The 72,089-nt window shown below is 37.3% G+C and overlaps 2 protein-coding genes across 4 annotated transcripts; both read right to left on the reverse strand.

Moving 5' to 3' along the window:
- Window positions 1-7,849: 7,849 nt before the first annotated feature.
- LOC105034071 (probable N-acetyltransferase HLS1-like) lies at window positions 7,850-10,119 on the reverse strand. 2 transcript variants are annotated; one of them, XM_010909093.2, is made up of 3 exons: window positions 9,538-10,119; window positions 9,258-9,436; window positions 7,850-9,132 (listed from the first exon to the last, which is right to left on the reverse strand). In XM_010909093.2, the coding sequence occupies exons 1-3, from the start codon at window positions 9,715-9,717 to the stop codon at window positions 8,280-8,282; spliced, it is 1,212 nt and encodes a 403-aa protein (XP_010907395.1). In that variant the 5' UTR covers window positions 9,718-10,119; the 3' UTR covers window positions 7,850-8,279. The 2 variants fall into 2 exon arrangements, with proteins under 2 accessions (XP_010907395.1, XP_073107928.1); XM_073251827.1 differs by having other exon boundaries at window positions 9,258-9,432; window positions 9,538-9,676.
- A 12,380-nt stretch (window positions 10,120-22,499) lies between these two features.
- LOC105034072 (casein kinase II subunit alpha) lies at window positions 22,500-51,946 on the reverse strand. 2 transcript variants are annotated; one of them, XM_010909095.4, is made up of 10 exons: window positions 51,495-51,946; window positions 51,252-51,381; window positions 44,670-44,864; window positions 40,463-40,620; window positions 24,392-24,482; window positions 24,254-24,319; window positions 23,317-23,399; window positions 23,170-23,233; window positions 23,002-23,070; window positions 22,500-22,910 (listed from the first exon to the last, which is right to left on the reverse strand). In XM_010909095.4, exons 1-10 carry the CDS (start codon window positions 51,929-51,931, stop codon window positions 22,860-22,862), a joined length of 1,344 nt encoding a protein of 447 aa, XP_010907397.3. In that variant the 5' UTR covers window positions 51,932-51,946; the 3' UTR covers window positions 22,500-22,859. The 2 variants fall into 2 exon arrangements, with proteins under 2 accessions (XP_010907397.3, XP_029117335.2); XM_029261502.2 differs by lacking the exon at window positions 44,670-44,864.
- Between the last annotated feature and the right edge of the window lie 20,143 nt (window positions 51,947-72,089).

The raw sequence follows: 72,089 nt of genomic DNA on the forward strand, positions 1-72,089 counted from the left end.
CTCAATTTGATTGAGCTATGGGGTTTGTATCAAGTCTAATTAAATTAAATTTTATTTGACTTGATATGAATTTGATTTGATCAAACCTGATTGGGTTATAAGATAACCTAAATTACATAGGAGAATCATTCCTATTTGAATTAGGATTTGGATTTGACTCATTTCTTAATTAGACTAGGATGTATGAGTTTCTATTTGGACTAAAATTTTTTATTTTCATGGGTGCACTAAATCTTAATTGGATTAGGATTAAATTGAGTTTGACTCAAGTACCAAGTGAGAGTCCAAAAGGACTAGGACTCCTCCAATTAGGTAATATCTAATCTAAATAGTTTGGGCTCCAAATTAGATTTAATTTTTTATCTATTTGGGTCTAATCTGGTCTTAATATGTTTAGGATTGATTGAAGTTTTATTGGGTTTAAAACAGCCACCTAAAAGAAGAGTCCCATGAGATTAAACTTCTTCCTTTCCATGCGCCAACATAGTCCCACGATAAACCAGATTTGGATGCCACATCCCATCAATTTTTGTAAAGTTTTTAGCGTGTAATAAGCTCCTTAAAAACCTCTTCTTTTCATGTAAAATCTGGGCGAAAAGGATGAAGGTGGGCGGCATTAAAATTGGAAGTCCTAAGAGCTTTAGACTCTTATCTCCTACTCAAACTATATCTCCTCTCTTCCCTATTTAAACCCAGCACCTTTGGGATGTTGGATAGCTGATGTGATCAGTTTATGGATGCCACAAACCAGAGGAGATGCATGGGAAAAAGAGAAGAAAAGGAGGGGAGCGCACGGCATGAAAGGAGGGGCGTGAGGTATATTTTTATCCCTTCTTTCTTACCAACAACCAAGTGTTGGTTGTTAGGACATCTCTCCCTCTTTTTTGTCCATATTTGGATATGGGTTTCTTCTCTTCTCCTTATCCAAAAGTTGGATAAAATTTTTATATCTCTATTGTAGAGATTTGGTGCATGGATTTTAGGAAGAAAAGAGAAGAAAGGATTCTTCTCATGATCTTTAGTGTAAAGATCAACATCTTCCTATTTTTTCTTGTTCTCTAAGAGTATCTTGAGAGAAAAAAAGATTTTCAACCGTTAAGATGCAATCTCTACAAAGGAGCTAGCACTCTGGTGAGATCAAAAAGCTTCTGATCAGATCAGAGTTTCGTGTGGATATCCGTAGAGGTCGGATACTTAAGGAACCTTCAGAAGATATCCATAATCATCAATTCGTGGTAAAGGTTGATCCATGCCAAGGTATATTCTCTATTTATTTTTTTCTATTTGATTTCTGTATCTGAATCCTATCTCACATATGATGATTTTATTTATGATTTTAAGATTTGATCTTATGTATACCTAGATTAAATTAAATTTAATCTAAAAATTTTAAATTCTGTTGTATATTTGTTTTGAAAAATTTTGCATGTATGAAATCATGAAACTCTAATAGTTGGATAGCTGGTGATGTTCTGATCATGCAGAGAGCTTCTTGAGAGGTTTCAGAGAGCTTTTGTGAGGATTTTGGAGCTTCTTATTGTGAGATCTTTGTACAAAGATTGAGTGGTAAGTTTCTCAAGTATTTATTTAATTTTTTTTCTCTCATATTGAAGCTTGCATGCCCTATGGAGGTAGGCTTGAGGCCAATCCATGTTATCTTGATTTGTTTGTGGTATTTTTTCTCTTTTTCTTCTTTCTTCCTGCCCCAACAAGTAGTATCAAAGCATAATAATTAGCATCAGAGCCTGGTTATCATGGACAAGTAGTACCAGACAATCCAGGAAGAGATAGTGTTGATCAAAATTGAAGATGGAGAAGATAAACACAACAATTGGGTTGATCTCCACCTTGATTGTGCTTATGATATTTTTTTCTCTTTTTCTTCTTTCTTCCTCCCCCAATAAGTAGTATTAGAGCACAACAATCTACTGGCATTCAGGCGAAGATGTCCACATTTTTCTATAAAAAGGGGGTTAGCTGGTCTTTTATTACCTGATCTAGATTCGAGCCGATTTAGACCGTATGCTTCTAGTTTTTATCTGCCATGGGGATTGAAATGAGGTCATCGACTAGTTCTCCCCACTCCTTGGCTGGTTCTCTCCACTTCTTGGCTAGCTCATTATGGGTGTCCAATCCTTCAACAGAGTATGACTCAGTAGGATGGGCTCCTTAAAGAGTAGTATTATAGCAATGATGCACCAAATCTTGGTCTCCATGGATTTCTCCGACTCTGTACGTCGTTGAAAATTTCATCTTCAGATGGTATGTGGAGATGAAGGCTCGGAGTGCATTCAGACCTGATCGGCCAAGGATGGCATTGTAAGTCATGGGTGCTCGAATGATCAGGAAGTCATCTTGGGCAGTGAACTAGATGGAATATCGACCAGCTTTCATAGGTAACATGATGACTTCTTTCATGGGGATGGTATCCCCGATAAATCCAACAAGTGAGGAGTCCATCCTCCGTAGTCAATCAGTAAGTATTCCCATCTTTAAGAAGGCATCATAAAATAGAACGTCGGCAGAACTTTCATTATCAATTAGGATATGGCGTACATCATAGTTTGCGATATTTAAATTTACAACCACCACATCGTTATGTGGGAACTGAATTTCTTGGGCATCTTCCTCAATAAAAGTTATCAATTCTCCATCGCTTCTTCATCTCTACCGGGTCCTCCCCTGCAATGCCTCCCAGTAATAGTGTTTATTATGCCAACTGGGGGTTGGTCTTCCTGCAGTCCTGTCTGCTATGGTTGCTCTGCCGGTCGAGAGGATCTCTGTCATTTTTTTTGCTGCTCTCTCCTTCGTCGAATGAACCAATCGAGACGACCACACTTGATGAAATCCTCGTTCTCATCCTGAAGTTGAATATACTCCTTCATGTCATGATCGTGGTCTTGATGGTACAGACAGTACTTATTTGAATTTCTCCAACCAGGGTGTGTCCGTAGCTTCCTTGCTTCCAAAAGCTGTCCTCTGATTTCTATCAACACATGAGTTCTTAGAGTATCCAGTGGGGTGTAATTATTATACCTCCTTGAGGGTGAGGCATGCTGATCCCTTCTTTGAGGGCTTCTAGGTCGGCGATTCTGAGGAGGGGTCTCATTTTTTGGCTTTCGAGATGGAGACCTAGAGCACTGTCAGATTTTCTCCTCCCATCTTGGGGAGCGCTCCTTATTTTACTTTTCTCCATGATGGAACTAGTGGGGGCTTCATCCTCGATGAAGATCTCCTCCATGCGGGCATACTTCTCCATTCGAACCAGCATGTTGGAGTAATCCTGAAGATAGGTCTTCACTAGTGACCTCTTGAGGTTATTCTTCAGGAGTACGCTCATCATCACAGACATCGCGATTGATTGATTCAGGTTGCAGACTTTCAGAGTGGCCGCATTGAAATGGCTAACAAAAGCTCGGATCGACTCGTCCTCTTTCTACTTTATAGTATAGAAGTAGTCGGACCGCTTCTACTATCATTGGCTACTGACAAAATAGCCGACGAAAGATTGGCTCAGCTGTTCGAAGGAATAGATCGAGACCAGCTTCAAACTGGAATACTAATGTTGGGACGTTGCCTTTAAAATTAGGGGAAGGCTTGACAAAGGATGGCATCGATGGCTCCATAGAGGAGCATCGCTGTCTTGAAAGTCTCAAGGTGATCGATGAAATCAACAGTCCCATCGTAGCTTTTCAATTATGCGGTCTTGAAGTGCCGAAGAAGTGACTCCTGCATAATCTTTGAATCAAAAGGCGGGTCATTATTAAACCCATCGTAAGGTGTCGAGGAGGTATTGCGAATCGCATTGATTTCCTGTTCAATTTTCTAAAGCCATCGCTCAAGTGCAGGATATCGGATGGTACAAGCCTCAAAGTGCTGGGGGATCATCGATCAAGGGTTGGATCATGCCTAATCGAGACTCGAAGATCACTTCCTTCTTAGTTTTGAGTTTTAGGGTGGCTCTAATGGGTTTGCCTCCTCTCCGGACTTTGCGGAGAGCCCACGGTTGTTCTGACGGTAGTGGCTGTGAAGTCAAATTCGGTAGTGGTGCTACTGAAAGAGGTGAAGAGACTGTCTGATCAGGCTGTGATGCTGCCTGCAGAGGTACAGGAGCAGCTTGGATCGTCTGGACAGCGGCCATTAAATTTTAGACCTGCTGAAAGAGCAGGTTGAATTGGTTCACCATAACCAACACTGGCTAAGAGGTGGGGGAGTTTCTGCCACCGACAGTTATACTCGATTGTCGGCCTGGTTGTTAGCCTGGCTCCCTGCCGGTCAAGAGACAGTGGCATTGGTGTGGCTAGATGAAACTCTCTTAGGTGGTATGGTTATGTTGTTCTCAATCGGTGCTCCTTCGAATGGATTCGAGGCCCTCCTTCTAGTGCCAATCTATTGGTGTGAGATTCTGCAAGACGCCAGGATGCTAGAGTGGATGGCGAGGTGGGGGTCTCCCAAGATGTGACATGCAAAAAAATTCTGACTAGAGGTTGCTCCGACGAAGACTCTCCGACGCTCAAGTCAGAACTCTCATTCAACAGATAGAGGAGTGTGAGAGGCAGAGTAATGGTATATCTTTTTTAGGATCCCTTTTGGGCCTCTTTTTATGGAAGGAGGTGGTTGCTTTGGTTGGCAAGTTAGTTGGCACGATCCCGTCCGGCTATAGCACAATTTGCATGTTGTGGCAGAACTATCACTCGAGATTCTTGGGATATGGCAGTTGTGGTTGCCTTATTAGTTTCACGACAGTTGTGTCTGACTGACATTGAGTTACGAATTGACGTACCAACTAGTGTTAGTGAGCTAAAGACTGGTCAGTCACGATCATGAGTCGGATGCCCTATACTGCTTCAAGATGAGAAAGCCAGAAACTGAGGGGCCCGCTTGGTAGAGGGAGGTTTGTCGACCATCGAGGAGATATCGCCATGAAATCTACTGGTTGAAGGAATGTCAAAGACTAGTCGTCGACAGAGTGGTAGTGATTACGGCCAACTAGGGGTCGGTGAGGCCTTAGCAGGCGGGCTTGCCAGATTTGGATATCCTGGGCCTTGGGCTTCTTCATATTTTCAGTCCATGTGAAGTTTCCCCCAACAGGTGTATACATGCGCATGTCTTTTGTTGGGAGTTAGAACAACGAGGGAGTCATATAACTGTGTTACTATTCAATTTAAAACCAATCAGGGTGTGAAATACATGTACAAGAGAAGCAAGTCCACTGTTATTCAAAAGAAACAAATTCTACTGTGTTTTATTTTGGTCATAGTTTCTGAGATGTCCATTCTAAACGCACTGATTTCACGCCATTTCTGGCTTACGTTTGTGCAGTACTGCCTAAAAAGACCTGGAATAAATAAAAGTAGATCTTAACGATAAAAAATCCAGGAATCCTTCATGCCCAGGGGGCGAAATCGGGGAACTCAAGTGAAAGCAAAAGGGAAAAAAAAATAAAAAAAAATAATTTAAGCATCAATCTTTTCATGAGCTGAATCAGGGAATGGCGATTCTAGGCTTTATGAGAGTTTAAAAATTAATTTTTGATTCCGGAATATGGTGTCCAGCATTGAAGTCTCCTTTATCATGCCATTCTTTTAGAAAGTCACTTTTTAGCTTTATTGACCCGAGTAACTTAGATCATGAATGAAATCTTAAGAAAGAACTTGTGTCGATTTTCTGTAGTCTTTACCTTCAGTTGGGATATTATGCGCAAGGTATATAGTCAAAGTTTACTAAACTCTAGAAGATTGACAGATTTGAGGATCTAATAGTCTTAATATCTATTGCTTGATCTCAAAAATAGTGGAAGTAAGAAACAAGCATATGCGCATATAGTATATTTAGCAAATCAAGCATAAAACTGATTATGTTGTTGCAGACTTGCATGTTTTTCAAGCAGGTGATTTTTTTTTTTTATTCAACCAATTATTTGGAAAGTTTACTTTTGAAAAATGTCAATTTTCACTTGGCATGAAAGCTAAGAATATTAAAAGTTGTACAGAAACACAAATGATGTATCCTTAGAGAATCTAACTTCCCTCTCAAGTCTCCTGACCAATAACTTAGAATCATTATAATTCCAATTTTCAACGATCGACATAAAGTATTAACTCCACTAATCAACCTGCTTCCAATTTATAAATGAAATTTAAATGCCATAGGTAGGTAACCAGCCAGCCTTTCCTATTCAATTTCTACTGCATCTCACATCCATGGTAAAAAGTTTTTCAGGCAATGCTTTAATAGCACATAAATCTCTTGAAAATCTATGTAGTCAACAATTTTCCAATTAGTTCTCCATCAAGTTGTTTGCATGGTTACAGTGATCTGACACCTTGTAAGTGAATATTAAGACCTATACTAGCATTTCTCTTTCTTTATATCATGATGAACTTAATTACTCAAACGACAACACATGCAGAAAAGAAAAGGATAACATTATCCTGCACTAATATTCGTAATCATAGCCATCCATTTGATTTGCCTGAGAGAACATGCTCCCTAGCAAAAAAGAGAACATGCTAGAATGCTAGACTTTGCTCTCTCTCTCTCTCTCTCTCTCTCATATCTATCTTTGTGTCATACACCACTCTTTCTAGTTGCATCATAGAGCACGTGCCAGATACAATGAAGCAGTACCAATTTGATGTACTTTCTATGGTGTTCCGCACGAAGGCAAAGTAAACCCTGCGGAGAAGTGGAATCAAAATACCGTGAGACCCCACTCAAATGTGGTCGGCACCGTGAAGCCACCCCCTGGAGTGGAGCCCCACGAGCCACCTGATCTGTCTGACACGTCAGCCATTGGGACCCACACAAGATATCAAACAAGATACCACACAAAGATATGGCCTACACTACCGCACCACGTGGCCATACATGCAAGATTAATGGCCACTGAATAAAAGAGAAATTATTAGTTGAAATAGTTTGGACGTATGTATTGTAGATCATCCAATAAAAAATTATCATATCATTCAAAAAAATAATTTTTTTATTTAAAATAATAAAAATTATCAACTAATCAATTAGTAATTTTTTTTATTAAAATTTTCATTCAAATTTTGATAATAATGCACCTTTTCAACGATGGATGTTGTGAAGGCTCCTTATTAGATGATTCAAATATATATAATAAAATAATTTTAATTAATAATTTTTTTCATCAATATGTATTTCATTGAAAAAATTATTGATTTCAACGTTTCTACCACATATATCTTGGATTATTATCTAAATTTAATTGAAAATTTTAAATATAAAATTAAAAAAAAATTATTGTTAATTATGATTGATCAGCCGATAATTTTTATTATTTTAAATAAAAAATTTATTTTTTTGAATAATGTGTTGATTTGTTATTCAATGATCTAAGAGGCATCTGCTAAAATTATTCTAATTAGTAATTTTTATACTAATCACAGGAAGCAACGACTGATTGGCTGCGTGCATAGCCACGATGGTGCACGCAGTGTAGGCAATAATCGCACATCAAACTTGGCAGGTGGGCCCCATCCGACAACCCCGGTCCTACAGTTCACATCCCAAGGAAGGGACGGTGTGGTCCCCATGTAGCTCCCTTGTCCCGAAAGGTCCTCTGCTTCCGCTCGACTGGAGCGGACGTGCCAAATGTGTTCCTCCGGGCCCCACCAAGCCTGCGAACAGAACGCACCCGTGTATCACGTCACATCCCACTGGTGGCCTCGTTCCGTCGCGGGTGCGTCTGGGTGCGTCAAAATGACATAAACGCACCTTCCAAACAAGTATCTCAATCTCTTAGTTGAGGTCATTTTTCGTAATTTTTGTAAGTAGCAAGGGCAAAGCAGTCATTATGACTAAAAGATAAGGCGCAACGAGCTCGGCGTAACACCAGGGGTGATACGTATCATTTTCCTTTAACGAAATGAGACACAAAGGAACAAATCGCCATCCTTTCAGAAAAAGAGAGGTGGCAAGATATAAAGAGGGCGAGAACTTTAAAGAAAGGACACGAAACTCACAAACAAAAATAATAAAAAGCAAAGTCCATTCCCACCACATCTTCCCCTCGATTCCATCCCATATCTCGAAACCGTTACGAAATTTTTCCCCCCGCAAAAAAAAAAAAAAAAAAAAGGGAAAAAAATGAAAAGCCAGTGATACGGCCCATGACATCATTCTATACGGGAGGAACATCCATCTAAATCCCGTTTCCACCGTTGCCAAAAAAGAATCCTACAGATTTTCCCCTCTTTCTTCGCCCCTGTTTAAACTTTCGAACATTTGGAAGCAAGAAAGCAAGATTCTAATCAGAACTCGCGAGGGTCCACAAAAATGGACGGACCGGGAGGGGCCTTGGTCCAGTCCCCAAGAGCGCCGTCACTATAGTCCTCGGCGAGGCGCTTCACGCACCACAAGTCCTCCGCGCAAGATAGCCTCACCCAATGGGGGATACCCCGCCGCAGCGGATCGCACGCCGCCACCTCCGTCGCCACCACCCCGCAACTCCCCTCCCTCGCTACGTTGTGCGCGTGCCGGCACAACGCCCTCACCATCGCCTCCCCCTTCCGCCCCTCACCGCCCACGCCGTAAAGAAAGTAGAGCCCGAAAGGTCGGAAGAGGTCCGGCACCGACGGGATCCGCAGCCACGGAAGCGCCCGGTCCACCGCCCGCGTCGTCCGCGCCAGCCCCCGCCGCCACCGCGACGCCCCGCGGACCTCCAACCGGAACACCTCCTTGGAGTTCCACACGCTAAGCACCGCCCACGACTCCGGCGGCGCAGCCAGGAACGCCTCGATGCCCGCCCACCGGAACCCCGGCTCCACGGCGAGGTAAGTCCCGAGGGAGAGGGGGTTCGAAAGGACGGCGTCGATGTCGCGGGGGAAGAACTCGGTGGTGGCGAAACGCCGGCGGTAGAGGGTCTCGGCGTCGGCGGCGGGAATTCGGAGGATCTGGGTGCGGTGGGAGACGGGGAGCCGGTGTGCGAACACCGGCTGGACAAGGATCGCCGGTGTCCGGAACTTGGAGTAGCCGCACCGCTCGGTGAATAACCTCACCGACGCCTCGTTATCCTTATCCGTGGCCATGTACGCATATTCCGCGCCCTTCTCTCGGAACCACTCCTCCATCCGGCTCACCAGCCTCAGCGCTATTCCCTTCCGCCTATTCCACCAATTAATAATTTTAAAAATGAGGAATAAGGAATCGGATAAATTATTGTATAACCGATGCTAAATCATGGAGGGAGGAACAAAGGGGGAATAAATGTTGGGCTCCGTTAGGCTCACCGGTGGGAAGGGGAGACGCGGAGGCCGAGGAGGTAGGCGACCTTGGTGTAGATGGGGCTGGGGGTTTGGTGCCTCGCAGGAGCACCGACGCGGTGGGGCTTCTTGCCGCAGGCGACTGTCTTGATGCACCCCCGGACGAGGCCCACGATCTCTCTCTCCGGCCCGCTCGTCTCCGCTACCTTTGACATATATTTATAAAACTATCATACCTCACGTACATAAAATAAACCCAAAAGTGAACCCGCACACAAGAAGAGGAGGAGGAAGCTAGAATAGGTACCAGCATGAGATAGGCGGGGGAGTGGCGGACGCGGCAGACGGGGTCGCCGAGGAGGTCGGTGAAGAGGGTCATCTCACCGCTGGGCCCTACCTCGCACATCCTCTCGACCGCCTCCACCCCTTCGCAGTCTCTCTCCCGGTCGAACGCCCTCACCACTACCCCTCCTCCCTCCTCTTCCATCGCTTTCCCTCGCTACTATATTCCGGATAGAATAGTATCAGTTTATATCTCTGCTTTCAGACCACGAGTTAGTTCTGGAAGAAGAGAAGAAGTAGAAGAAGGGATCACGGCTGGGTGGAAGAAGAAAGAGCAAGATCACGTGTGGAGGTAAAGGGAGCGAGATCACGGCTGAATCGTGGATCGCTCACGCAGTGCACTCTTGTTTGGCTACGCACCAATACAATCTTTTGCGTTGCTTCGGGACGGTTGGGGCTATGTTTGGATGGTAACTACTGGCTAGTTGATCATTTGGAGTGTGAGGCTTTAATGGGCGAGGGGGGTGGGGGGCGTATTTATACCCCTTTTTTCTGGTGGTCGTGGGAGGAGAGAGAATGACCGTAGCGAGGGATCGGATCCTGGGACCTAAACTTTCTCTCCCCTCTGATAGGTAGTAATAATGCTAATGATGATAATTAGAAAGCGTACAGCCTGAGAGTAGATGGTAGTAGCAGTAGTAGGAGGGGTGGGGTTGGGGAAATGGCGGCTACGGCTGCGCGGCCCCTCTGCATCCCCTGCGCCGCAGGCGTTCTTTAATCATTAACCGATTCCCCCATCATTCATGCCACCGCTTCCCATGCATCCATCACCCATGCACTGAAAGCGCCCAATTTTATTAGTATATCATATCTAACACGAAAAAAAAAAAACAACTCAGAAAAATATCATGAATAGATGCAGTCATGAGTCATGACAAATCCCAGTCATAAATTTAATCAGTAAATCATGAGAACCGACTCGCGGTAATAATAATAAATGCGGATGAAGTGAAATGACGGACGGGGCGGCGACGTGGCGGGAGGCGCGCCAAGGGAAGGGGAAAGGCCAGGACGAGGACGCCACGTGGCGGGGGCTGGCGGCGGTTAACGGCGCGCCATGATGGCGCAGTTACGGCCGTTACGGAATCCATTAATGACTGGTGCTGACGAGGAGCCATCGCGTCAGTTGTTCCGCTGGACCATACCTACCGACGTGACCATTCTATTATGACGAAGGCTTGGAGGGAATTAGGACTGTGGCGCACGCAATCGCTACAGTGTCCCCGCGGGGTAATTTAATACTCCGAATAAAATATATATAGCAGGAGAGTATGGGACCAGCCGCTCACTGTTGCTGTCGAACCGTTAGCCAAAAGCGAGAGGTGGGACGCCGTCTTAATTACGGCCGAAAGCCGTTTCAGATGACAGCAATCATTGGGATCCTCTCTCCTCTCTCTCTCTCGCTCTCTCAATCCCAAGGACGTTTTGGACGACAACGACAGGTGGCAATGAGTTGAACGTTGGTTTACTTGACCCGAGCCCAAGTCCACCATTTCACATGACTCATCATGGACCGTCCGATCTATTGGTTAAACAGGGAAGTAGAAGTCACGTTTTGGCTCTAAGATTCACATTTGATCACATGCATGCAAGTTGAATGTTAACATACTTGACCCGGGTCCTTAGTGATTGGATTCTATGTTTTTTCTGTACATGTGATTGGATTCTATGTTTGAGACAACAATAACAATATAAGATTCTAAGTCTGTTCCGGTTGGGACCATATAAGTTGGCAGAAGTGTTGTTCTCAACATGTGTGATACGCGGTCGGCCCATGAACATCGTGTGCTGGTGGTAATGGTGGCTCCGGAGAAACCAAGTTGGAAAAAAAAAAAAAAAAAAAGCTATACCTACTACATTTTTTGATTAAAAATTAAAACCATCCAAGCATTCCATTGCTTAGTGGTTCCGTCATGTTATCTTTTACGGGAGCTGATCTAATGAGCCGCTAAGAGTTCCTCGCGTCGTAACCTACTTCGATCCACACACTCCAGCTAATCGATTGAGTAATGGTGAATGTAGTTATCTTAATTTGTATGGTACCAAGTTTGAGTAAGCTTGCTTACCCAAAAAGAGTTTCATGACTTACATGAGGTTGATGAACTTGTGATAAAATGAAACATTATTGCATCTGTTAGCGTATGTGGATGTTCTCATCGAACCAATGATGCTAATACAATAATATCAACAATTAAAATGACAAGAACAGTGTTGCTAATACTATAATGATGATCACAATGATATGATATACTTAATGATTGTTTGCATTCACCATGTGAGGATTAAGCAAATATAGAGGAACTGCTCCTTATGTCGGATTATGTTCTCCGCTTGCAAGACCAGCCATGATGATAGGTCGGAGTAAGGATATGGTATCACTATGAATCAGTACATTCAATTTCCATCTTGATTGCTCCAAGAAAATTGTTTGGAAGAAGTCTAATAATTCACTCAAAGATAAGTTTGAGGGGACCATTGTAGAAGTGGCTTGACTACCAAGTGATGGATTATTAACAACTTAAAATCACTAATGAAATCATTGGTGTAACCAAGAGAGATTTAAGAAAGATAAACATGTTTAGTGTCATTAGTGGCATTGGGCTATTAAATCGTGGCCCGAGCAATATATAAGAGACAACAAAGATAGATGCTTTGATAGGATTCGCATGGCTGGATTCTGTTCCCCTCTACCGACATATGGCTCAAGCTTCAAACGCCACCAACCGGCACGAGACACAAGAACACAACCAACGTTGTCATGCCGGAATGGGACCAAAAGGGCTTTGGTCCAGGCCATGTCCACATGCCCATATGGCCAATTGGCACTTCTAACCCACACTTAACCCAAAATATAGGACATATTATATGAAGCATTAGATAATTGGGAGAGCATGAGAGATTGGCAACTAGGCCAACAAGATCACGGTAATTAGGGATTGGTGTCTAGTCTTGGGTCATGAGATTGTTGGGTTTTAAGGGATAAAAAAAATGAGATTTGAAGGAGAGATGTTGACCTAAAAAGCCTTGACGGGGTGGCAGCATGGCTCGAGGAATCATATATGGAGATAGTTAAGTCTTTGAGGAGGAGGGTCTCTCTCCCCTTTTGCCCTCACTTGTTCTTTGATGGCAAAAAATAAGATATGCATGATTTGGACGTCCACCAACTTCTATTTTAATAATCCTTTCCCTTTGTTGAATGTTATTGGTATGGAGACTCTCGATTATTGAAACAGGCCTTCACTAGGGTTTTTCCTCATTTTGTCAAGGAGTGATACTTAGATATCATATTTTTTATTCGAATAAATGGTACCATGCGATTAGGAGTATTTTTTATCTTAAATTGGATTTATAATCTCAAGGAAGCAAATTTTGAGTCCAATATTAGCTTAATAGTAACATTGTCTCATCTATTGTGCCTCAGAAGTGTATGATGCATTGCATAGAATTAATTTTCTTTCACTTTTAGGGTGCATTTGGTTTGTGACTAGAATTGAAATTGGAATAGATTATAATGAGAATTGGAATAGCTATATCCTCCTATTAAAATATTTGCATAAAAGAAGAGAAAAACAAGACAGAGAGATAGAAAGAAGACTTTATATCTTTGTTGCATCACATTTGGCATATCTTTGCATTTATATATACTAGTATACAGACTTTACACAAAAAAAATAATATAAGCTGATACAGAATCATGTTAATAAAGCAAAATATTAGGTTGGTACAAATTATATGATTCCTAAAATCACTCTAACAAGATCATACTAGCAAAAAAATAATACGGGCTAACACAAGATCACATTAATAAAGAAAAATATTATTGGCTACTATAGGTTGTTACGTGATCCCTAAAATTATGCTAACATATACCCTCAAACTCAAAGAGGTACCATAGGTGATAACTTGAGTTTGAAAATCATATCACGAATGTATTTAAAAGTTGATGTGGCAAATTAGGAGCTAAAATAGTAGCTCAGAAGCTAATACGATAGCTCAGATACTAAACTGATATATCAAGAGCTAATATGGCAGATGAGGAGATGTTATAGCAACTCAAAATTGGTGTGACAAATCAGGAGCTGATGTAGCTACTTAGAAGCTAATATGGTAGTCTAATGTACGATACTGATGTAATAGTTTAAAATCTGAGGTGGCAAATTAAAAGCTAATATGACAGCTCAGAAGCTAATGGGATAAATTAGGAGCTAACTTAATAGCTCAAAAGTCAATATAGTAGACTAATATGCCAAGCTCAGCATAAAATTTGATATAGAAAAATAAGAGTTAATTTAGCAGCTCAAAAACTGATGTAGCATATCAAGGAGCTAATATAGCAAAGTGATATATTTAGCAATACTGGCATCACTAACTGATATGACAGATTGACTAGGTAGTGTGTCAACTGATATATCCTATTAATGTGACAGAATGTAGTGGTTAATTAATATGTCTGATGGTGTGGCTGACAAATATATTTAACAACATGGATTATTGTGTCTTATTAGTGGCTGACAAGACTCACATTATAGTGACGTGGCAAGCTTTGCAGCTGGACCGATGATAACATAATATGATATCACAATTGATCAACGATAATGTGGTTAGATGATGTATCTTATCTATGCTAACATGGTAAAGTGACATATCGATTATTGTAATTGTTTTAGATGACATAGTTGTGAGAAGCTACACAGAAGGTAGCAATTATATATAGTAAGAGTCGACACTTAGAGAGAAGAAAACTGAAGGTCGATGATTCTTGCAGATGGAGACCATAAAAAAGGAGCAAAAAATCTCAAACTGGTTGGTAAAGGAGCCGAAGGCAGCAAGTGACATTGAAGATAGAGAGAAAGAAGTCTAGTGACAATCAAGAGAGATGATGAAAGATATGAAGCTAAGGAGAAGGCAATGGAGTTAGGCTATAGATCCATAAAAAAAGAGACCTTTAGGTGTTAATCTATTGGAAAATAGAGGATCTATGGATCTAATAGAGAATATGGGACCTTTAGGTGTTGGTTTACCATGAAGTAGAGGATTTGTGGGAAAACAAAGGATCCACAAATCCATTGGAAAATAGAGGATCTCTGGATGTTAATTCATTAGGAAATAAAGATCGACATATCGATAATAGAGATCTTCAAGGCTTTTAGGCATCGCAACAATGGCCATAGTAGAGGTGGAAGAGATGGCATCATCATATAGGACTCCGATACCATGTTAAAATATTCATAAAAAAATAGAAAAATAAAAAAGAGAGAGAACTTTATATCTTTGATGCATCACATTAGGTACACTCAGAGATTATATATACTAGTATACAACTCCATACAAGAAAAATAATATCAGCTGATACTAAGTCATGCTAACAAAGAAAAATATTATAGATTGGTATAAGTTATTGCACAATCCCTAAAATAACTCTAATAAGATCATACTAATAAAAAAAAATAATACAGACTGATACAGGATCATGCTAACAAAAAATATATAAAATAGGTTGATACATGTTGTTACACGATCCATCAGATTACGTTAACACCTCCTATGCATTTAGTTTGTAATTTCATAATATGATTTGAATACTAAGAGAAAGTAGGAATTAAATTTTGAGAGATTAAGGTATTTTCATTCCTTTCGAAATTAAAATAGATATGAAACTACCCCCAACCAAAGATTAGGATATGAGTCACTCACTTTTCATTCTTATTCCTCTTGCACAGTCCAATTCTTTCCAACTAAATATGTTTTTATTTTATTATATAATATACGTTGCACCTACAAAGTTCTCAAGGTACAATGCTAAAAACAAAAGAAGTAGAAAAAAAAAATTTGATTTAATGACTTTGTGGTGGAGTACTCCAATCACTTCGCGACTTATCTTGGAAAGAAAAGTGCAGGGCACGGTGAGCTTGTTAATTAGTTATGGTGAGATAAAGTGGAATAGATTGACAAGCTTAAAAGGTAAAAAATAAAAAAATAGTAAATGGAGTTGTATATCTCTATCAATAATATACCCATACGTAAGCGGCTTGACGGCCATGAGAGAGAGAGAGAGGGGAGGATAATAATTCCTATTGCCGTTAAATATATCTCCATGGTACTCAGTGTTCCTTGTGGACAACTTCCAAACATACAGGTTAAATCAATCTGTTATAAAAATTTTTGTACTGAAAGTGATCCCTCCTTTCCTTTATCCGAAGAAATTCCCCACCCCAACAAAGATGACGACGCTTGCGGCACAGGCCTTCCAGCTAGAATTCTCAGTTTCGTCTTTATCCATCCTTCTTTCTGTTCCTATGTTTTTTTTAATCATAGTGGGTCACCAAATAATAACTTTCCATCAATCAGTCAGAAGAAGTCGATATCATGGTAGTAGCAAGGTACGATATAACCCGAGAAAGGTGAAACCTGAGGTCCCACCTTCGTTGGACGGTCTCTATTTCAACTTGGCTGCAATTGCTAGTTTCCATTGTTACGTGTGAAAAGAATTAGAGTTTTTTGTGTGCTGATGACGCTTGCATTGGTGCAAGGACAGTTTCGGTGCACTGAGCAACAGGCTGTTCAGTGGGAATGGTTCTGACAGGGTTTGAGATTTGTGGCTCTTTGCATGCACCAATATGGCCGTATATAAATGACTCCAATCATTTTGATTCGTTGCACTGGACCAATCACTAGGACGCACATGATAAATAAAGCTTATGAAAATAGAATAAAATAATTGGTATGGTACATAATCATATGATGTATATGGTACAGGATATATGACCAAGACTTGTTATTAGAACGCATTGATGTGTAACCTTGGCTTGACATCTTGCACGGATCATGAGTTGGTGGGACATTAGGGTTGGTGTGGCTTGATTAAAACAAAAAACTAAGGTCGCCGGATGGTAGTAAAAAATTGTAAACCTCTTAAATTCTAGCTTATCAAATTTGTAAAAGCTCTCGTTAGTCATGTTAGATCTTGGATCCAAATTCTATATATCTTCATAAGGATTTGCAAGGTATAGTTATCGAATGCCTATAATTTATTGAGTAGCTATTGCCTATGTATCTCTTCTATAAACTTAGATAGATAAATGAACAACGATATAATATAAAATTTATGTGATTTAAAGAATATAAATTTGAAAAAAATAAAGTGCAAAAAGGATAGATTTTTCCCATGATTCTATAAGCCAAGATTGGTATTATATCAAAAAATTGAACTATATGCAATCGCTTTAGGAAAAGAATTTGGGTCATGATAAGCTAGTGACAAGTACCCCCAATTATGATTGTACGATAATATAAACCCAATGATTGCCATAAAAGTCATGCATATTTTTATATTACACATTATATATTTCTAGAGTGGTTAACAAATTGAATCACGCAAGCTTAATCTATGTAAGCTTTGTTAGATCATGACAACCTAAAAATAACCTATGCATGACTGAAAGATATATATATCATCTAACCAACACCATATGAATCAAGTATACACCTTTAGATTGTGTTTGATTTTTAGGCTACAATTATTTTGCACAAGAACTGCTAGATTTCTAGGTAGCGTGTATACTTGAAAGGGTCAACTACAAGTTGAAATCCTACTAGAGATATCTATGCCACACATCATTCCAAGGGATTGCTTGAAGGTCAATATGTACTTGGTATCTAATTTAGCAGCCATTCTCCAAAAAGAAATCATGTGTTCAATCTCTCATAAGAGAATTTTAAAAAGTTTTCTAAGAACTATTATAACCTATGGGGCATAATAGATGTGACTCTATGGATTGTTGTCAATTGCATATATACCACAACAAAACCTGATGCTTTTTCTTTTTTTGGTAAGAGACCTAATGCTCTTTCATTCTAATTGGTTGGTAATAAGGCATCATTCGTTAAGCTAATCCCACCTAGTAACCACCAATGAAATGTTTTATTATTATTGATCATTTAAGTAAGTTAGTATACTATTTTAGGCATCAACTATCTTTTGATATTTATTTTTTGTAACCTCCATCCCTATCATCAACCAATGTAGGTATTGCACTTATTCCTTCTCTATCTCCACATATCGGTGACTAAATTTATTTAATAAAGTTTAAAGACAAATCTAAAATAATTAGCATTAGGAAATAAAGATTTTGAGTAATCCACATTTAAAAATATAGATTATTGTTGCTAAAGGAAAGGCACCTTGGCCCTCTAGCTTTCCCCATATTTTATTTCTTTTTTTGTGTTTTTCTGTTTCGATTTAAATCAGATTTAAATCAGACTGAATTTTGACAGTAACAGAATAGTGCTAGAGGAAGGGCATCTTGACCCTCTAGCTTCTCTCATATTTTGTTTCTTTTCTTATGTTTTCCTATTCCGATTTTGTTTTTTCCAATATTATAGATCAGCTCTAAAGCAACATAGACTATTATCGGTCAACTTAGATGTTGACGCTACATTTAACATAACACTTAAATGCTAATAGTAGCGTCCGCAAACTTTACCATCTTGTACAAATTAAAATAGGCAATCAATCTATATATGTTACAAAATAGTCAACAATGAGCAAGTATAGCCACACATGCATTACAAAATAGATGATTAATCATGAGGCTATCGGATAAGAAATGGACAATTCGTGATTTAGAATTGGATCTCTCTAGTTCAGTGCAATCCCGAAGAGGAAGCTGATATAATCAAAATGTTTCTCAAGAGCATTCATAGCCATGTCTTTGCTACAAATTAAAAGTATTAAGCAATAGAAGGAATGAAAGAAAACAAATTAGACCAGGACAATTCACAGCTCAAAAAAAGAAAAAGAAAAAGAAAAAGAAAAAAAAAAAAGGAAAAAAAAGATAATGGAAGGATATGTCCATTTTAGGAGGGTGGAAGGACGAGCTATGGAGTCGCAATCTTATTTTGGGCTCATTCAGTGTGGGGCACCGACAAAAGGGAGCGGTCCCCTTCAATGGACGAGAAAGGGGCTCTCAACCGAATAATCCCGGAGATCTCTCGTGCGAAGCCTCGTGCTTTCTCCCTTGTCTTTGCCCCCCTTCTTGTCTGCCTTTCTTTTCTCTTGTCTTGTACTACGTTCATGGTACATTTGGGCATAATGCAGTCTTATCTGCCACAAAGGGAGTTCCTTTTTCTTTCTTTTCTTTTTTTCTTTTTTTTTTTTTTGTTTTGTATCCTTATCAACCATGAGATAAATATCTTTGGTCTCTGTTACTTGGAATGCAATTTATGAATCCTCTCAAAATATGTAGTTTATTGGGAAAAAAAAAATTGCAGATGAAGACAGGACATGACTTGGCGTGACATCAATGATGATATTTTCCTTCCAAAATGAACTAATTCTGAACTGTAATCTTTTCTATTCTAACAAATAGTAATACAAGAGGTGAGGTCAACTATGGTTCGTTAGGAACTACTTGCTTATGAACCTTACTAAGCTAGAAATTTGACATGATAAAAGAACCTCCATCTGTATTTTCCTAAATAATTTTTTTTCTAAAAAAAAAGATCAATTTGAATGAAACTAGCAAAAAAAAAAAAAAAAAGATGAATTTGAATGGAACTAGAACAAGAAGATCCATAACTGAGGTAATATCTGCGGAATTAAGCAGCTTTCGAGCCCCCAACTTTTGCCTGGTGACTCTCTTCGAAGGTACAAATAATGATGTGAAATTATCAATATGTCAGACTGACAATGATGTCTCATTTTGCTTTAAAAGATTGCACAAGAAAACGGACTCTAAAGGCTTTGATAGACTTCTCTCAAGTTGTGAAGAAGAGAGGTTTGGTTGCTTTTGATATTTTAAGAGCTACTTATTTGTTAAAATATACTTAAATGCATTAATAAAACCACTTTCCACACCATCCATCCCCTACGTTTCTATTTGTATCGGGAAATCAATAATGAAAAATGTCCCCATCATTACTCAATTGGTTGATAAAGATATATATTTAAATTTGAGGGAGAGAAATCACTCTCCAATGTATATCAAGTGATGAATATTAATGAGAAAGCACTAACTGAAATTAGAACATATCTCATCTTTGTATATTGGACTCCCCAACTATTACTGATTACAAAAAGTAAATCATCAGAACATGCATTATATTAATGTGTGCTCTGGTCCTAGATCGATAACATGTAATGATTAATGACTCATATCATTGTCCATCTTTTGTTACACAAAGTCATAGTCTCCAGCATGAATGTGCACTTCACCCAATAAAGTTAGGTTAATTTGTAGCTATCATTTTTTCATGACTTGATAATAGCAATTTAACACCATTTACCTTAATTTATCATGCATAGACATATGTTATCATTAGCTTTTGATGCTCTCAATGTCTCAAAAATTAGATCAAACTTTTGATCATTTCAATGGTACCATCGATATGCGGTATCCAACTAAAATCTCCCTCTCTACCAACCAAGCCGAGCTATAAAACCATTTTTACAAATCATTAATATATAATCATAATCATCCAGCCTTGTTGCAGTCATGTAAAATTGATTGTGGAATCCTTCCTGCCGACCGCTCCTAATGAAGATGCAACCAATAAACCTCTTTTTCGTTTATCATTAGACGTTAATCTTATGATAAGTAGTCCCTTGATGCCCAATTCAATCTAAGTAAAGGATCACATTTTCCAGAGGCTGGAACAGATAGGATCGGCATGCAGCCTTCCGCAAATAAGTCGGAGGACTCCCTCTGGTTGACGCACACCATGCCGGTCCATTTGAAGGGAGAATAAAGCAGGTGGTCTTGCTGAAAATGACCTCACATTTTATGAGATCAAACTACACAAAGTTAGCAGGGTTTAGCCAGCTATCCCCTCCCATGCCGGTTCTTTCCAAAGTGGGCACCCTCTCCGTTTTGGGAAGACCATCTTCCAACGAAGGACATGCTCTCCTCTTCTAAAATGTCTTCTAGCTGGCCCACGGATGCGCACTAGAGGACAGGTTGTACTGCACCCCAACGACTTCATTGGATTGGGAAAAAGTACAAAAGTTATGCATGCATGCGTGCATGCCGACCCCCATCATGTCATGCCATGCCCATGCAGCATGGCATGTGATGTCATGGGAGCATGCATGATTTGTTGCCGTGAGGTAAATTTGAATATATCTTTTGGCAGGGGGACCAATTGGATGTCAGATGTTACGTTGGGATTGAGGAGGGGGATGCCGAATTGTCTGGCTTGGAGTTGGAGACCGCTGGGCCCGGAGTGGGCATCGCGCAATCATAGACGTCTCATTCCTTGCCTCTTGGGTACAGTGACCGGTGGTGAGGCCCACGGCCCACCGGACACTTGGGGCCTCTTTCCTGGGTTCTTCCGTCTACGTCAGACTAGACTAGAGAATACTGTTGGGAGTCTCCAGTCCATCGGAAAGATCGGATTACCACTGTATGCTTCCAGCCCTATCTTTCCTTTTCGTCATAGATATCATTTCTTTTCTGTACCAAAAGTTTTCTTTTTTCCCCTCTTCCATTTACCTTCTACCACAGTCCCGAGTAGAGGATTCAGGGAGAGGGAAAGATATGGGATTTGAAAAAAAAAAAAAAAAAGTTTTGCAACCAGGAATTTGGAATAAAATAATGAAAGTTAAAATAATATTTTTATATATCTATATGTTGATTTATTTAAAATAAGTTTTGGAGAAGTAAGAACACAAATGATAGAGTGGTAACAAGTTACGACAACCTTAATTTGTAAGATATGAATATTTGCTGAATTAGTTATGAATAAAATCCTGAAATTCAGTATAATTCATGAATTTGAATGATTAAAACCTTTTGGTTCTTAAATTAGTCATAAAATTTTTAAATTTATTGGTAGTAAAGATTTATTACTTTCAAAAAATATAAAAACAAGGAAACAAAAAGTTTTGAGTGAATGCTACCTCAACATCAATCCACATGTGGTATTTCACTAGTTAGTAAAAACCAAGAACACAAAATCGATAACAAGGACAGAAGGCCATATGTAGTTTTTGTTTGATTCATTTTACAGATAATAACTTGGCAAATCATTTGCCCAGAGGAGACACTAAGAATGATCTCAAAATTTGGGAACAATTCAAAGAGTACTGACTACCATGCTCCCTAGATACATACGAAATGTGCTGCTACTTAAAATCCTCGTAGAAACAAGCATGCAGACCTCCTATCTTGGCAAGATTGCCAACAGTCCCTCCGTATTGAACTGTGTGATGGTACGTAAACTACTGTAAGTATCGTGCACGAAATGCCATGCAGTGAACCCAGCGGCCCCCAGTTTTAAGTGGTGCTTTGCACGATAAATTGCATCCTGGTCACAAGCATTCTTTCAAAAGAGTAGATTTCAACGAGTTTTCAGTTTTGTTCAGCATGGTATTGTTCTTCGAACATGTTTTGTGTCAACCGACTCAGGATGCCATCTGATGAAACAATGGTCACTTCTATGAAGCGCCCAATGTTTCGATCCAATTGAAAACTTAATGGTTGCAACAGGAGAAGCCAGCATCCATAGTTCTGAAGACGATGCCCTCCGTCTGAAGGAGGAAAATACTACAGTAAGGAGCACAGAATGGAAAGTCACATCAATATTAGAGAGCAGCCAGGTCATAGATCCCATTAGACTTGCCCTCCAATAATTTGATGTGATATATGAGGTTTACTTGAGAGGAACTTCAGTCAGGGTAAGACTTAGTTTCATATTAGCTACATGGCTATGATAGATAAGGCAACGCAATTAGACCGGAGGATGATATCAGGTCCAGATTCCAGGGTTATTCCATCATTCCATTATATTTTGACCAGAAAAAGACATGACGATGTAACACTTAAACTAACAGTTGGTGAAGATGACAGCTTAAATCAAAAGATAAATTCTATCCAGGATGGACCACTTGAAGAACTTCCATACAAAAAGCCATGTCTAACATAATAAACATTCAAGTTCAGAACCCTCCTTCAGCTGGCAGATAGAAACTTTATAAAACATTTGAAGGGCACGTTGAATTTATGAGTTAATTTTATCGGATGACATGATGATAAGACATCTAAACCAATAGTTGGAGAAAATGACGGATCAAATAAAACAAACGATGACCAATTACTGAGAATGGGCATTCTAAAGTGAGAATGGACTTTCTAAAATTTAAAATACAAATTTATGACTAACAACTGCAACACCAGGACCCATGGATAATAGAGACGTCAACAACAAATAGGACAGAATGGATTTATAACACAAAAAACGAGTACATGGATTCATCTCATCAAGGACGCGCATAATTCAAGCTATTGAGTCTTAAGTCCTGCTACTCTCTGCATTCCTCACAGGATTAAAGTATGGATGAGCCTGGAGGACAAGCGGCGATGAATTAAGAGATAGGTTTCATGAAAAGAAATGAAGATGCAAGCAGATGATATAAATTAACAGTTGAAATTACCATAGCTTCTTTTGCAGTTGGCCTCTCTTGGTGATCATACCGAAGCAGCTTGTCCACAAAGTCGACAGCCTTTAAAAAAAATGGAAAAAGGAGAAAAAAAAGAAAGTTATTTTAGGATCAAGCTTAATAATGGCAGAACTTCAAGTAGTTTGCAAATAATATTGTTACCTCGGGAACTGCCAGATGCTGATTATCAACATTAATGAACTTTGACCACGGTTTCCTGCTATGCCTGTGACAATTTCGACATCCTGAACTTTAGAGTGAACAATTTGAAAAACATAATGGAATTGATCATAATGAGCATTTCACAACCTCCCAACAAGTGCCTCAAGGTGTGGATCGAGCTCTATACGATATTTGTTGAGATATGCATTCAACTCATCTGTTCCAAGCACCTAAAGCAAAAAGCAAGACCTTGATCAGATTTTTATGAAAGAGAACAATAGCATGTACTGATTAATGAAATTTAATGATTGAATAATTCGCCAAGTTTTAGAATACAGTCATAATAGGGAATTCAGCAGAGGAATGGCTGCCTGCAGAAGACCTAATACCAATTGCTGATATAGAGGAACCTACTAACATTGCATGTCAGCACTATTCCAGATGACATGATAGATCTTTACAAAACAAACCATATATTAGCCATATGCTCTTAAAGAAAATAAATGACCAAATTCTTGGTGAAAGGGCGCCCCATTTTAGGAGGCTTCCATCACTGTGAAGGCTGGAGGAGCTCGGATGTACACAGCCTTACTCCTACATGCGGAAAGGTGGTTTTCCATGTTTTGAAGCCATGATCTCCAGGTCACAATGGAACAATCTTACCATTGCGCCAAGACACACCCTCAAATTCTTAGAGAAAACAAGAGAACAAAAACTATAATTTAGTTAGGTAATGTCTCATTACAGGGCTTATCACTATAAAAGTTTTCAGATCACTTGATTTTAGTAATCGAACAAAAATTTTACAGTATAATGACAGTTTCTAGTCCCCCAGTGAGCTCACATAAAAATACATCAATTAATCATGTTTGTTGTACTTGAAAAAGGAGGGATGTTTCATACTATGAAGCAGTGCAAGACAATTCAGGTAAATTTTCAATCATAGAGTTTATACTTCAATATTGTTATTCAATTGTCCTCTTTGCAAGTGCAATTGATATAACAACCACTAGGAAAAAGAAGGGTAAAAATGGGAAAGCATATGTACTTGATTTACACTTTGGAGAAAAGAATATATATGTACCTTAGCTATTTTTACCAGTTGATCATAATTATCGTGCCCATAAAAGAATGGCTCCTTGCGGAATATCTGTTGAGCAGGAGAGTAAGTTAATCGTGGGAAATGGCAATATTTCTTAAGATGACTACCCAGACCACTTACCATCCCAGCAAACATACAACCAAGGCTCCATATATCCAAAGAATAATCATAATCTTGCAGATCAACTAGGAGCTCGGGCCCCTTGAAGTATCTGGAAATGGAATTTCCAACAGCTCTTAATGACAGTGAACAGAGAACAAAAAACTCCTGCACCTTACAGACTTGCAGATAAAGAAAAGGAGATATGTAAAATACAACAGTAGTCTAATACTCCATAGCATGTGCATTTTGATTTATCTCTGGATGGTCTGCGCCAGCAAAATTTAACCAAAGAAATCAATTAATGAATAATCTATTGCATATATCAAAAAAGAGTTCACCCATCGTCAATTGACCATGGACAGGTCTTGAAGATCCTGCTGTATACTTGCTTGAATTTATGGAAGCAGCTCAGGCTGTCATATTACTGCAAATAAAAATGCAAAAGCAACCAAAACCATAACCGGAATCATCCAATCTTGTCCAAAAATATTTGTCATCAGCTTTAAGAACCTCCTTTTTGTAGACACCTATTTAGGCTACGTTCAATGTTATTTTAAAAAACAAGGGATCTTCTAGCATTCAGGATTATCAGATTGGATTGCTTGCTTGTTATGACTGGTTGTCAGCTTAACATCAACCCTCAACCATTTTCATCTGAGCTTGGGAACCACATATAAAAAATGCTAACGTCACTATAAAGACCCTTCATCTCTCACGGACAATATTCTTTTATTGAGCTAATCTACCTTCCCACACAAATCTTTGACTGATCAACAAATGTAACTGCAACAGGAAGAGAGATCGTCCCCTTTCCAAAGATGGTGGAAGAATCCAAAACTATAGTTGAACCATAAGTGCAGGTTCTTTCATTGTTATGTCTTCAAATCAAAGACAATTAAAGAAATTGAAATTACATGGATAACTAGAACTTCACAACCCAAGGCCTCACAAAACCATGACAATTGGAAACACATTAATGCACGTCACCTTTAGAAAGCCTGGAGTCACTCCAATGGTTGCAATGACATGGAAAAGCAATCTGTGATGACCCAAGCCCAAGCCAAAAAAAAAAAAAAACAGAAAACAGAGGATCGGAAGAAGACTCCCGATAGGAGTCTTCTTCTCCGATGAACCACTTGAATCAGGAGTCCTAGGACCACTAGAGGTCCTAGAGCTCTCTACAAAGAGACCTCTCCCTTCCTAAGAAACCCCCCACCGGTCTTCCTCCCCTCTTTCTCCTTGATTCCTCCTACTGAAGCCGCGACCCTTGATTCGTGCTCGCCACGATTTCTCGCTGGCGGGACCACCGAAGGTTAAGGTAAGCCTTCCTCCTCTTCCTCTCTTCCCTCTCCTTCTTTCCGTGCCTCTGTGCACGACTGCCGGCGACGGGTGTCGGCGGATTTCGTCGAAGAAGGGACCCCTGTTTGGTCTCTTCTTCTTTTTGATTCTCCGGCACCGGCGATCCCTGCCAACCGCCGGTTTTGGCCTCTCTGAACTCATGAGGGTTGCCCCCCTTGCCGCCGGCCTTCGCCGTGACGGCCGCGGCCCGAACGGCCGATCAAAGGGAGGGGACTCCGGTCCCCTGTTTCGCCAGGAAAAGAGCCCGAGAAGAAAAAAAGAAAAAGAAAAAAAGAGAAAAAGAAAAGAAAAGAAAAAGGAAGGAAAAAGAAGGAAAAAGAAAAAAAAAGAAAAGAAAAGAAAAAAAAAAAAGAAAGAGAGAAAGAGAGAGAAAGAGAGGGAGACTTTCTCTCTCTGCTCTCTCTCTTGATTTTTTTAGGATTTATGAATTAAAAAAAATAATAATAAAATAAAATAAAAATCCTGGATGCTGTCATCTAGTCGATTCGTGTCAGGACATTGGATTTTAAAAATTTTTTTATTATTTTTATTTGATGAAATTTTGATCAAAAATATGATATTTGACGTACCAGGTTCGGAGAAGGATTTTCAAGATTTCTAGGATCCCTAATTTAGATTTTCTTTTAAGGTAAGTAGTGTTTTACTTTTATTGAATTTATCTGATAAATTATAAATTTAAATTAGATAAATTCATGGCATGCTTGTGATTGAAAATATTTGTTGAAATTAATTGTGATTGAAAATAATTGTTAAAAATTATTTATGATTGAAGATATTTGTTGAAAATTATTATGATGATGTATGATCATAAAGAATGATATGATTGATTGACTCGAATATCACTTATTTATATTATTTTTTAAATAATATATGAATTGGAAGATGATATGAATTGACAACCTGGCTATGTAAAGGACCCCGCCAATGGGGGCATATACGTTGGCAATTGATTTGTTCTGAGGGTTTATGTCGCCAGCGAGACTAGCGACATGTCGCCAGAGAGACCAGCGACAAACCGCCAGAGAGACCAACGATTCCGAAGGACTTTGCTGCCAGATGATTCGCAGCTCACCGCAAGAAGATACGCGGTATTATGACCCTGCCACGAAAAAAATATGGTCATAGTTCATGGTTGATAAGAGAAATTTAAGAATTTGATGAATTCAAGATAATAAGCAAATTTGAAATTATGATGAATTGAAATTTTATACATGATTGATAGTGTGATAAATTAAATTATGAATTCATGAATTTACATATTGTTTATGTTATTATCAGTAAACCGATATGTACAGTATTATTGCCTGATTTATTCAGTTAAAGGTATACACTGCTTACTGGGCTATTTAGCTCATGATGAGTTTACATTTTCTTTACAGATCCAGAAAATTAGCGTGATACGGAATTCGGTTGGAGAGCGATTAGAGATGGAGTTGGCTTATTTGATTTAGATTTTTTTCAGAATTGATGCAAGATTTTCATTTTAAGTGTTAACTTTGTCAGACAATTATCTTCCTTTTTGACACTGAGTTTTGATTTGTTATTTGAACTAAGATTTGATCATTAATACTGAAATTTATTTAACTTTATGTATATGATGTCATGATGAGAAGCCTTGCATGCTTATAAGAAAAATTTTCTATGAGTATGCGGCGGTTGCCATTACCTTCGACTCACAATCTCGGGTCGGGGCATAACAATTAATATGGTATCATAGCATAAGTAGATAGATAAAGACATGTAGAATAGAATGATGGGTAGATATTAGGAAATTTGAAAGGTTAGTTATGATGATTATGATCTGACCTGTCTTAAGTTTATAATTTTATTAAGGATAAGTTATCATCTCAAATCTGTCATAGGTCAATATGCCTCCACGACGAATGAAGAATACTCAAGGAGCGGTAGGAGGGACATCAAATCCACTTGGTGATAAACGTCCCATTTGAATAGCTGCACATCTCAGCAGGAGGAAATCATTGACTCTACTGGAAATACTCCGACAGTGCAGGAAGAGCTGAATATGACTCAATTAATGCAAACTCTGATCAGAGTAGTTCAAACACAGCAACAGTTACTTCAACAACATGCACAGCCGCGTCAGCATCCTCCATCGACATCTGGCCATGGAGAACATCCGATGCAGCGAAACAACATCGTCGAGTTTAAAAAACTAGCTTCTCCAGCCTTCAAAGGGACCATTGAGCCATTGGAAGCTGACAACTGGATTATGGAGATGGAGAAGGCATTCGCCGTGCAAGAATACCAGATGATGAGAAGATCGCTACACAGCATATCTGTTACAAGGTGAGGCATACAACTGGTGGTGTATACTTGAATAAAAATATGAATACGATGGGATACCACTCACTTGGGAAGATTTCGAGGTAAATTCTTTGACAAGTACTTTCCTCGAAGTGTCAGATACAAAAAGAACAAGAGTTCATTCATCTGAAACAGGAGAATAGATCCGTTGCAGAATATGAAGCTAAATTCACGGAGTTAGCCAAGTTTGTTCCAAGATTAGTTGAGATTGAACAAGACAGAGTATATAAATTTGAAATGGGACTGAAGACGGAAATTAGAAAACAAATTGTACCCTATGAGTTAACTACTTATGCCTCATTGTGAATAAAGCTCTAATAATTGAGAGAAAGTTAATGAAGCACATGCGGAGAGAGAACGGAATCAGAAGAAGAGAAATAGGTTTGGTAAAACTCAAGGACGAAATCAGAACAATAAGGGTCCAGCGAAGAAGCCAGCAAATGATAAGAATCGTGAGAATGAGACGGCTAGATGTTCGAGATGTGGTCGAAGAGAGCATGAGTCTTCAAATTGCCCATGAAATACTGGTTCTTGTTTTAGCTGTGGACAGAAGGGACACAAAATTGCAGATTGCCCCCAGAGGAATGAAATAGATCCACACAAACAAAAGATGGAGGTCAAAGGCCGAAAACTCAAGGAAAGATCTATGAACTCACACAACAGGATGCTCAGGCCTCTAATGCTGTGGTGAAGGTATCATTCCTGTATCTGGTATTTATGCTTCAGTTTTGTTTGATTTTGGTGCTACACACTCCTTTATATACACTACTTTTATTAGACAACATGATATAGTATGTGAACCTATGAAAACTAAATTATATGTTAAGATACCAGTAGGTGGTATTGTGAGTACCGAAAGTATGTGCAAGTCATGTAGTATCAGAATAGGAGAAAGAGAATTACCGACAGATTTTGTGGTTCTAGATATGCATGATTTTGATGTCATTCTAGGAATGGATTGCTTGCTACTTATCATGCCTCTGTGGATTGTCATGAAAAGAGGGTGAACTTTCAAATATCGGAAGAATTAACTTTCAGTTTTGATGGAATACAGGAACCACCCCTCACGTATTATTTCATTTGTACAAGCTAGACAGATGCTAAGAAAGGGATGTAGAGGTTATCTAGTATCAATAAAGAATACAGAACATGATGAATTGAGATTACAGGATATTTCTATCGTAAATGAATTTTCAGATGTATTCATTGATGATTTATCCGACTACCACCGGATAGAGAAATTGAATTTACCATTGAGTTGGCACCCAATATCGGTCTGATTTCTAAAGCTCCTTACCGAATGGCTCCCATAGAATTGAAGGAGTTAAAAGATCAATTACAGGATTTGTTGGATAAAGGCTTTATAAGACCTAGTGTATCTCCTTGGAGAGCTCCAGTTTTGTTTGTGAAAAAGAAAGATGGTAGCATGAGGCTTTGTATCGACTATAGAGAGTTGAATAAAAATACTATCAAAAATAAATATCCCTTACCTGAATCGATGATTTGTTTGATCAGCTGCAGGTGCACAAGTTTTTTCGAAAATTGATCTTCGTTCAGGATATCATCAGTTAAAAATTAAGACAGAGGACATACCAAAGACTGCATTTAGAACTCGTCATGATATTATGAATTCTAGTGATGCCATTTGGGTTAGCCAATGCTCCAGCGGCCTTCATGGATTTAATGAACAGAATATTCAAATCCTATCTTGATAAGTTTGTTGTCGTATTTATTGATGATATCTTGATATATTCAAGCAAATCGGAGCATGAAGAATATTTACGGTGTGTACTGCAAATATTGAGAAAAGAAAAGCTTTATGCCAAATTAAAAAAATGTAAATTTTGGTTGGACAAAATAGTCTTTTTAAGACACATCGTATCTAAAGATGGAATTTCTGTGGATCCAACAAAAGTGGAAGCTGTGATGCAGTGGAACAGACCTATAAATATTTCTGAGATTCGGAGCTTTCTGGAATGACAAGTTATTACAGACGATTTTAAAAGGATTCTCCCGCATAGCTACACCTTTGACTCGTCTTACTCAGAAAGAGGTTAAATTCAAGTGGACCAAGAATTGTGAACAGATTTTCAAGAGTTAAAACAACGATTAGTTTCAGCCCCTATTCTTACTATACCAACAGAAGATGGATTCACAATATATAGTGATGCATCTAAAAAGGGACTTGACTGTGTATTGATGCAACATGGTAAGGTAGTGGCTTACGCCTCAAGACAATTAAACCATATGAACAGAATTATCCGACAAATGATTTGGAGTTAGCTGCAGTGATTTTTGCCCTGAAAATTTGGAGACATCATTTATACGGTGCGCAGTGTGAAGTGTTTACTGATCATAAGAGTTTGAAGTATATTTTTACACGGAAGGAATTAAACATGAGACAGAGAAGATGGTTAGAACTGTTGAAAGATTATGATTTAACAATTCATTATCATCCCAGAAAAGCTAATGTTGTCGCTGATGCCCTTAGTAAAAAATCTATAAAAATTTGGTTATTTTAATTACACATCAAAGTCAATTATTGAAGGATATAAGAAAACTAGAATTAGACATTCGAGTATATGACTCAACAGTACGATTAACCAATATGAGGGTTCAGCCAACACTCATTGAAAGGATTATAGTTGTCCAGAATGGTGATCCACAATTAACAAAATAAGAGATTCAGTGGAAGCTGGTGTTCAATCTGAATTCAAGATACATGATGATGGTTCGTTGAGATTCGAAAATAGAATTTGCATACCCAATGATTCGGTACTCAAACAGAAAATACTTCAGAAAGCACATCAGACCGGTTATACAGTTCATCCGGAAGGTACTAAGATGTATAGGGACTTGAAAAAATGTACTGGTGGAATAATATGAAAAGAGAGATCGCTCAATTTGTGGCTCAATGTTTGGTGTGTCAACAAGTTAAAGCTAAACATCAGAGACCTGCAGGATTACTTCAACCTCTCGATATTCCAGTATGGAAGTGGGAACATATCACTATGGATTTTGTAACTGGACTACCTAAAACTCCAAGTAAAAATGATGCAGCCTGGGTGATTGTGGATCGATTGACAAAATCTGCACACTTTCTACCAATTAGAGTTGGATTCACTTTGGAAAGACTAGCAAAATTATATATGAAAGAAATTGTAAGACTACATGGAATTCCAGTGATCATTGTATCAGATCGAGACACCAGATTTGTATCACAGTTTTAAAAGAGCTTACACAAGGCATTAGGAACAAAATTAACTTTAGTACACCTTTCATCCACAGACTAATGGCCAGTCAGAGAGAACTATTCAGATCTTGAAGATATGTTGAGAACTTGTATTTTAGATATGAAAAATTCTTGAGACGAGCATCTACCTTTGATTGAGTTCGCTTATAATAACAGTTATCAGCTAGCATTGGTATGGCACCCTATGAAGCATTATATGGTAGAAGATGTCGATCACCGATTCACTGGGATGATGTTGGTGAGCGGAGAATATTGGGCCCCGAACTTATTCAACAAGCAGTCGAGAAGATTCAATTAATTAAAGAACGACTTCAGGCAGCACAAAGCAGACAGAAAAATTATGCAGATAACAGAGACGGAAATTAGAATTTCAAATTGGTGACCAAGTATTTCTCAAAGTGTCTCCTTCAAAAGGAATCTTAAGATTTGGCATTCGTGGCAAATTGAATCCTAGATATGTGGGTCTGTTTGAGATTTTAGAAAAAATTGATGAGGTGCGTATAGACTTGCCTTACCACCTTCACTTGCCGAGTACATAATGTTTTTCATGTTTCTATGTTGAAGAAATATTTACCCGATCCAAGTCACATCGTGGAGCTTGAACCTTGCAAGCTAAAAAAGATCTATCATATGAAGAATATCCAGTACGGATCGTGGACCGTAAAGAACAAGTGCTGAGACGTCGCAACATTCCTTATGTCAAGGTACAGTGGAGTTGACATTCGGAAAGAGAAGCTACTTGGAAACTAAAGGAAGAAATGAAGCAAAAATATCCCAAACTCTTCGAGACCACAGGTATGAAAAATTTCGAGGACGAAATTACTTTTAGGGGTGAAGAATGTGATGACCCAAGCCCAAGCCAAAAAAAATAAAAAAATAGAAAACAGAGATCGGGAAGAAAACTCCCGATAAGAGTCTTCTTCTCCGATGAACCACTTGAATCAGGAGTCTTAGGACCACTAGAGGTCCTAGGGCTCTCTATAAAGAAACCTCTCCCTTCCTAAGAAACCCCCCACCGTCTTCCTCCTCTCTTTCTCCTTGATTCCTTCGATTGAAGCCGCGACCCTTGATTCGTGCTCACCGCGATTTCTCACCGACGGGACCACCAAAGGTTGAGGTAAGCCTTCCTCCTCTTCCTCTCTTCCCTCTCCTTCTTCCCGTGCCTCTGTGCACGACTACCGGCGACGGGTGTCGCCGAATTTCGTTGAAGAAGGACTCCTGTTTGGTCTCTTCTTTTTGATTCTCCGATGCCGGCGATCCCTGCCGATCGCCGTTTTGGCCTCTCTGAACTCATGAGGGTTGCCCCCTTGCCGCCGGCCTTCGTCGTGATGACCGTGGCCCGAACGGCCGATCAAAGGGAGGGAACTCCGATCCCCTGTTTCGGCCAGGAAAAGAGCCCGAGAAGAAAAGAAGAAAAAGAAGAAAAAGAGAAAAAGAAAAGAAAAGAAAAGAAAAAGGAAAAAAAAAAGAAAAAAAAAGAGAGAGAGAAAGAGAAAGAGAGGGAGACTTTCTCTCTCTGCTCTCTCTTGATTTTTTTAGGATTTATGAATTAAAAAATAATAATAATAATAATAAAATAAAAATAATAAAAAAAAATCCTGGATGCTGTCATCTAGTCGATTCGTGTCAGGATATTGGATTTTAAAATTTTTTTATTATTTTTATTTGATGAAATTTTGATCAAAAATATGATATTTGACGTACCAGGTTCGGAGAAGGATTTTCAAGATTTCTAGGATCCCTAATTTAAATTTTCTTTTAAGATAAGTAGTGTTTTACTTTTATTGAATTTATCTGATAAATTATAAATTTAAATTAGATAAATTTATGGCATGCTTGTGATTGAAAATATTTGTTGAAATTAATTATGATTGAAAATAATTATTAAAAATTATTTATGATTGAAGATATTTGTTGAAAATTATTATGATGATGTATGATCATAAAGAATGATATGATTGATTGACTCGAATATCACTTATTTATATTATTTTTGAAATAATATATGAATTGGAAGATGATATGAATTGACAACCTGGCTATGTAAAGGACCCCGCCAATGGGAGCATATACGTTGGCAATTGATTTGTCCTGAGGGTTTATGTCGCCAGCGAGACCAGCGACAAACCGTCAGAGAGACCAACGATTCCGAAAGACTTTGCTGCCAGATGATTCGCAGCTCACCGCAAGAAGATACGCGGTATTATGATCCTGCCACAGGAAAAATATGGTCATAGTTCATGGTTGATAAAAAAATTTAAGAATTTGATGAATTCAAGATAATAAGCATAATTTGAAATTACGATGAATTAAAATTTTATACATGATTGATAATGTGATGAATTAAATTATGAATTCATGAATTTACATATTGTTTATGTTATTATCAGTAAACCGATGTGTACAGTATTATTGCCTGATTTATTCAGTTACAGGTATACACTGCTTACTGGGCTATTTAGCTCATGATGAGTTTACATTTTCTTTACAGATCCAAAAAATTAACGTGATACAGAATTCGGTTGGGAGAGCGATTAGAGATGGAGTTGGCTTATTTGATTTAAGATTTTTTTTTCAGAATTGATGCAAGATTTTCATTTTAAGTGTTAACTTTGTCAGACAATTATCTTCCTTTTTGGACACTGAGTTTTGATTTGTTATTTGAACTAAGGTTTGATCATTAATACTGAAATTTATTTAACTTTATGTGTATGATGTCATGATGAGAAGCCTTGCATACTTATAAAAAAATTTTCTATGAGTATGTGGCGGTTGCCATGACCTTCGACTCATAATCTCGGATCGGGGGCGTGACACAATCCATCAAGATAAATGAACCCAAATCATTTAAAAACAAGCTAAACGAATAAAGAGAACGGAATGTTGGTAAACTATGTGAGAGTTTTAAGTCTTAGTAAAACCAATTAAAATGGATCATTTCGGTGCATTTAAAACTACTACTACAAAAAGAATTAAAGCAGAATCAAAGATCTCAAATTCATCCCTTCCTACTATTTTTGAAAATGATGGTGCTAACTGATTGAGTTGGTCAAGTCTCTTGCTTGGGTACAAGAGACCTGGATTCCATCTCACACTCACCCTAATCTTTGGCCAGGATCCATCCCATCCTAGTTCTTAAAAATAATCACATTTGCAACTAGATGCAAAAATAGAAGCTCAAATTCTTCCGGATCATACAAGAGCTCCTAGAATTAAATTTAAAGAAGACATCAAATGTGCATGGCATGGTAAGTGCCAAAAGAGTGCTAGACATTGGATAATTTACCAAAGTTGATACAAGATTCATCATGCATGATTGCATTCCATATCAACAAAATAATTATATCACAACTCTGTATTTTAAACAATTAAACAAACTAAAGGCCACTTAAACACTTAAATGGGTGCTTAAACAGTTACATAGACTAAACAACTATTGAACACATCTAGATAGTGACTAAACAATGCAAAAATGTTTGGCCTTTAGGACCTATTTGGATGGCAGAAAGTGGACCTAAGTCACTTCCCCAAGTGTGACTTTGATCCACTTTCAGGTGTTTGGCTCAAAAATGAAAGATGAAAACCACTCCCCCCTACAATAATTTTCATCCAAATAACTAGAAAGAAGGTAAAGTGACTTTAGGGCACTTAGGTCCTGAAGTCACTTGAAAGTGGAGACCTTGCAAGCAAAGGGGGCTTTCACTTTGCCCTTGCTTTCCTTGGTCTCGATCATGATAAAGTTTTATAATAAATATTAAAATATCAATAATATTATAATTTATCAACAATAATAGAAATGATAAATAATATAAATAATAACTATTTCAATATTTAAAATGATATTTTTTTATGATAATATAATTAATAATAATGTGGCTTAGTATTTAATTATCATAATATTATTATTTATATCGAAAATATTATTAATTATCCAAAAAATGAATAACATCAAGAATATTAACATAATATTTATTATTAATAACAAGTAATATTACATTAATATCATAATCAATATTAGTTTAATACTATTATTTTATTTAACCATAACTAACAATATTAGTAATTTATTTAGATATTGAATAAATAAATGATTGTAAGATATTATTATACAACTCAGAAAATCATTGGTATATTATTAATTATGTTGTTAGTTGTTATTATCAATATAGACTATTAAATAGTTAAAAATTATACATTTAAAATATTAGAAAACATTAGTTTAATAATATTATCTTATTCAATCATAATTACTATTAATAATTTAATATTACTAGCAACTAATAATATCAATATGGTTTAATTGATAGCTAATTATAATACATTTTATTATTTAGTTGTTGCATTATATTATTTGTTTGTTAAAAATAATTTACTTACTATTAGATATTAAAATAATTAAGAACGAACAAACATTGTTATTTTATTCAATAAATTCAGATCCTGTGGGAGAGATAATGTACATAACAAGCTTGCTTTTTCAACACTCTTTCTAGACAAACCAAACTGTATAACTTTGCTTTCAATAAAATCGCATTTTGAAAAATCATTTTTCAGAAAGTAATTGCTTTCCACTTCAATCAGTTTCCTGCAACAAAACAGCCCGTGTGTTAATGAGGCTAACTAAACAGCATTGCATACGGCAAAGGGATTTCTCATATTATAATCATAGAAAATGCAACACAATCAGGCCCAAGCAGTTGCAACAAATCATAGCATGGAAACTTAATCGCTAAATAGAAACAGTCCCCAAATTGACAAATCAAATTATATCAGGCCTTTAGCTTTTTACTTCAATTTTACAATTGTACAAGGCTAATCATTTCATAACCACAAATACACAACGGAAGATTGAGTTTAAGTCAGGTGTTATACGAATGGCTCCAAATTCAAAGGCAATGAACCTGATAAGAACTTCAGGGTTTCAATTCCATCTAGTCTATTATCAAGTAAAATAAATCTAGGCCTAGGAGTTGTGAAGTAGCATAGGTAAATGCAGTGGCCAGGCAAGTAGCAAGCAAAAGAGGGAGTTGGGTTGAGAAATGGAGCAAGGCAGCCCTCTAAGGTGTATGAGGTGAAGCTAGAGGGGCCTAGGAGGGGCTGCAAAGTGACTAAACAAGGCAGTCAAGGTGAGCGTAAGGCACTACAAAATATAGGTTATGGTCAAAGCAATCAAAGGCCAGGTAGTTACAAAGTGATGAAGTGACAGGTTGCTCACAAAATCGTAGTGCTTATTTTGGGCACTTGGCTGATTGTGGTCCCAAGGCCTATGAGGCTATCAGTGAGGAAGGGGGTGCAAACGCCTAAGTTCTCACAAGATGACAGGTAGAGGTACTTCTCTATCAAGCCTAAAAAGTTTTCTATTTCAAATTCTTATGTATCCAAATCTGAGTATAATGCTACATTTGGTTCTCAGAAATGAAAAAGAATTGGAATGGAAGGAATCAAAATCAGGATTCCTATAGGATGTGAAATGAAGGAATACATGGAAAAGAAACCGCAATGGAAATCTAATATTTAATTTAAATAGTTGAGGATTAGAATATAATTAATTTTATATTTTTGAATATATCATTAACATCATTTTCTATTTTTTACATTTTTGCTAAATATTTTGTTAGTTTATTTATATTTATATCTTCAATCACATTTTTATTTTAATCTTGATTATTTATATTTTGTACTTCTATTTTTATTTTTGTTCATATTTTCTAATTTATATTTATTATTTATGGTATATATTATTTCTGATTTATTATTTTATTTAATTCTTTTAAATTATTGTTAACATCTATCTATATAATTCTATATTTTCTATTAAATGTTATTTAATAATTTAAATTTCTATCTTTATTTTCTGTAACATGACATCATTAATGTTATTTATTTTTTATATTTCATTAATTAATTTTTATTTTATTCTTAACCGAGTATCTTTTTAATTATATTTTATATTTTAAATTCTATCTTATTCATATTTAATTTTATTGGATCTTTTTATTTTATTATTTTTATTTTCATATTAGTTATTTATTTTAAAAATGTTCAGTATTTATCTAAGATATTTTATTTTTTCTTCTTAATAATATTTAACCATTTATATTTACATTTTTGTCTTTAACATGCATTGCATCAATGCCCATTTACAAGTACAAGACATAATAAACCTTTAAGGCATAGCTGATAAGTTGATAAAGTATTATGATGCATGCTACTCACAATATTATAATAAAATAATTTTTTCAATTATATATATTTTTTAATTATTTATTTTATTATACCTCATTGTTAGCAATAATTGATTCATATGAAAATATACAATATATTACTATTTTATGGAATAAAAATTGTTAGTTCATTACTGGAAATATCATTTTACACCTACTTTCATAGGAATGGCCATTCCTTCATGTATGACTGGAATGGACATTCCCTCAAGTGGAGTTCCAAAGGATTGTGATTCCATCCTTTATTATCATGCTAAACATCAGAATGAGGCCAAAGTTGGAATTTCCATTCCATTCCAACGCTCATCTTGATGAACCAAGCATATCGCAAAAGTCCTTTAGTACTTCTCTTTAATCCAGCTCCTACCCTCTAAACCATCAACTTATTAAACCATCCTACCTATAAATTAGGCCTAACATTGTGTTACTGTATATAATTTTACTTAGAAAACCTAAAAGGTAAAAGTAAACAAAATGCAAGACCATCTCAAGAATTAAGCTAAAGAAATAATATGAGGAGGTGATATACAAGATAAGAGGTAGCCTAAATGATTGTTCACAAGAATCAACAAAACAATCAAACAAAAAGTTAAAAAGAAAGACAGAGGCATAATCACTGCCTACATATATATGTCGATGAGATATTTTTCATGGGCAAAAGAAAGCTTGTCAGTTAAAGTAGATAATATGTTTTCTTGGAAAGCATGGTATTTCAAAGCTATATCAATTAGATATTTTCAACATCTTGGGTTCCTCAATTTTAAGGAGCAAGCACCAAGAATACACGAGCGGAGAGTGATATTAATGTATTTTTTTTATGTAAATAAGTTGCATGAATGGGCAAAAGGCAGTTAAAAAGTATTGTTCAATTTTACACACTGTTTTGCAGAATAGACATCTTTTAATTCTGGCCTATTTTGCAATGATCACTGTACTCCCAGACTATCATTTATTTAGCACCACAAACTAAGGTGAGCCTTAATTCATTCAGGAAGAAAAAGTAGCCCTAGTCATTTAATTAACCAACTACTTGCTTGACTGTTGGAACTTCGAAGTAATTGATCCATTCATGTTTGGTCTTTTTCCACCTGACATTTATTAATTGCTGAAAACTGCAGAAATCAATAATATTAGCAATAATTCAATAAACTATTCATGCTGGTTGATTTTACTGCGCATGAACATTGCATAATCATCATAGGGTCAAGGTGCTGAAAGTGCATCATTAAAGTTCTAGTCAGCTGGGCAACTAAAGTTAAACATGGCCGAATTTGGTTGCAGAATAATTTAGAAGGGATATATGCAACTTATTTGGATAATGTTGGAGGGGTAGAATTTACCACACAGGAAAGGGATTTTTGGGCGTGCAGTCTGACTGATCAAGGGATAAGCACATGGTAAAGCTTTTTAATTTTTTATCACAAGGATGAAATTGTCTTCCCACGTTTTTGTCTTTTCAGAGAAGGAAATGAGGCAAAAATTAGTTTGGTGGTAGCTTTTTTTATTTTTTTTAATCACAAAGATGAAATTACCCTCCTTCCATCTTTCTATGTTTCGAGACAGGAAGGGACAAAAAGGTAATTGGCCACATAACTTCCCTTATCCAATAGAATAAAACATTGAGGTCAAATAATGGAATAATTTTATCCCATCGAACTGCGACCAACAAGATATGCTGTCTCAATACCGAGCCTCATACCGGTGCCACTATCACTGTGTCAATATGGAGCTGATTCGGCACACCGAATTGACAGCACACCCCAGAACCGCATACTAATACTGAACCGGTATGGTATGGTATGCTCCGTACCATCTAATTCAGTACGGTACGGCAAACATTGATGACTAATCCCATTTCACTGGATCCTCCCCCTTCTGCATACCAAACACAGCCTTAATGAATAAGACCCCTAAATTAGTGACATCTTAAAGTACAATAAGTTTTTATTCCAGGAAACCATTTGCCATAAAACATGTAAAATGTGTGTGTGTGTGTGTGGATATATGTATGTATGTATCATAAAGAGGATATATATAGGAAACAATCATTATCACATACAAATAAGTCAGATTTCCCGTTTTCTCATTTAAGCAACTTGAAATGAGCATGCAAGCAATGGACAATCAACGAAGGGTTTGGCCTATAGATGACACTTGTTTAGACTCTTATTGCACTCAGCCATACAGGACCTCACCAAACAAGTATGCTGATCCATAGATCACCTTAGCCCAATTTTATCACGATGTAGAAAACAAATTTTCCTACAAATTCCTTTGTTCTATACAGTATATAATCTTGAGATCAACGACGCATCAAGGATTAAAATGTAGCATCATCCACTAAAGAAGCATTAGGCCTGAAACCCACCCAGTGTATGCTTAACCAGGACCAAGTACATCTGATCTTTCATGACGTGTCATACCCATAGCCCTTTATTCATAAAAGTCAGATCAAAATTTGTTATCATTAGAACAATATAGTCCAGTAGACTACGTACGCCACCTCCAACTTGATTACTACTGCATGTTCACTAACAAATGATCTACAAACAAAATAATTTCATTTTGTAAGGATTATGCAATAAGAAAAATGCCTTGATTATATATAATGAACCATATAATCAATGGCGCTTTTCTGAAATCTTCAACCATCCACAAGTATACAACCCTCAACAGGAATGATCATTAAGTGTGCTATTCTCATACAAGACATTCATCTACTAAAATTGAGAAACATGGGTTGCTCAACTCTTTGTTTTATTTGGTCTGAATCACTAGTAGGCTAAGCCTTCTATGTAGACATAGTGTGGTAATACTAAAAAATCAAAAGTTAGTATAAGTTTTTTTTCCAAAAAGAAGGAAAGAAGAAATATTTTTTCAGGAAGATGTATATTATAAAGCCAATCATATCATTGTAAGGAAAAAGACCTTGAAGCAACTCGGACATTGTACTCTTTCCCTGGATGATAGAACTCTGCAAGGCCCCAGTCAATTAGACGAAGTTTGCGCTGCTCATGGTCAATCATGACATTGTGAGGTTTCACATCTCGATGCATGATGCCTTGCGAGTGACAGTAATCCAGTGCCTACAAAAATACCTGGAAAAAGTTAAAGACAATCAAATATAACGAATCTAATTTTATGCTCAACCCACTGATAGATTGCAAGAAATGCTCCAAAAATACCAAAAACTTAACGAATTAATCTTTCTTTCTTGAGTTTTAGAAATTCAGAAAATCAAAAAAAAAAAAAGCTCGATCATTTAAACTAATGATGACATTCCATAGAGAGAAGCAGCTAGCCAAAAGAAACAGCTACAAAAAGCAGTTGCTGTCTTACATGATCAGTTAGCAGGAACAAGAGTGCAAGAAAGATGATTAGAAAGATACATACCACGAAAAGGGGAAAATGAAGGAAATGAAAAAGGAGGGCAACAAAGAAAAGATACAAAAAGAGCAACAAATATAGTTCAATAAGGTAATTTAGTCAACAAGAAAAGTTTGCACCCTCCTCTCCCACTACAGCTGGTTTTGCCATGTTTGAAAAAGTTTTGGTTTCAGTTTCAGTTGCACTTGTAGAATTTTAGCTTTGGCTATTTTATTCCAAGTTTCTTTTGGTCATAGAAATAAGAAAAATTTTCAAAAGATGAAAAATAGAATAAAAATGTTTTAACAACAAGTGAAGAAAGGTTATTCCATGAAATTTAGGGAATTTTGTGATAGTAGGCTTCTCACTTTTAAAGTTTCAATAGCTTTACAATAAAGCTAATATTGCAAATAAGTAAAATTCATAAAGTATATTGGTATTTTGTATCACGTATGTGTGATTGCGTGCCCGTTTGCCCGCATGCACCCACATGCACACACCCACAAAAGGTATTTGAAAATCCATTATATTTAGAAATTGTGAAGGTTTTGACTGGCTAATGCATTATATATATATTGGTGACTATTTAACTAAATACCAAGGATTCAGATCCCAGCGGAACATCGAGATGAGATACCATCCCATGTGTTAGGACAGAGCTGCCCCGCTGGCGTCCTAGCGTCCCAATCGGGATGTCGTGGGACATCCTTTATCCCAAATATCATGACAGGGCGGGACGGCGGCGCATCCCATTCCATAGAAAAATCAAGATAGTCCCATCCCACGAGATTTAAACCTTGCTAAATACACAAAGCTGTTCATGTTAGTTTCCATGACTACCATAATAAGGATCTCCTAGAGGCATTGGTCCATCAAGGGTTATGTTGATCATCTATCTCTATTTTTAACTTAAGGAAAAAAGGAAAATAACCAAAAAGTGATAATTTACAGCCTAGGCACTTTAAAAAAAGACAAATAACTACAATATGATAGTCAATAATAAAATAAAACAGTAATGAAACATCTCTCACGAATTTTGTTTAGTTTTTTTTTTTTTTTTTGCCAAACTCCCAAAGCCATCGCAACCAGATAAGTTACCAGTCAGTTTTGGCCAAGATTGACATAAACTATCGAAACTAACCGAAACAAAACAGTGAGGGTTAGTCTCCATTCAATTTTGGCCAAAACTTTGGGCTTCACAGATCTAATAATGAAAATTACAAGTTTACAACCAGCTGAACAAACATCAGAACTATAGAGCACAATAGGATAGGAGAGTTCCATTAGATCTAGGGAAGATGACAGGTCTTCATGCTCAATTCCACCACCAAATTCACTGCATGACATATTATGAAATAATAAATTTACCTAGCACATGGCATAGTTTGCATGACTCTAGCTATGTCTTCTAAAGCATGGGAGCATTGAAATCAAAGAAGACCTTGACAGCCACTGTTGCTGACTTAAGAAGCTCACAATATGTTCTGTTCTCTATATCACATCATGCAGTCAAGATATAAGACATCATTTCCATATAATACAAGGAAATCATATCCAGCCAAACCAAATATGAAATTATGTGTAAACGAAGATCCAGTGCTCCAGTGAATGCTCAGTTCTTAAAGTAGAACATCGTCCTCCAACCTCCAAACTCTTCACATTTTGTTGGGGCCCCAATCCAATCCTAGAAATTCTAATAACTTCATTCCAATGCAAAACCAATGCAACCCACAAGGATGATAGTTTTATCTGCAAAGCAGCCTTAGTTACTCATCTGATTACAATCAGTTTCAAATGCAGTACATAGGGAGTAGACCTGCTCAAAAAGTGGCTGGCCCACCCAAGCTCGGTGCATTTTGGACAGGCCTAGGCTTGATTTTCTGGCCCAACAGGTCAGATTGGGCCAGAAATTTGAGCCCATCCATCAAACAGGCCTGGCTCTGGTTTGCAACAACCTAGCCTGAGCTCGGCCTAAACCCAATTAGTTAAATTAATAAATATTATACACACACACACATATATATATATGTATGTATATGATATAACTTAAATACCTTTAGAGTTTTACAAAATTACATTCCTAACCTAACCCTTAAATCCCTAATCTCCTTGCCTCACACACCTCCTAGCAGCGTCATCTGCTCCCCCTCTCGCCGCCACCATGTTGTCCACTCCCCTTCTCCCTGAAGCAATGACCCATCCACCAGAGCACAGAGATCACCCATGCTCCCATCCCGATGCCTTCCACCTTGGTGGCCCTCATTGGACATGCTTGACTCTAGCTTGCCAATGCCAAGCACCTCGCTAATGATGAGAAGGGCCTCATCTTCCTTGGCACATCCACCACCTCACTGCCACCGCATCATCCACTCCCCCTCTCACCACCGCCATGTCGTCCACTCTCCCTCCCACCACCGCCGCATTGTCCCCTCCATCTCTCAAGACCGCCGCAATCTTGAAAAGCTCAAGACCCAGCCCAACATCCAAAGTTACCAAGCTCGAGCTTGGGAAGTAAGCCTAAAGCCCAAGCCAAGCCCAGGCTGAAGCCTAGCTAATTTTTGTTATATGTGGGGCTGAGCCCAGCCCACCAATAAGCAACTCTATTAAGGACTAAAATTAGCCTAGGCACCAATATGACAATTGCTTGAGGAAGCATTCATTGGATTTTCAGTTTCACAAGAAAGTTGTATGATTTCAGAAGCCCGATGAAGTGTAAATGCTCTAAAAAATTGGACTGGTCATCATTTACTAGATAATCCAAATAGAAATGAAGATTTCCGTAGCTAATGTGATGAATAATACTCCTATTTAAATCCACAAAGACAGACAAAATTCCAGATCTAAAAAGTTGAGTGATGCTCTCTAGCCTCTAAAACACAGGCAATGATGAAAGAAACCCCTTTAAATTAGTTTTTCCTAACAAAGTGTGCATGATTATGTTCGTTGGTCCTTGTATTCAAGAACAGCCCAAGCTCTAAAAATTTCTGATCAGCGCATCAACATCATTATAAACACTAGAGACCCAACTTGTGAAATTTTCTGTGCAGATTAGGACCTCTAACAACCATGGTTCTCCTACCATTAAAGAACTCTTTGAATGTTCCTAGTAAATGGCATCACAAAGTTTCTACAGTACATATACACAGCTGTAGAAAACAGTGTAATTTCCCTAGCCAAATGTTTCCACCTTAGTACTGCCAGATCCCAGACAGTTGCATCTGCTGCCATATATCATATGTTTTTATATTTTTCATTGATACCACATGCTAGATATTCATGCCAACTTGCATCTGCCTCCCTCCCAAAAACCTATCATTTGAATGAGTGATAAGCATTACCATATACTTAGTATCTTAATGCATGCCACAAATTACATAGTATTTATGATAATATGCTGGTTTACCAATAATATGAATAAATTGAACACTCTGTCATCCATATGATCTGTGCTTTATGGCACTTCTCCATTAACATTAGCATTTTTAATACGAAAACAGATAAGTTCTGCTCATTTGGATACAAAGTCACAGAGGTACATAGTACATCTAGATAAAAAGATCAAAACCTTTATATCATTTTATTATTTGAGACAAGAAATTGATAGTTTATACAACCTGAACATTATGTAGTTCAGTTTGTCCAAAAAAAAATAGATAAGAAGAATAATGCAGCATGAAAGATCCTATAGAGATTAAAACTATACAATGTAAGCTTTCTGATATTTCTTTCATACCAAAAACTCAATATACGAATGGAACAATAAACTTGCCTTTAATAGTTCATAAATGTAGTATCGGATATCATAATCTGTTAGAGTTGGATAGAGCACTTTGAAGTCTGTATTATTGACATATTCAAAGATTAGACTGGGTGTCTTTGATTGCTGATCTCTGACAATATCAAGTAATTTTACAATGTTTGGGCCGCCACATAGGTTCTGCAATATCTTTATTTCTCTCTTAATCTGCATGGTCATCACAATTGAAAAGATAAGCAAACAATTAACCAGAGGATGATACAGCTAACATCCAACATTATTACATGTTGAACCTACAAGAGAACCCAACAGAAAAGTTATGAACAATCATAGAAGAAAGAAAGCATCAGGTGAACTCCAAAACATAACTGATGGCAAGTCATTGAGAAAACAGAGACGATAAAAAAGACATATAGTCTAGAAACTCTGATACCAAGATTTGCTATACTGTGCCGAACTGGCCGGTACACCCCGTATCGTACCGGACCGGCGGAGAACCGACATGATTCGACTAGTAAATTCAGTACACCGATGGTACGGAAGGAAAAAAAAAGTAAGAAAGAAAAAGAGAGACGAGGAGAGGGAGGGAGGTGGGAGCCGCCGGAGGCCAACGGTGACCGGCTGCGGCCGTCGGAGGGCTTTCAAGCCTCGTATCGCCCGATAGGGCTTTCAAGAGAGTGAGAAAGAGAGAGAGCGCTCGAGGGGGGGAGAGACCTACCAGACGGACGGTGCCTCGGTCGCGAGGCCCTCGATGGCCGGCGAGCCGACACCGACGGCCTGAGGGCGGTCGAGCAGGCGGAGCCGCGGAGCGCAGCCCCTCCACGGCTCCGCTCCCTTCTTTTTTCGAAACAGACGGTCGTCTGTTTCGATTTTTCTTTTTTTTGTTTTAAACTCATGAAGTCAGCAACCCAGTTGCCGACTTAAGAAATTTTTTTAAAAAAAAGACAAAAATCGTGAAGCCACAAATAGTTTGCTGGCTTCACTTAAAACTGTTTTAAAAAAAAAAACTCACAAAACAAAAGCGACGCCCCTGTTTCACGCCCGCGGCGCCGCGCGCATTGACTGCGCCCTCTGGCGGCCACAGCCAGAGAGACCGTCCGACGGCCCCGCCAGCTCCTTTCCCTCCCTCTTTTTCTTTCTTCCTCCTTCTCTCTCTATTTCTCTCTCTTTCTCTCTTTTTCTTCTTCCGGTTCAGATCCGCTTGCCTTCGTCGGTTCGGTACCGTACCGAACCGTACCATCGGCCAGCCGATACGGCCGGCGGTACCAATTCAGCATACCTTGTCTGATACTGTTTTTAAGAATTTCACGTAGACCTACCTATCAGAATTCATTTTAAGCAGGTGCTAGATGATCTTGAATTTCCACAAACCAAAATGCACTTTAACAAGAAACTGATCAAATCAACTCATTTGAAACAAAACAGTACGGAAAAATACACAGAAGAAAGAAAAGTAGAATTCTCTTGAGATGATATGTTTTCTTATGATAGTATGCATATAGATCAAAATTCAAAATTAAGTCAAGTTAAAAATAAGTCCTTTTAATAATTTCATTTAAAAGCTTGAAATGTACAAAGATAAGCTGATTAATGAAATCCTTTTAAGCTGAAATGTACAAAGATAATTAAGTCCTTTAATGAAATGTACAAAGATAAGCCGATAATTAAGTCCTTTTAAGATCATCAAAAGTAGGTCTACATGATCAATGAATTATAAACAAAAGCAACTCCATATACCAATAGAGATCTTTCATTCAGAATATTTAATATGTGAGAAAAAAGAAAAATTATTCACTGAATCTCGACTATCAAACAATGGTTTTACATGGGCATAGGTTAGAATGTAAATGCATGCACATGATGTATGAAGTCAAACCATTTTTATTGAAAATTTTACATAAAAGGCAAAAATATTGATTTTCCTGAAGAGATCTTCCTGATGCTAAGGCCATTACATGAACATAGGTTCTACTTTCATCACCATTTTGATAGGAGCATATGGGTTAACTTGCAGGCAGAATTTTCTGGAGGGTACCAACATGAAAAATTGGTGTTAAAGGATGACACCTCTTATTGGAAAGAGTGAATTATGCAGGAGGAGAGTGATATTGGTGTTATATAAACAAATATGTAGTAGCATTGGGAAATTTCTATCTAGCCAAAGATCAACAAGAGATATTTGGGCTAATTAAGGGAGAGAACTTAATCTGATCTGGTGAAGTACATCAACTCATCAAGTGGTAATAGAAATACAGATTGCACTAACAATCAAGCACTAAGTCCTTCAAATGACATGGAGAATTACAAGAAAAATGGTCCATGTAGGGGCTAGATAGGAGAATCCAAAGACAACATATTGGATGGATAAACTTTGTGTGCTGAGGTATCTCCTTGTGGACCACCTAGAGCCTTTCCAGGTGATGATAAAAGGAACAGAACTAAAAAAGGTTCTTATATCCAGTAACCAAACATATGATTTCACAGCTTTCATGAAACATATAATGATGTCTGAAGCTACTCTTGCCCATCAACATTTGCAATTTTTGTCAGCTGCAGCAGAGTTTTTCTCCCTTCATGTATTTTGAATGCAAACTTTAATCTCTAAGACAAACATGCAATTCAAGATTACTGATATTAGTTTTAAAACTAAATTTTTGTGCAGAGTATTTAATATGCTCAACATATTTTGATTAATATGAAATGCTTGCCCAATTTACTTAAACACCAGCATCGTTCACATAAATAGGAGATGTGGTTTGAATGTTCAAAGTTTATACAATATATGATCATCAGTTTAAAGCAACACCACATATTTTTTATATAAAAGGGAAAGTTCTCATAAAATATCATCAAGTATTTTCTCTCACACATGCACTCACATATAGACGACTGGTGAATGTATTTATGTCCACACATAAGAGTTAGTACAGTACAGTAAGTCATATTTTGTCCTCGTATGATTGATGTTGGCAAGCTGAATTTCCTTGAACCCTGGTGCATGGATTAGGGTAGAGGCTCTGACAAAGAACAGCAATTGGGGCATCAAAAATATTCTGGTTTTGAGAAATCTATTTTACTTTGGACTTGAAATAGTAAGTTAAGTTTTTCAATATTAACCAGCAAAAAAAAAGTTGAAAGGAAGGGAAAGCTTACAAGAAAAGCAATGTCAATAACTAGTTATTAATGAATGCACAGGTTGTATTTTTGAGAAGGGCATAAGATGGCACGATTTTTCTTTATTTTAAGGTTAAGGAAGGTATGTTGGATTAAGAACAGAAGACACTGACAAGAATGTTCTAGGATGATTAGTGGTTAGATAACATATTCCACTTAATATGACCAAAGTTCACAAGGCTAGACAATAGTTTCTGAGATAGGGGAATTATATCATGGAATTCAGGAACTTCAAAGGGACAACCATCAGCAAGCAGCTAAAGATCAACTTCATTGTTACAATACGAACTTCAAAGGGACAACCATCAGCAAGCAGCTAAAGATCAACTTCATTGTTACAATACAGTTATCTTTTTTCCAAAAATTTTCTTGATTTCTCCATATGCTGCTAGTAGTGTCACTGCATCAGCTTTAGAATAATAGGTAATCATGTGGTGGTCTCATTCAGTAGCTTTATGCTTTCATGGAGCTCCAACAAGTTTATTTAAGACATTTAGGTTAAAGTTATCCTTAGCTTGCTCATATTATGATAGGAATACATATTTGAAGTGGATCTCAATAAACTACCTATGGACCTAAAGAATTTTGACCAAGGTGTCACAAGGTAATTGCAGGATTCGATGCATAGCACTTCAATGTATAGTGCATTATAGTGTCCTAATGCTAACCATCATATGACATGAAATAAGGAAGGTGATTTTACATTGTCATGTGCTGATATAGCAATTCTGCATAAAAACAACTAGATTAATTTATCTTGAATCCATATTCACTTGATCCGTGAATTAATGAATTTTATTTCTTCCGTTTAAGTGCATATACGTTTACTCTTCTTTATAATCAATGTTCAGTAGTTCTCAAATGTGTGTTACAAAGCTCCGTCCAATCAACATTGTCTCGTGCTTTGAATCTTCTGAATGAAGTCTCAAATTTTTTGAGAATCATTTCATTTGGAAGCGGTCATTTGAGGGTAATTTAAAAGATGACGTTATGAAGTGGTGGAGCTCATACCGGGTTGATATCTAGGAGGCCAAGAAACAAAACTTCCCAATGAAAATCATAATCACCGATCATAAAATTAAAGTAAAAGCATTTCCAAGTATGTTGTTCCATTAAAATAAAACCAAAGAATTCATTCCTAAGTATACAAAGACAAAGACATGCGAATTTTGCTAGTGCAAGAAAAATAATGAAACATAACTTGAAACATCAAGTATGTGAAGAATATATTAAACATGTTGCTTACAAATTATGCAGATTCATGGTTGGAACATCACACAAACAAATAAGTCCACCTAAAAGACATTTATGGGCAATTTTAACTCCATCACAAACATGTCTAATAGGGGACTTAACCTGTTTTATAGGCATAAGTAGCAGCAGATTAAACTATCCCTACAAACCTGTTTTATAGGCATAAGTAGCAGCAGATTAAACTATCCCTCCAAATGACCTTGGCATTGTAAAGCAAAAGCTTGCATGGCTAATAATTAGATTCATTCCCTTGAACCTTCTTTGTCAATAAATATCACGTAACTATTTTTTTATGTAGTTTTTCTCAAATCTATTTTAACTGATTTAATGATTAACTTGGTTCGAATTTTAGATCATAATTCGCAATTCGTTACATGTTTATGAACCCAATTCATTAAGAGTATGACTGGAAAATATATTTTGAATTAAATTGATTAGAAATTACTAACTTTAATTGATTAGGTGACTAATAAAAAATTTAATCCTTTACTAAATTCCAATCAGAAATATTTTATTTCTAAAAAATAAGATATATTTTTAATTTATTAGAACACCCTTATCAATTATCATGAACTACATGTAAATTGCATTTATGTAATTTTATCATGGTTTTATATCATTGAGAAATATTATAGTATTCTCCTTCCCACCTTCCCCCAATCCATAACAGAACCTGCCCGCCTCTAACTATCTCCCAGTAACTCCTCACTTTGGATTATCTCCTTTATCCTTGTCCGCAACAGATGATGTGTTATACCGCATAGAGTTCAAAAGGGATTTGGACTACAGAATTCTATTTTCACATGAGCTAAGCATTTTATTGACAACAGAATATAAGATCAATGTTTTATAAGAATCAAAGCAAATCATATAGCGAATCGATATGAAATGCACCAATTCATAATATGCATATATGGGAAGCAGTTTAGCAACCTTTTGTCAAGTCATAAGGTATCGTTATCTCGTGAAATCTCTACTTCCTAAAACTCTAACAAAATTTGAGGCCCACTCTTCTTCTTGGACCTATGACATGATATCAGAATCCTCTTCTTATCATGGCTCAATTATTTATGTCCTTACCCTGCAATCTCTATCCATCTTCCACCCAATACATCCTCAAAAAATTCAAGCAAATAAAATGCTTTCGGTGAATTTCTAAAACTTTCCTTCATGGTTGTAACACAAATTGCTTATATGCAATCTATTTATACAACACTCAAAATATATTTAAAGCCTTCTTTAATTCCCAGATTTTAAATACAAACAGCACTATGATCATTAAAATTTGCTTATGCTATTATCTTTGGTTTCATGGGCATGTCATGGTCAAAATAATAGTCCAAAAAAGGCTTCAACATTTCCCATTCATCAACTATCTCCTAAATTTTGATGCATGTTGAGCCTATCTTCCGTCAATATATCCACCATGGAGAAAAATTGCAGTATGTCTTGCAGATGGTTTTGACCAGAGCCTTATGGGTTCCCATAAACAAATTTTTACAATCTTCATTCCAAATAGGCATTTGCTTCCAATTAATATAATTGTTGACCCCGACTCATTGGCAAACAGAGTGCACTATAATGTCTTCCTCACTACCAACAGCAGGTCCACTAATAACAAGAGTAGAGAGATAAAGGTCTATGGGCAATCATTGTTACAACAACCTAAAAAAGAATTCACTTGTATCACAACATGAGCTCGCTTTAGCAATCCCAAATACTCCCTCAGCATTCTCCCTTCATTACAGCTCATCTTATTTGGCCTTCTTATGCTTCTATTTTATTTCACAAAATTGCCTTGGTCCTTACAGATTTTCACCATATGTTATTAGTTATATTATCCTCTCTGTAACTTCATACCATGGATCAAAAGTTTAATCTCTGATAACTGATTCAATTTTGCATATTTTTTTTCTATTACTATAATAGGTAGCACAACACATCTCCAGTCATTCCGCATTAGTCTTCAGAACCCAAATATTTTTTTTGCAGCCACGAAAAGCTAGAATTCTTCTTATTCAGAAGGAAGCATCCAAAGCAACACAGTGAAGACAAACTAAGCCGTTGCAAGAGATACCTGGCAGAAAGAGATAGGTATCTATCAACAAGCTAATATACAGACAAAAGAGCAGGAAGACGATAGATTGATTGGAGAAAAAATCGCACCTTTTTCTTCTTCACCGGCTTTAGGATCTTGATGATGCATTTGTCATTGTTCGTGCAATGAACTCCCTCGAAGACCTCGCTGTACTTGCCCCTCCCGACCTTCCGAACCACCTCATAATCATCCTGTTCCCTGCCAAGAAGGGGTGAAAGAAAGGGAAAAATAAACTTTTTTGAATCAACAACAGGGTATGAAACGAAACCCTAAGGAGAGCCGGAGGAAGGAAGGGAGCGGTCATCCGGTACCCCCATTGGACGGTGAGGGACTCGTAGTCCCAGTACTCTCCGGGGCGGTGGACGTTGACGTCGGCGTAGGCCCGGGCCTTGGAGGCGGCTCCGGGGCGGCGGATTGATTTCCCAATCTTGTGCGCCAGGGTTTCCAGCCGGGGGACGGCGGCGGGGAGGACGCGGCTGGTGCTCTCGGCGCCGGCGAGCGATGGGCCGCAGGAGATCCGCCGCAGAGCGGCGAGGCGGAGAGAGGGGAAGGGAAAAGGAGAGAGAGGGAGAGACGCGGTGCGGGGGAGGAGGAGGAGTCGGTGGGATATGGAGCGGAGGGGCCCCAAGGCCATGAAATAGAGAGAGAGGGATATCACAAGGGCGGCGAGCCCATCTATGCCCCCCCGTCTTTCCACACTGACCGAAAGAAAAGAAGGAAATTTTTTATCATTCCCTTCTTTTACCATGAGGAGTTTCCCTCCTATTTGCTTTTGTTTTGCTTTGAGAGGAGTACGGGGGCCGTTACAACACGCTCTCAGCCTCCCTCGGTTTTGGGTGAGAGGATGGTATGGATATTATTCATCAAATTTTATTTTTATATTTAAATTAATTTATAAAAATTTAAAAATTTAATTAATATTTATATTTATATATATTAAAAAAATAGATATGAATATGAATAGATAACTATCCGATTTATATCTAAATATTTGAATCTATATATAATCTATATAATTTTATATAATAATTATTAATTTTTAAAAAATATATATAAATATATAAATATATTATTAACTTGATATATCATCTATTTAATAATATTTTTAATTTTATAATCAAAAAATTTAATTATCTCTGTAATTATATCCATACCTTCGATATCCGAATTGTATCCATATTTATTTAAAATAAATATATATATAAATTTTTGCATCCGAATAATATTCGTATCGATATTTATATTCGTCAAATAAAATAAATATGAATATAAATATACTGGTATCCAATCTGATTCATCCCTACTCTCGGTGGACTAAGGTTTGTCCATTAAAAGTGAATAAGGCATTCTTTCATTTGATTTTGGTGATATAGATGCTAAATATAGACATCCGTTGCAAGCAACTCTTCTTCTTGTACAGTGGTGCTCTTGGGACTTTGTTGGAATTAGACCACACCTGAGCGAATTAGGTACATCTTGATTCAAACATGTATTGGTTACTAGCTAGGTCGAGGTTCACCATTTTATTTGTTTTTTAACTCATTTATATCATAGCTTGATCAAATATAACAAAGTCCCTCCAATTAGACAGGATTAGATTCAAGCAGCATAAGATTGTTTACATGGTATTAATTATGTGATTCTAAATTATATGATATTTGCATGACTTGGTTCCATTCTTCGTGAATTGTCATATGGGCTTAAAATAATGAGTGTGCAAAAGCCAGTAGGGCAACTGGTAGGAAATTATTTTAGTTATTTGATCTCTAGCATGACCCTGACACGTTGTCTCAACATATGTAAGTGGTCAAGTCACGTCTTCATGCTTATCATGATCCATTGAAATTTTGTATTTGGATAATCGTAAGTGCTCTTTCAGCCCTTTTCTTGACTTTTTTATATTGCAGATTCAACTTATCCTCCTTAAGTTAGTCCATAAAAATTCATGTTGTGTGCATTTGTGTAATCACAATCAACTGTTGAGATCATCGAAATTCTTGTTGCATGCACTTGTATGATCACAACCATTGTTAATATTTTTGTTGTTGGTGTATTAAATCATCTTCGAAATACATGGCATCATCATATGAGATCAAAAAGATATCAATCTTAAAATATCAGATCCTAGCATACCAACTTACCTATAAATCAAAATCAACTCCATATTTTATCGAGCTGTTTAAAAGATGCCCTTATACTCCCCGAACGACGTCTCTGCTGACAAAAATATTCAGATCGAGTATATGCTAATATGAATCCTGATCTTCTCTATCCTGAAATGTTATGGCATCTTTATTTTGCTCCGATCTTCTACCAAGGTGAACTATTATTATGATGGACTTAGCTATTCTACAAACGCCCATAGTGGTTTACTCAATCAAGCCACAGCTGCCCACGATCTCATGTCCAACTTATATGCACAGCTGTATGCCAATTCACTTACAGATGACTCTCTAACCATCCAACAGACTCTTCTAACAGTCTAACAAACTCTAGAATGGTCTTATCATCTCCTCTATAAATAGAGAGTCAGAGATCCTCCATCGGTAAGTCCGGCTCTGAGAAATTAGAAAAAACTCTGTCAGTAGGAAATTAAGCTAGACTCTTGTTCCATTCAATTTCTCTTGCTTTTCCACTCTTTTCTACCTATGTTCTCTAGGCTCGAACTGACTTAAACAACGGAGGGTCAAGAACCAGAGGATCCCCACTCGATTTCTTAATTAGTTTTATAGATTGAAGGAGTTTTCATCCGATCGTAAGGATTGCTCCAGCCTAATCTCACTCAAATCGATTCACTCTACTTCAGATTTCGAGCTCTAAAGTAACAGATTGATGCTAGAAGGCGAATTTTAATTTCTTTTGTGAAAAGGATGGTCAAGGCAAGAGTCAATACCTTCTCCCTCCACTCCAGAAGAAAGAGTACCAAAGGCACCACCACAACAGCCAATTGCTGTTGATCCTCAATAATTCAACTTTTTTATTCAGCAAGTCCAACTCTGACAGCAGCTATTTACCAGCTTCAAAAGAGGAATGAGCAACTATCGAAAGAAGCTCCTCCCCTAAATGCTTTATCTCAAAATAGTTTCAACCAACCCATCAAGACAAACATCATATTGATGAGGCTGACAGTGAATTTGCCCCCAATAATCTAAAAGTTCAAAAAGGGGGCGATCTAGAACATAAGGTCCTGGATCTTGAAAGATATATAATGGAGCTCCAGGTAGAGGTCGATCTCAGAATAAAGATAGTTTCAATTTCGATCTTCTTTCTCTCATAAAATCTTGAGTGAACTTATTTCGAACCGATTCAAGATGTCCACCATCGAGCCCTTTGATGGCTCTACTGATCCAATAGATCATATCAAGAGCTACAGGATCCTCATGGCTTTATAAGGGACTTTTGATGCCCTACTATACATTGCTTTTCCTGCAACCCTCAAGAAGGTAGTGATGATTTGGTTTTCTAGACTCCCATAGGGATCCATCTCTTCTTCTGAATAGCTTGAGAGATTATTTGTCACTTATTTTGGCACTAACAGACCTCATTTGAGGCATATAGACAGTCTCTTCTTTAATCAACAGTAGGAAGGAGAAGATCTCCAGAAGTATATAGTTTGTTTCAATGCGACCACTCTGGAGGTGAAAAATTTAATGAATCAGTTGTCATGTCTGCTCTGAAAAAAGGACTCGGAGCAACTGTCTGATTTTTTTTTAAATAAATTTTTTTGGATATCTATGATGAAATGCTCGATCAGTACGTAAATACACCCAGGCGAGGAGGAAGAGGCTATCTTAAGGCAGACAAAGAAGGATAAGAATGAAAAAAAACAGCCAAGGGAGAGTGATGAGCAGGCTGAAAATTCAAATTAACCTCAGAAAAATCTGAGGTCAAGAAGCCATCTCGGCATTTTAATTCATATGCCCCTCTGTCCGCTTCCGAGCTCAAATTCTAATGGAGATTGAAGGAGAGATATCTCCGAAGTTTGATCCTTTGAGGGCCCCACCAAAGAAAAGAGACAAGTAAAATATTGCCACTTCCACAAAGATCATGGCCACGACACCGAGGAATGCAGACAGCTGCGAGATGAGAAAGAAACCCTAATGTGCCAGGGCTATCTCAGTAAATATATCAGATCGATCAAATTGAGGAATACAGGCCTCCAGCAGAAGAAACTTCTGATGATCACAACCGACCAACTGTTGGTGTTATCAATATGATATCCAACATTCTGTCTGACACTAATGACCCATCCCCCAAGAGGCAGAGAACTGAAGATATTATTTTTTTTCTGAAAATGATGTAAAGGAGATCCAAACCCCTCATAATGATGTTGTTATTGTCTCTATGATGATAGCAAAATACGATATAAAAGAGTTCTTGTTGATAATGAAAGTTCTACCGATGTATTGTTCTATGATGCTTTCTCAAAAATGAATCTAGCCGAACAGCTTAGGTAGATCAGTACTCCCCTTGTAGGGTTCTCGAAAAATTCGGTGGCAGTTGAAGGAGAAATTACTCTAGTAGTTATGACAGGACAGAAATTAAGACAGTCAACAGTACAGCTCACTTTTCTGACAATCAAAGTTCCATCTACTTATAATGCTATCCTCAACCAACTGGTCTTAATGCACTCAAAGCAATTGTCTCTACTTACCATCTATTCGTGCATTTTCCAACTAAGGGGTTAATGAAATGCATTGCGATCAGACGATAGCTCGACAGTATTTTATGATTTCTGCTAAAATAAACCAACCTACGAAAACTGTGCCAGTTGATATACCAGACACACTAGATGAGGTTAGAAAAATTCGAAGTAAACCGGTGGAAAAGCTTGAAGCCATTCCTTTGGAAGATGATCCGAAAAAAATGATCTAGATTGATGTAAATCTTAAACCAGACTTAAGAGAAAGACTGATTAAGCTTTTGCGAGCAAATACCGACATCTTTGCTTGGTTGGCTTCTGATATGCCTAGTATCTCAGCCGATGTGATTATTCATAAACTAAATATAGATCCAAATTTCAAGCCGGTTCAACAGAAGAAGAGAAGTTTCGCCCCGAAAAGGCAGAAAGCTATTGATGAGGAAGTTGACAAGCTTTTAAAAGTAAGATTTATCAAGAAAGCTTATTACCTGAAGTGGATAGCCAATGTTGTTATGGTCAAGAAGGCTAATAGCAAATGGAGGATATGTGCTGACTACAAAGATCTTAATAAAGCTTATTCAAAGGATAGTTTTTTCTGTCAAGAATTGATCATCTTGTAGATGCTACCTCGACTCACAAACTTCTCAGTTTTATGAATACTTTCTCCGACTATAATCAAATCCAAATGGCTCCATAAAATAAAAAAAATATTATCTTTGTCACTGAAAGAGGTTTATATTGTTATAAGATGATGCCTTTTGGTCTTAAAAATATAGGTACTATATTTCAGCACCTCGTCAACAAAGTTTTCAAGCAACAAATTGATCAGAATATAAAGGTCTATATTGATGACATGATAGTAAAGAGCACCAAGGAGAATCAACATATTAACTATCTGAAAGAAGCATTTGGAGAACTTAGAAGGCACCAGATGAAGCTCAATCTCAATAAATATACTTTTGGAATTGGCTCAGGTAAATTTTTTGACTTTCTCATTAATCAAAAAGGAATAGAAACTAACCCTAAAAAGATTCGAGCTTTATTGGACATGAAATGCCTGGCTTCTATTAAAAAAATCCAGCAGCTCATCGGATGAGTAGCAGCCCTCAGTCGATTTATTTCTAGGTCAGCAGAAAGATGCCTTCTATTCTTTAAAGTATTAAAAAATATCAAAAATTTCAACTGGACAGAAGAATGTCAGACTGCTTTTAAAAATCTGAAGAAGTATTTTGCTCTCCACCTCTTCTTTCTAAGCCAGACGAAGGTGAAGAACTGTGTATGTATATTTCTATCTCACCTTTTGCAATCAGCTCGATTCTTATCTAAAAAAAAAGAAGAATTCAGAGATCTATCTACTACACCAGTAAACTATTGTGGGATACAGAAATCCAATATAAAAAGATTGAAAAAATAATATATGCTTTGATCGTGGTAGCCCGAAGACTCAGGTCTTATTTTCAAGCTCATACTATGGCAATATTAACAGATCAACCATTCAAATCAATTTTACAAAGAGTTGATACTTCAGGTTGGATCGTCAAATGGACTATTGAACTCAGTGACTTTGATATCCACTACCAACCTCGAACTTCAATTAAAGGCCAAGTGTTAGCTGATTTTGTCGCAGAATGTACTATCCCAGATGATGGGTCAATCCCGACAAGCCTAAAAGTGATGATTCATTTCAGATTCTTCACATAGATGGAGCTTCAAATTTTTAAAAAAATGGCATTGGTTTGATTCTGGCTAGTCCTAAAGGGTTCATAACTGAGCAAGTCCTGAGGTTTAATTTTAATACTTCTAATAATAGTACTGCATATGAAGCACTAATGGCAGGTCTCAAGATGGCGAAAAGCTCGGGGTCAGAAAATTAAAGGTTTTCATAGACTCACAACTTGTGGTCGGCCAAGTCCGAAGTCAATGTGAAGTTAAGAATTCCATAATGGTCAGTTATCTATAGAATGTTAAAAAGCTATCCGAAAATTTTAAGGAGCTTGAAGTGCTCTAAATTTCTAGATCGAAAAATACCCGGACTGACGCTCTATTGCACCTCGCCACTTTAGATTCTTCCGAACTGAATCAGAAAGTACTGATTGAATAGTTGGATAGGTCTAGTATTGAAGTACTCTCCATATTTTAGGTCGATCATGAATCGAGTTGGATTGATCCTCTCATGGATTACATATCTAAAGGTATCCTGCCCGATAATCCACTAAGGCCAGAAGCATTAAAAGACAAGCTCCGTGGTATGTTTTCCAAGAAGGTCATTTATATAAAAAGTTTTATTCTTTTCCACTACTTCGATGCTTAATGCGATATAAAGCTGACTATGTACTTTGAGAAGTGCATGAAGGTATATGTGGAAACTATCTGGAGGGCAGATCACTTGCTTATAAAGTAATCCGACAAGGCTACTATTAGCCAACTATTCAAAAAGATGTAGCTGATCTTGTCAACAAATACGACCAATACCAAAGATACGCTAATATCCAACATCAATCTGCTGCTGAGCTTATTTTTAGTACCGCCTCTTGGCCCTTTGCAATTTGGGGGATGGATATACTGGGGTCTTTTCTAATAGGCAGGCTAAAGAAAATTTTTGATAGTAGCTATCAATTATTTTATAAAATGGATAAAAGTGGAACTATTAGCCCAAATCATACAGAAAAAGATGCAAGATTTTGTCTGAAAATCCATAATTTGCTGGTTTGGTTTATCTCGGATCATCATCACTGATAATGGTCGGCAATTTGACAATCCCAAGTTCAAAAAATTTTACTCCAAATTTCATATTGATCACGGACTCACTTTTGTTGGACATCCATAATCGAATGGTGAGGTTGAAATAATCAATAGAACTATCCTTCATAGTTTGAAGATGAGACTCACTGATGCTAAAGATTTGTAGGTTGAAGAGCTGCAGAGTGTGCTGTGGACATATCGGACCACACATCGGATTTCGATAGGAAAATTTCTTTCAGGCTCACTTATGAGACTGAAACTATGATCCTAGTAGAGATTGGTTTATTGTCTAACAGAATCAAAAATTTTCATGAGGCAACCAACTCTGATCGGTTGAGGACCGACCTAGATCTTCTTCATGAGATAAGGGAACAAGTCCATATCAGAATGGTGATCTGTAAGCAGAGGATCGGTAAGTATTACAATGTCTGGATGAAGCTGAAGTCATTTCAAAAGGGTGACCTCATTCTAAGACCAGCTGAAGTTTCAAAACTTACTGAGCAAGATAAATTGGCTCCCAATTGGAAAGGACCTTATCGAGTCACCGATGTAGTTCGCCCAGAGGCTTATAGAATTAAAATTTAGATGGATCTATTAGTTCCGCATTTGAAATTCTAAAAATCTCAAAAAATATTATCAATGAAAATATTCTAACAAGCTCTTTTCTTGTACATCATGTTCTTTCATGTATCGAAATTCGATCCTTAAACTGATAAAGCCTCATAGGGCACGATATCCTAATTCGGATTCCAATCTGATAAAGCCGCATAGGGCATGATATCCTAATCCAGATTCCAGTCTGGTAAAGCTCTGTAGGGCATGATATATCAATCCAGATTTTAATCTGGTAAAGCCTCGTAAAGCATGATATCCTAATCTGAATTTTAGTCTGATAAAGTCATATAGGGTATGATATCCTAATCTGGATTCTAATCCGATAAAGCCCCATAGGGTACGATAACTTAATCCAAATTTCAATCCAATAAATTTTCGTAGGATACGATATCTTAATTAGGATTTCAATCTGATAAAGCCTCAAAGGATATGAAAATTTATCTGAATTTCAGTCCAATAAAGCTCTGTAGGACAGATAATTTAATCCAGATTTCAGTCCAGTAAAGCCCCGCAGGGCATGATATCCTAATCCAAATTTCAGTTCAGTAAAGCCCCATAGGGTATAATATCCTAATCTGAATTCTAGTCTGGTAAAATTCCATAGGGCACGATAAATTAATCCAGAATTCAATCCATTAAAATCTTGTAGGGTACGATATCTTAATCCAAATTTTAGTTCGGTAGAGCCCCGAAGGGCATGAATATTTATCCGAATTTCAGTTCAGTAAAGCCCTACAGGGTATGATAACTTAATCCAAATTTTAGTCCGATAAAGCACCATAGGGCACCATATTTTAATTTGGATTTCAATCTGATAAAGCCCCGAAAGGCATGAATGTTTATCTAGATTTTAATTTGGTAAAGTCCCGAAGGGCATGAACATTTATCCGAATTTCAATCCGATAAAGTCTGAAGGTAGAGCCCCGAAAGGCATGAATGTTGTCTGGATTCAGGTCTGGTAAAGCCTCGAAAGGCATACGTATTCCTCCAAATTTCAGTTCGAAAGAGTCCCAAAGGACTTGATCACCCCATCGATCGATGACTTATGCCGGATATAAGACCAGAGGGGTTTTACATTGGTTTCTTACTGACATGATGTTACATTGATATCTAGAGCAAGATTATCTTTGGGTTCTCCTGAAAATACCGACTATTGGATCGAATTTCAAGGCTTGATCTGTCCACGATCATGCAAATAAAGGTACGCCTAGTCTATTTTTAATTAATTGATGGTGGATGAATTTAAAGTTACCAGTCTTCGATTCTATTAAATTAGTTATCAGTTTTCAATTCTGTTGATTTACAAAGATACGTACGATTATTTTATCCTGACAAGTAATGAGATTTGCTAAACTACATAACTCAAGTGTGCTTGAAAAAATAATTTTTTATTGATATTCAAAAAAAAGAGTACAAAAATAAGAACCCATATTGGGTTTACATGTTTCAAAAAAGGAAAAAAGAAAAATAAAAAGATCTATATCAAATCGGTACATCTCGAGAAGAAAAAAACTTCTACTGAATGATCATTGATGCATTGAAGCTCTCCTTAGTCGATTCCTTCTTAGTTTGCTCTGGCTTTTCGATGTCGGTAATAGCAAGTTCTGTGACTAGGGTAGGCTCTGGTTTCTTATCAGTCTCAAGGTCTTCAATCTCCATCGGGGGTACCACATATATGGGCTCTGTAGCAATGGCTTCTGTTACATTCACCTCGATAGTTGACCGATCAGACTCCTTTGCTGGCTTCTCTACCACTTCGGGGGGCGATTCAAGATCCCTCTTCACATCCATCTTGACGGCCACCTTTGGAGTGACCTTGGAGATGTCCACCTCAAGATATAGCTTCTTGATCAGATTGTAGCACTGGCTGAAAGCATAGTCATATACACCCTTGGAGCTCTCGGACACTTCATCCTCGAACTCCTTGAAAGCCTTATATAGTTCTGCTGCCTTTGCTGCCTTATCCTGCTCATTCTTTATTTATCTTTTCAAGGCCTCGATGGCCTTCTCATGAGTTTCATTGGCCTTTTCGACCTCTTTAAGCCTCAGCTCCAGTTCTTTATTTTTCTTAGCAATAGTGTGCAGGTCAAAGATCTTCTTTTTCTACTCGTTTATTTTTCACTAAAGGTCTAACAAGTTCTGATTCTTCTTCTTCAAGGCCTTCAGCTTCTCTTCGAGTTGGTATTTGAGTCCGATGGTGAGTTTGGACTCCTTCTCCTCTTGGAGGATGATTAAATTGGCATCCATGATCTCTTTATTCTTTAGTAGGTAGATCATGTTCTCATACCTAATTTTAAAGTCAACAGTGACCTACAGGACAAAAGATTCAGTTCGATCATTCACCGAAGCAAAAAAAAAGAAGAAAAGAAATACTTACATGCATGAGTTGTTCAAATCTATGGTTGACGATCTCCTCTGGTTTATTCTTACGATGCATCTCCAAATCGACAGTTGGCATAATAGATTCAAGGAGATCTCGATCTAGTCAGGGTCACTCTAGGAGTGACATTCTTGTTACGACATCCCTCTCAGCTGAACTTGATGGTGCCCCAAAAAGTGTGGTCGGTTTGTGCCCAGGCTCTTTGGAGGATAGTGCAAGTTGGGCGTTATTGTTCCTAATCCTCACCACAGTGGATTGGCGAGGTGGTTCCAGTGATAGTGATCGAAGAAAATTCTGTGATCCTCGAAAGCCTCACTTCTTCCTGAATTGGTTGGGGAAGGAGTCGCTGATGATGATCGAGATGGCATCAGGGCAGGATGAGGTTCCACACCTTTAACTCTTTGGGGCATGGGGACAGTGGCAGATGATTTCGGTTGATTCTTTCTTTTTCTCTCCTCCACCTTTGTCAGATTGAACCTCATCTCTACAACAGATATACATTTTAGAATATTGAAGACAGAAAAGGAAGAAGTTAAAAAAAATAAAACAATCCGATCTTACCTCGAGGAGAGTACAGACTGATTCCGATGTTATACAATATCTGACCGTTTATCAAAGTAGAAAGTTTGGATGTTTTGGTGGTGATCAGGATTGAATAAGCCACCTCATCCTTGGAGAGAATTTCATCATGAAAATTGTGTTTGGTATCCGGACGCCCTTATGAAGTTCTAAAACCCAGGGAATAGGAGCCTGGATAAAGAAGAAACGGCTTTCCAGCCATGAATGGAAGAAGGAAGGCTAGGTCTGAATTTACAGTCCTTTCGAGATAAGAAGTACCACCAGTCTTTCTCACTCAATGCCTTTTTAAAAGGATTAGAGATCTAAACAAGAAGATCCTAAGGTCTATATGAAGGAAGTCGCACATGATGATGAATATTATAATCATCCTAATTGCATTTAGGATTATTTAAGTGGGGTGGACCCTATAGAAATCAAAGACATTATAGAAAAAAGGATGCAATGAAAATCGTAGGTCAGATCGAAAAGACTCATTGTAGAAGGCTATATAGCCCTCAGGAGGTTCAAAGACTCAACCTTCCCAATCCGGCATTAGTATTTCATATTCATCAAGTATATCATATTTAACTCTAAGGGCTGTGAGGTTCTCCTTGATCAAAATAGATCCCTCTGTCTCTGGATCGAGATAATCCGTGAGACCACGCATGGGAGATTTCGTGCTGTGATCCAATTTTTCTCACCTAATAGGCTAGTTTTAGGATCTTCCTGGGGTGCATTTCCTACCTCTATGGCCAGTAAGGGCTGGATCGACCTAACCTATGGTTCATCTATAGTCTTCTTCCCTTTTCTACTTCTGTAGGATATGTTTCTCGGAAGAAAAGTATAAAAAAAGCAGACTTGAAAGAGGAAAAGGGGCTACCTTACCGTTGAAAGAGAGTGAATGAGAAAGGACTGGTACCTAGAAAAGACAGATGAAACCCTACCAAGAGATGAAATAGACTCCTCCTCTCTCGCTCCAGCGAAGCACCTCACTATCTCTGGTGATCATTCAGCATTGAGAAGCTTTTAAAAATATTTCAGCAGCACCTTCGTAAGGTAACAGGAAAAATAAATAGTGTCGAGGGGGCAAAAATCTTTTATAGGCGGACCAACGGCCAAGATTAATTGGTCTCCTTGCCGATTTGTGCCACTTGACGCCAATCCAATGCTCAATCAGACGGTGGTTAGGTGCACCTTCTCTTAGATCCTGCCACGTCGAACTGATCCATGCCCAAGCTGATAAACCAATCAGACATTGATATTTGTTGCACTGTTATTAGATATTTTCAAATCATCCTTCCAAGCAATGATGAGGGAAGATATGATGGATCATTTTTTGAAAGGTCAAATCCCTTCATTTTCAATCAAACAATTAATTTTATGCTCTCGAGGCTTTATTCCAGATGGCAATGACATCAGTCTGAAAAATTTTGAGGTAAAATATGGAGATAAGATCTCCTGGTCGGTTTAATACCGAATCAAAAATCAAGTGCGGAGATAAGATTCTCTAATCGATAAAAATTGGATCGAAAATTCAAGCACGAAGATAAGAACTCCTAGTCTGTAAAAAAATCAAGCTAAAATTAAGTGCAAAGATAAGATCTCCTGGCTGATGAAATTCGGATCAAAAATTCAAGAGTGGAGATAAGATCTCTTAGTCGGCCAATGACCAAAATAAGGCAAACATGGAGAGGAGATCTCCTAGATGGTAAATATCTGAGACAGAAAAGATTAATTTTGAGATAAAATATCCCAACCGGTGAAATCTAGCCTTTATGGTGAATAGTTCCCAAATTGGTGAAAACTCTATGAAGATATTCTTACTTCCTAGTCTGATCAAAAAATTATCACCTCAGACATAGAAAGTAGGGGACAAAGTGTTGGTGTATTAAACTATCCTCGAGACACGTAGCATTATCATACAAGATCAAAAGGATATCAATCTTAAAGCGTCAGATCCCAGCATACCAACTTATCTATAAATCGAATTCAGCTCGATATTTTATCGAGCTGTTTAAAAGACTCGAGCTGTTTAAAAGATGCCCTTATACTCTCTGGATGACATCTCTGCTGACAAAAATATTTAGGTTGGGTATATGCCAACCTGAACCCTGATCTTCTTTATCTTGAAATATTATGGCATCCTTATTTTACCTCAGTCTTCTACTGAGGTGAGCTATTATTATGATGGACTTGGCTATTCTGTAAATACCCACAGTGGTTTTCTCAATCAGGCCATAAATTGCCATGATCTCATGTTCAGCTCATATGCACAACTGTACGTCAGTCCACTTACAGATGGTTCTCTAACTACCTAACAAACTCTCCTAATGGCCTAACAAACTCTGAAATAGCCTCATCATCCTCTCTATAAATAGAGGGTCAGAGATCTTCTATCGATAAGTTTAACTCTCAAAAACTATGAAAAACTCTGTCAGTAGAAAATCAAGCCAAACTCTTGGCTCTTACTAAGTTCTCCTCTAGTTTTATTCAATTTCTCTTATTTTTTTATTTTTTTCATCTTTGTTCTCAAGGCTCGAACTGACTTAAGCATTGAAGGGTCAAAAATCGGAGAATCTCCACCCAATCTTGCTCAAGTCGATTCACTCTACTCCAGATTTGGAGCCCTGAAGCAACATTTGTAATTAGATGGTGTGAATATATTGAAGATGGAGGTACCTCAACAATATTATTTTGTTTTTATATAACCTTCTATTTGGTACAAATGTTGAATTAAAGAAAAGATGCATACATGAGGAAGAATAGATGAGGGAAAGGATGGATAGAAAAGAGGATGGATGGATCTTCCATACCCTCCTGTGTGTTGGATAAAATATAAAGGGATGGATGTGGATGATTTTTTTCTCTGTTTGGTATAGGAGGAATGAAAGAACTGATGGATGATATTTATATAATATTTTTACTAAACTATTCTATGATAAAAAATATTATTTTTATCAATTTATGACACTTATTTGTACTAAAGAAGTAGTACATATATACAAATTCATAGCCTTCATAATTTAAAATTATATAAAAAGTTATATTATATTTAATTTATTTTAATTTAATAAATAATTTTATATATTAATTATATAAATAACTAATTAATTTTTGATTTAATTGAAATAGTTAATTAAGTTAATACAAAGATAGTTAACTAAAAATAGTGAATATAAATAAAAAATAGAAGATAATTCTAATTATTTTAATTTATTATTTAGTTACAATTATAAAAATTATATGCTAAAATTAAAATAATTAATAATAAGATTTAATAGTATAGAGTAAATATTATTAAAAAAATAAATAAAATGAATAAAAAAGTAGAGGAGTGTTAGGATTTTGTTAAAAAGTTGAGAAAGAATAATTTTGCGAACATAGATACCCAGCTCTCACATACTCCATCCATCCATCCTTACATCCTCTCAATTTTCGAGGATGCAAATTGATAGATATGGATAGATGGATAATCACTCATTTTCATCCATTTTTTTTAAATTTTCTTCGAACTGATAAAAATCATCCATTTTTTCAATTCTATCCATCCTTTTTCTTATGATGCTAACCAAATATAGGATAAATGTTATTCTACATATTTCTTAGTTCAAGAAATGTGTTCAATTTGAAAACATGCTTGATGCATGCAAAACTTGGATTTAGCAAAAAGAAAAAAAAAAAACACATATTAGTGCAAGTATGAGGTACTATAGCTATGCCCCATTGTGGCAAACAAGCCAGATTTAAGGATGTTTCAGGTCATTCTTTTGAGAATCTCAAGGGGCCAAGATGTTAAAGGCATCAACAATAATAAAAAGGAAAGAAAATTCTTTGATCAAACTTGCTAGGGATAGGCGTCATAACTTGCAAAAATGCAAAGTTAATCCCTTGAAAACATCCAAACTCCTAATGAAAAGAGTTTCATGTAGATGGCAGATGAAATTGCTTCAGCCATGCCTGGACCATAGAAGTAATGACTCCATGGTTAATAGAATCATCCATCATAGGACTCTATGAGTGATATTCAATCATTGATGTAAATTTAGTATGTTGAGCTCATGCTGGTGCTAAATGGCTACAAGTTAAAATAAGGACATAGTCACATAGTTACTAACTTGGCTTCATCAAAATGCTTTCATATAATGCAAGGTAGAGCTAGAAGTGGCTAATTTGAACCTGAATTCATCTTGGCTTCCATCCGGTGTAAATTGTCCATGTTATATGATTGAAGATCTTGATCTCACCTAGCCATCTGGTGTTAAAGGCTTAGATTTGGATTCTTGAAGTGCTATGTTTTTATCCTTCCTGGTTCTTTTATTTTGCTTCAAGATCCAAGATTTATGACCCATTTAGTTAGAGTAGTGTGATGGGATCTTGCTTTCACTAATGAGCCATATCCATATTAGCTCGACTAAAGGACTTATATCCCTGAGCTAAATTGATTGGTACCTTCTGATGAGACAAAACCCATACCAATGAACAAATCTTTACATTAAAGAAGAAGCCAGTGCTTTTCCAGCACGGCAAATGTCGCATGTCCAATATCCCACATATCCTTTAGTTCATCTATCACGTGTCATCCATCCAATGGCTTATTTGCATTTGAGATGTCAGATATTTGAAAATAAAAAAATAAAAAAATCCATCAAATCCACATGCTTGAAATTCACTTGCTAGGTGACAGAACTCACTTGTTGGATTCTATCCTTCAAACCAGTGGCCACGTGTCATCCATCCAATGGCTCATCTATTTGTATTTGAGATGCCAAACATTTGAGAATAAAAAAAAATAGAAAAACCCAATACATCCACGTGCTTGAAATCCACTTGCTGGGTAACAGAAATCACTTACTGGGTGATGGAGAGTGTGATTTAAGATCAGAGATAGGATCTTCTAATAATTCCTCCTGAATCATGCATCTAGACTACTAGATAATAGATGGTTGGAGAGAGAGTAATTGATAAATTTGGTGGCCTGAGAGGGTGGTGATTTGGATGGGGAGTTACAGGGAGTCACACATATTGGTGATAGGTAAAGGAAGATGATAGAGGGGATTGATCAGCAAAGGAAGATCAAATTTCTTTTGAGAGAGGATCTATGTATATCTTCCTCTAGATGGTAGGCAGCAATCGTGTGTGGAAGAAGAATTTCTCTAGTAAGACTTTTTCTTTACCTATAATAGAGATTATATCGATCTATAGATATCCTCCTTTTGTTTTGAACTCATCAGACTAATGGGGTGATTGCTACAGGTGTGTTGTAGCCATCCAGTCCCCTTGCTGCATCATCTGAGAAAGAGAAGATTTTGATGCGTTCTTTTTCCTCTATTTTTTTTACCATTATAGCAATGAGGGGTTCCTGTGGTAGCCTTCCTCTTCCCATGCTACATCATGTGGAAGAGGGAGTGTTTATGTCTGATCAACACTGTTGATTATCATGGATGGTGGGATTTTCGGGAAGGTTGCTGTATAGAGCAGCCATCCATTCTCGTGAATCACTGCGGACAGGTTTGCTGCAAGGATTACGCAGCCTTCCATGGTGGTGTAAATGAACAAAGGGGGGGATAGTTGCTGCTGGAGTTCGGCAACCTCCATGCATAGATGTGGGTTTGCCTTGGAGCAGAGGGCATCCAGATCAGGATTAAGCTTCATGGGTTTAGGGTTATTGGGTTCGAGGTTATAGGATCTAGGCTAAGAGAGGGTTAATGGGTTCGGATTCACAGATTTGGGCATATGGATTCAGGTTATTGAGTTATTGGAGTATCGAGTTATCAGGTTTGGGTTATCAGGTAGTGGGTTATGGGATAGCAAGTTATTCGGTTATTAGATTTTACGTTGTGGATTATTGGTTGTGGAAGCTGGTTTAGCTGGGTTAGGATTGGGGTTAGGATTCAGTTCTAGTTAGGGTTGGGATGAGCGATTGGGTTAGGTCTATTGTGAATAGGTTTGTGTCAGGTTAGGGTTAGCATGATCGGTTGGATTAGGATTAGGGTTAGTTTAGGGTTAGGATTAGGGCTAAGGTTTGGAGGTGGGGATGGTATTAGAATACACTACGGTTTCGTACGTGTAGTTCAAAATTTTTTCTAGACATCTATGTAGCGAAAATAAAAAAATTAAAATAATTTTAATTTATTCACATACCAGATCATATTTGAAAATCATAGCATGGATCTTGATACGAACATATACCCATGATCTGATATCTGAAATAAAAAAATAAATTGTTAGAAAAATAAAATAGAGATCGAATCTCCATACCTCGGATCCTGCGGATGTCCCAGATTCTGATCGTAACCGCGTATGCGTTCGACCTCTGCTGGTATCTACACAGAGCCGCCTGATCAAAGCACTGAGATTATCAGTGTGCTAGCACTTTACAGATCTCGATCCTCATCCATGGATCTTGATCTCTTCTTCCAAATCTTGAAGAAGTAGATCGCTGCGCGAACTCTTTCGTGCAGATCTGACGGGATCTGAACCAGATCACCATGAAGAGAAGAAGAACCTTTCTTTTTCTCTTTTTCTCTCTCTTTTCTCTTCTTAGATCTAATCTCTATCAGATCTGGGTGTGGACATGAAGGAAGAAAGGAGGAGGAAGTTGGGCATTGGGGTGTGTAAGAAAGAAAGAAGTAGCACCTCACATCCTTTTTAATGTCACAAACTCTTCATGCCCCTATTTTTTTAATTTTTTGTCACACTTCTCATCTTATCCCACACACACCCTCTCCATCACACCCAAGAGATCTCATCTAAAGTGTTGAAATTAAATCAAGAATTGGAAAGATGCAGAGATAAGGTTGCATTGTAAGAAAGAAATATCTTCTCACCATAAGCGCACGTCCCACCTTTCCCCAATTTTTTTTGTCACACAAAAATTTTTCCTTACATGTCTCAAATATATAATTGTTATTTTATTTTGAATCATATTCAAATAAAAAAAAATTTGGATGAAAGAGAGTCCCAGATAAGGTGGGGCACCTCCTATTGGCGCCCCCTCTTCTTCACGCAAGCAAAAACAGAAAAGGATATGAAAAATAATTCTCCTTTTCTCATTTTGGTATGATTTTTGGAGAGAGAATCTTAAAAAACTTGGGCTCTCTGAATCATAGTTCATCTGGTTCAAGTAGAGCCTCAATTAGGTTCAAATCGAGTTCGAAATGAACCGAATTTGAAAAGACTGTCAAGTCTGACCCAATCAAGCTTGAAATTCAAATCTAATTTGGATTATTGAACCCAATTAATATTAAATTTAATTTAATTTAATTAAATTAAATTTGATTTAAATTAATTAAAACTTAATTTAAAATTTAATCAGTTTCAAAAATTTACAACACTTGTAATTAAGTCTCTATGCTAACAATTAGCAGCTGCCAAAATCATAACGCTTACAAATTAGTAGTTTCTAATATTTAAACTATCAATCCAATTAATAATTCAAATATAATCCAAACCATTGATCAAATCATACTCCTTTTGTGTGTGATCCCTCAAGTTCTATTTTGTATGGTAGTGAGACATACCGTGATCTCTATCACAGAATCATCGAAACTCTTTTTGATGGACTGAAACGATTCCAACTCACTTCAACAAAGATCGTTGATCCAAAAATGATCTTAGTGAGTTCTGATGATCCATCAATGATGTCAGCAATATGTAGTGATAACCCAGTAAAATAAAAAAAGAAATCCTTAGATGCAGTTATCATGTGATACAATCTCTCTATCGAGAGTCTCGATTTGATAGAGGTCATGGAGAACTCGTCAAACTCTATCATCAGTCATATACTAGATTGGCTTGACTCGAGTTCATTTGTGAATCTCGTAAATTTTTTTTTCAATATCACACTTACTCTGGCCAGAGATTTTTTTTGAACTTAGTCTTACGAATCGCATAGGACTTCTCCTTTTCTACCAAGGTCGATAGATTCCGTTTAGGTACATCCTATTCCAAATAGCGAACTTGAACCTACATAGCCAACATACACAGCAAGGATCCATATAACTAGGGATCAAAAAACGTGCAGTCAAACTATGTAGCCTCGCTGTGAATAGCCAACACACCGTAGGTCAAAAGATCAGTCACATCACTGTAGCATCGAGAAAACTACTGACGAGTGAGTAGACATCCAAGTGGTTTCTCATGTTGGTCACACTCAGTACAAGTTGTTCTCTAACAACTACCTGCACTCTCACCCTAGTGTCTCTATACCGCAGACTTGAGACTCATCTGTCCTAAAAGGAGGTGATCCGTGCATCGATCTCGAATGGATCGATCACTGTCCTCCGTGACGATCCTTCGATTGAAAGTATTTAGAAATTAACTACTAATGATGTATGTCTCAAATTTCAACACCTTGAGAATATACAAAATCATCTTTATTAATTTTTAGGATAAATCATGGACACATAAATATGATTGGTTATTAAGACTACCCAACAAATATAAAACATGTCCTAGAGAAAAGTATGTGTTAGCCAAGATTGGTTTCTAGGACATACATCCGGTAAACTCCCACTTGCACTAAAGCCAATCTGCTATATACCTGAGCCCCATTTTCTGAAGATAGACTTCAGTATTTAGCTGCCTAAGTGACTTGGGCCTACCACTATCATGTGGAGTCTACTCTCTTTACCTCCATATATTTCTACTTGAGGTAATCGCATATATCTGTTCTATGTTCATGGACTTCTGGTGAGATCCTGGCTCCTTAGCTAGGGCTATGGATCATTATTTTTGCAATACAATATCATAGCATCCAATAGTATGACATCTAGTTCTGCAACTATCATAAAAATCAGAATACATCCTATACATCTATAGCATATTCAGCTTCCACTGATCGATTATTTAAAACCCTTCCAATAAATCAAACCAATATAACTCAAGAATACATGCTGATATAGACATTCTACCATCAGCATCAGTATATCCTCCCACTCTTAGCTCTAACCCTTCTTCAAAGATGAGGAATAATCTCTTAGTGCTTCTCAAGTACTTAGAAACATTTTCACAGCAATCTAATGCTTCCAGTCTGGATTTGACTAATATCTACTCGTGACTTTCACTGCAAGATATACCAAGTCAAGTACATAGCATGGCATACACCTATGCCCAAGAGGATAATGGATCCCTTTTGAAGATTTCAATGCAGAATCCTTTCAGCACCTCTTCTATTTACTTATCTATGAAAACTAAACATCATTTTAGGATCTATCTCTATATACTTTTTATTTTCAGAATATTTGACCTAGGTCTTTGAAAAGAAAATTCTATATGTAACCACATCATAATCAATGTCAGCATGGGATCCTCCCACTGACCTTCATGTAACTATATGATTCCTCATGTCACGTCGTTGTAGGTTTTGAGATCATCTCTATATTCCCAATCTCCCTTGAGAAATACTTTCTTTGAATCCTTTGCAAGAATACCAAGTACCTTTCTAAAGGATAATAGATCCTACTAGACCGATGAGATGGAGGAAGTACTACATATACTAGCTCATCTTAAATAAATTGTATAGGTCTTGTGACTCATTGTTCTATAGAGACTTTCTCTTTGAGTTCATCCTCCCACTGTTTTCAAAAAAATAGTATGATTGCTCACAATCACATTGTAAACTACTGAAAAGAGAAAGTGATATTAACACCTTTTGGGATACCCTATAAATGAGTTCTCACAGACCTATCCTCTAACTTGTCCACCATATCATATCTCATATGATGGTGAAACCAACTTTAGAAGAAATCTAATTTAAATTTCAAAAATTAAATCTTGTTCCTAAAGAAACAATAATTGAGCTAGTGATATTCATGATAGACTAGACTATATCTTATATAGTGCCTTCGCTTCTCACAGATATACCATTGAGCTGAGATATATAAGGAGAATTTTATTATGACACTGTGCCATTTTCTTTAGATAATCGATAAATTTTCTATTTGGGATTGCATCTTTGATCTGATTGAA

Source organism: Elaeis guineensis, chromosome 2, assembly GCF_000442705.2.
Source record: "Elaeis guineensis isolate ETL-2024a chromosome 2, EG11, whole genome shotgun sequence".
Lineage (NCBI taxonomy): Eukaryota > Viridiplantae > Streptophyta > Magnoliopsida > Arecales > Arecaceae > Elaeis > Elaeis guineensis.

Excerpts from the sequence above, each read along its gene's own strand:
- LOC105034071 (XM_010909093.2), bottom strand. The coding sequence starts at position 9,717 with ATGGAAGAGGAGGGAGGAGGGGTAGTGGTGAGGGCGTTCGACCGGGAG. Across the intron at positions 9,437-9,537 it reads CCCCCGCCTATCTCATGCTG|GTAGCGGAGACGAGCGGGCC; the intron begins GTACCTATTCTA and ends TATATGTCAAAG. Across the intron at positions 9,133-9,257 it reads CGCGTCTCCCCTTCCCACCG|GCGGAAGGGAATAGCGCTGA; the intron begins GTGAGCCTAACG and ends TTGGTGGAATAG.
- LOC105034072 (XM_010909095.4), bottom strand. The coding sequence starts at position 51,931 with ATGGTAAAAGAAGGGAATGATAAAAAATTTCCTTCTTTTCTTTCGGTC. Across the intron at positions 51,382-51,494 it reads TCCCTCACCGTCCAATGGGG|GGAACAGGATGATTATGAGG; the intron begins GTACCGGATGAC and ends CCTTCTTGGCAG. Across the intron at positions 23,234-23,316 it reads CTTGAGGCACTTGTTGGGAG|GCATAGCAGGAAACCGTGGT; the intron begins GTTGTGAAATGC and ends AAATTGTCACAG.